Raw genomic sequence first — 68960 nt, 5'->3', positions numbered from 1 at the left:
ATCAGGGACAATCTCCTCGGATGAGGATTTAAAAAAAGTTTATTGTTAGGCACTTACGCTAGCCACAGTACTGCTGGCGAATTTTTGGCTGCATTCATTCTAGAACTTTCTTTAAAAAAAATTAATTACTTCAACTTTAGAGGAGAAAGGATATGCACTCTTTCTTCAGTCCACCCTCTCAATTCAAGCCTGTCCAAGCACTCAGATTTGAAGACATGAACATGTGCACCAGATGAAAGCAAGCAAGGAGGTGTGGCCTCCAGGAGAGGGGTCTCAAATAGCAATGATTTTTGTACGAACCCGGCATGGAGGATTTAAGGAAAAAGGCCATGGGGAGAGGGTGAGTGAGTAGATCAATGCCAGGGGAAGGTGCCTGTGATGTATTGTCTACAGCCCGGGAGTCAGAAAGCGGGGTGTGTGTAGGAAACAGTCAGGGTCATCCCTCTTGTTTGTCCAAATGTGCCACCGAGACAGGAATCGGGAGGACCTGTGGGTGGCGCTCTCACACCTCCTGCAGCGCTGAGAGCCCTACAGGAAACACTCTATGGTTACAGCAGAGCTCTATGGTCCTTTCAGCCCCGCCCCTTAACTTCCGCTTCCGCTTCGGTCAAACGGGCTTCCTTCCTGCTTCTTCCCTGCTCTGTGGTTGCACATGGCTCACTGTAACTGTGTGTGGGGGGGTGTCGCAACCTTTTCTTCTTCCCCGAAATAAGTCCTTTTTGGTGATGAAATACCTGGTCAGCTTTGGTTATGGCGCACGGGCTGTTGGGAAGATTCCCGTGGGGCCCTTCAGTGGGACAGAGAAGGGCTGACGGGCAGGTTTGAAGACATGAAGGTGTGCACCAGAGGAAAGCAAGCGAGGAGGTGTGGCCTCCAGCAGAGGGGGTCTCAAAGGGCCACGATTTTTGTGCAAACCGTCGTGGAGGATTTAAGGAAAAAGGCCCCGGGGAGAGGGTGGGTGAGCCGATCAATGCCGGGGAAGGTGCCTGTGACGTATTGTCTACAGCCCGGGAGTCAGGAAGCGGGGTGTGTGTAGGAGAGAGTCAGGGTCAGCTCTCTGGCTTCTCCAAATGGGCCACCCAGACAGGAATCGGGAGGACCTCTGGGAGGCGCTGTCTTGCGCCCCCTGCTGCGCTGAGAGCCCTACAGCATACACTCTATGGTTACAGCAGAGCTCGATGGTCCTTTCAGCCCCGCCCCTGAACTTCCGCTTCCCCTCTAAAAAGGGCTTCCTTCCGGCTTCTCCCCCTTGCTCAATGTGTGCACGTGGCTCGCCATAACAAGGCAGCGCTTTCTTTTCGCGTGAATACGTCCTTTTTGCCAGAGGCACCGACACCAGAGAGATGTGACCGGAAGCCCCCCGAGTCAGTGGGAGAGGGCTGCTCCTGACCTCCATCCTTGTCTCCTCCTGTAAATGAATTTGTACCAAAGACCTTGGCTGCGCTGTGAAAAGCCAATTCATTAAAGCCATGAAAGCATGCACCTTCATTGAAAAAGCAAAGCATGCAAACCTGTCCTATTTCACCCGGCTCGGAGCACAGATGGGCTTTTCTGGCCAATTTAGAAAAGTGAGCTGGTCTGAGGCTTTGTACACCCTCCTGTCCATAGGTTTCAAAATTCCTTTGCTGAATATCTTGGTACAGATTCATTCTCAAGGTCCCTTTTAACGTTGGAGTGGCCTTCCCAGAATTCATGAGAAGCACCTGGCAGCTTTATCTTGCCAGGCCTTGAGACTGCTGGTGAAACACAGAAATCTCTCTTTTGTCAAACTGCTGTTTGAAATTCTCTGCTATTTTAGATGGTCCCTTGTTCTGTGAGTCAACTCTGCTCTTCTTAGTCAGTTCCTTATTCTGTGAATTAACTCTGCTTATTAGCTTCTGTAAACATACGCTTTTTAGCTTACTTGAATAATAGGGAAGATCAACTTAGCCGTCTGGCCTTGTAGGCTAGGGACTGATACTCCCATACTCTCATGCCAGGTGTGGTAGTTATCTGAATAGAACTGTGTTGTACTAAAGGTTACAGGCTTCCTGCAAGATAGCTACAAGCGTAGATGGGGCTCTTTCAAAACTTGCAAAGGGCCAGAAACTCTATATTTGGGAGACAAAGGGGCTAGGGGGGATATAAAGGGAGAACTTCCTCCATGTTGCTTTGCTCAGACTTCGGAAGCAGTTTGGGCCTGCTAGCGTAATAAAAGACTCCAAATTAATTGGCTCACTAAGGTGTCTTCTGTTAAGCTCACTGATTTACAATATAACACTTCTCTGCTTAGGGAGTAAAACTGTCCTTTTCTTCCTTTCCCCCTTTCCCTTCCCTTCCTGCATGCTCTCTTTAGGAAGGTTTTTAACCAATTTCTCTCAAGTGTCTTTGGCTGGAGAAGATAATGGCTTGTTAGTTACAAGCTGGCTGCAAATTGCCCACACTGTCTAGCCTCCTTTAACTTTCCCGTCTCAGTTTCCCTATTCATCCTGCCCTGGAATCCTGTACCATGTTTGGTGATGCAATACCTGGTCAGCTTTGGGTATGGTTCCCAAACTGTTGGCAAGATCCCCGTGGGGCCCTTAAATGAGACAAGAGAGGGACTGGTGGTCAGGAGGTGCTGGGAGAATGAACAGGTAAAAGTGAGGCCGGATGACCCCAGAGAAGTGGTAAGAAACTATTTTATGAACCAAATTCCAAGTCAGGAGGGTGGCCTCTCTCTGGGGAGGCTCTGATGCGTTCTGGGATGGAAAATGACACCAACAAGCTGTCACCCTGTCCACTGTGCCTCTCCCCCCTGGCTTCAGGAGCACTTGCCAGCAGGACCTTCCTGTTCAAAAAGAGACCAGCCAGTGCTGGGCGCACGTCTGTGATGGAACCTCTGTTGGTTGATGTCCATGTGCTGATTTATTTAATCCAACAACCAGCTTTGAGCACAATGCGTGCCCTCTGCACAGAATGGGACACTGAGCAACAGAGACATGAAGTCAATCACCACGTGAAGACACTGCCTTGACAGCGGTCGCCAACCTTTCGGACCTCATGGACCACCAGTTGGCGACTGCTGCCTTGGGATGTGCTGAAGCCTGCGTTTGAGACCACATCTCTGTAATCCCGTCACCTGTCTTCTTTCTGCGCTGCTCATACAATTGTTAACGTTAATTGTGCCACAAGGTCTCCTCATGCTTCAGCAATGAGTCCCTGATTTCTTCCCCCCAGAGGGGCTGCGATGCCTCTGGCCAGGACCGAGCTCTGAGCGAGTCCTCATGTGCTTGTCTCCTAGATCTCCGAGTACTCGTTGATGCTGCTGGTGGCCTCCGGGTCCTCAGGTTCCCGTGGCTTCATCCCATGGAAGCTGAGGTTGCCGTAGTAGACCTCCCAGTGTTCCTCTGACAGAGGGGGATCCTCTGTGGACAACCCTTGGTTTGGGGGCTTGTCTAGCCCAAGTTTTCGCTTGGAGCCCTGAGTGGAGGAGAGTAGGGAGTCAGAGAAGAATAAGACAGCATGGTCCCGAGGGGAAGTTGGGCTGATGGAACAGTTTTCCAGTCATCCTCTTATTCCACACACCTGTCTTATAAACTCAACTATTTGCCCCTTCAGTTAAAATTCTGTAATACTACAACCGATTAGACCATATGGAGGGCCTACTAATCACATTTCATCCTCACAGACACGCAGTAAGGATGATACTCTTATCCCCATTTACAGATGGGGAAACCGAGGTGAGGAGAGGTGAAGTAACATGCCCTCAATGGGTAGAAAGTAACAGTTTTGGGGAGATGGTTCCATCAGCCTGGGCCTATCAGAGAGGTGAGGTGGGCTCAGTGATCAGCAGGCCTGAGGCAGGAGGCTGACCATGGGCTTTGGGAGGTGAAGGGGAGAAGTCGACGCCCAGCTGCCTGTCCAGCTGACCACAGAGGAGCCGGTGTGGGGAGCTGCTCAGGAGCTCAGTGTGGCCTCCTTGAATGGACATGTCCCGCCCCCCTGACCCGCATGAGGAGACACCCATGTCACTCACCCAGGTGACTGTGCCCATGACAGGCTCTTCATCATTCGTGACCTTTGGTCTCCTGGTTGCTTTCCTCCTGTGGGGACAACAAAGGCATCCAGGCCCTGAGGCCAGACTCGGACCCTCCTGATGTGCAGGTGAGGGTCCCGTCCCCCTGGATGCCCAGGGGTTTGGCCAGGACTGAATGTGCATCACCGAGGCCCCTCTCACACACAGAGACTTATGCACGAGCCATCATCAGTGTGATTCATGGCAGCCAAAAAGCCCAAGCAACCCAAATGTTCAATGAATGAACAGACAAATAAAATGTGCTCCATCCATATCATGGAATATATTTGTAAATAAAAAGCAATGCAGTGCTGACACATGAACCTTGGAAATCTCAGGCTACATGAAAGAAGTCAGTCATAAAAAACATGTATTTTATAATTGTATTTATATGGAAGATCAGAATGGGCAAATCTGGAGAAACAAGAAATAGTGGTTGCATGGGGCTGGGGGAGGATGGAGGCGGATGACAATGAATGGATGTGGAGTTTCTATTTTATTTTATTTTGTTATTCCTCACATGAGTATATTTTTTCCATTGATTTTTTGAGAAAATAGAAGTGAGGCAGGGACGGGAGGGGGTGGAAAAGAGAAATAGAAAGAAACATTGATGTGAGAGAGACATATGAATTGGTTGCCTCCTGCACGTGCCCCGACCACGGCCAGGGACCAAACCTGCAACCCAGGTTCTGCCCTTGATCAGAAATCAACCCGGGATCCTTCGGTCACAGTCTGACACTCTAACCACTGAGCAACGCCTGCCAGGGCTGGCGTTTCTATGTTTTCATTTGGGGCGAATGAAAAAAAATTCTTTAAATTGATTGTGGTGTTGGGTGTACAGCTCTGTGACGGAACTAGGGTCACTGAACTGTGCACTTTAAATACATGGAAATGTTACCGTGAAAAAGCGGCCACTCCCTCTCCCCACGGAAATGTCCCCTCTGGATGTACTAAGCTCTGTTTTTGTGAAATTCAGCGACATCTCAGGGCGCTCCCTACCACACAGCGCCCTGCGCCTCCCTGCCCCAGAGGCTCACCCGCAGAAGGAGAGGAGACACAGGCACAGGGACAGCAGGGCCAGGGCTCCAGCACCTCCGAGAGCCGCAGGGACCGCTCCCGCCTGGAGAACCGCCTTCCCTGCAGAGGACAGGGGCGTGAGACACCCACTCGTGGGACTCGGTCTCTCCTCTTTCCCACCTCCTCCCAGAACCCGCTGTCGGTTCAGCCAGGCAGGAGATGCAGGCCCTGTCCTAGCAATCACCCCTGTCCAGGCCACAGCCCCCTCCCCTCCCCCAGCCCCACCCTCTCTCTGACCCACTCCTTTCTCCATGGCCTCTGCCCCCAGCAGGCCCTGACCTGGCAGCAGCAGGACAGAGGCGCTCTGGGCCCCGTGCACATTCCAGGCCTCGCAGCTGAGTCTGAGGTCAGGGCTGAGCCCCTCATGGATGATCAGGGAGCTGTTGGTCCAGGGCCCCTCTGAGCTGGAGGTGACCACGTGGGACGCGTTGCCATGGTTCCCCTCCAGCAGCCCCGCCCCCAGCCGCCAGCGCAGGGAGGGGGCCGGCTGGGCCCTGGAGGAGCAGCTGCAGTGCAAACCCTGGTGCTCCCAGGAGCAGGAGGGTCCCAGCAGCTGCGGGGGGTCTGTGGGGAGCGAGGGGAAGGGTCAGCGGTGCCTCTAATCTCCCCAGAACCCAGCTGTGCTGCCCCCCGGGGTCTCCCCACTCACAGACCACGGAGAGGCTGAGAGAGACGCTGTGGGAGCCCAGCGGGTGCCGAGCTTGGCAGGTGAACTCTCCTTCCTGTGCAGGCCCCACGCGAGGCAGCTCCAGGATCGCGGTGCTGGAGATGGGGGTGGCATTCAGTCCTGGGGACCCCCGGAACCAGCTCAGCTCGGCAGGGGGGTTGCTGTCAGCCACACAGCGCAGCCTCAGGGCCTCTCCCTCCAGGATGGAAAGGGAAGTGGCCTGCAGAATCTTGAGGGCTTTGGGTAGAGAAATGAAGACAAGGGGAGGGAGAGGAAGAGGGGTAGGGGGAGGGGGAACTCAGGTACAGGCACCTGCCAACAGGATGTAAGGAAGGAAGCGTGATAATTTTAGTCCTTGCCCTTCCCCAGTCTGATCCCATTCACACTCAGATTCCCCCCTCTGCTCCACTATGGTCCGGAGGGGCAGGTCCCAGCCCAGAGAGGCGAGGTTCTTTCCTATCTGTGACATTCCTTTTAAAAAATATGTTTTTATTGATTTTTAGAGAGAGAGAGAGAGAGATGAAGGGAGAGGGATAGAGGGATGGAAAGATGGATGAGAAACATCATCAATAGGCTGCCTCCTGCACGCTGTCAACTGGGGATAGAGCCCACCACCCAGGCATGTGCCCTGCCTCAGATTCTAACCTGTGACCTCTTGGTTGCTGGGTTGAAGCTCAACTTCTGAGCCACACTGGCCAGGCCTCGCTGAGGCATTTCTGAAGGTGATGCCTATGGTGAGGTTCTGTGGGGCATCTGGGATAGAAAAATATGGCCCCAGTTCAGAGGGGAGGATTGGGATGGACAACACCCCTAACGCCAAGGAGGGAACTGGGAAGGGGGGAGAGCTGTCCTTCTGGCCCCCTGCCCACCTACAGGCAGATCCATGTCTGGGTGTTCTCAGGTTAGCTCAGCCTCCTGCACACACACACACACACACACACACACACACTCACCAGTGCCATTACCAACACAGACCCAGCCTCCCCTCCAACACTCACAGGAGACATTGAGCCGGATGGTTCTCTGTGTGGTCCACTGGGACCCTTCCCGTTTCACCTGACAGGTGAGGTTGGTGCCATGGTCCCCGGGCCTCGGGGTGAAGGTGAGCACTGCGGAACTGAGGTTCTGGGGGTCCAGTGAGTCCACAGCGACTCCCTCCCAGGAGAAGGTGAGAGATCGTCCCCCTTTGCAGGCCCCTGACAGGCTGCAGGCCAGCTGTGTGGGGCGGCCGGACTCTAGGGGCTCCCATACACGGATGTGGGGTCTCTCTGTCAGGGCTGCGGGGGAGAAAGGCAGGTGCCTGGGCTCCAAGGGTGGGGACTCAGAGTGGGACCCTGAGAGAGGCCCTGCCTTGGGCTGAGCTCACCCAGGCCCTGTGTCCCTTCCAACCATCCAGGGCCCAAGGCCTGGACAGGGAGTGACCCAGTGTCCTGTCTTGTTCCAAGACCAAGTTCCACATTTCAGACTTCTCTCCGGGGCCCTGCCTTACCTGTCACCTGCAAATTCAGCATCTTCTCTTTGTAAGTATATTTCATACTTTCTCTCTCCATTCGGAAGATGTATATTCCTGTGTCACTCCTCCTGGCATCTCTGATGTGCAGGGAACAGTTGTTCCTGGCGTCTGGGAGGAGGAGACGGCCTTTTGTCTCTTCCTTTGCTGGTTTATTTGGGTCGTTTGATGCCACAGGCTTACTGTACTGCATGTTGTCCTCTTTCCGGTACCAGTAGGTGTAGAGTTCACTAGAGGAAGACCATGAACTCCACGGGTAGGAGAAGGCGCAGGGCACGTGGACGCACAGACCCTCCTGCACCGTCACCGATTCCTGCACTTGGAGCTCAAAGCCTGGCTGATGCTGCAGCGACCCTGAGAGAGGGAGACAGAGGCTCAGATGCAGCCCCATCCCTCTCCCACGTCCTCATCCCCCGTCCCTGGGCCCACTCACCCCCCCACAGCAGGGGCAGCAGCAACAGGGGCACCATGTCTGCCTCTCTCAGCACAAAGCAGGTCCGGGTCCCTGTGTCAGGGAGCAAAGTGCCAGCTCTGGGGTGGAGCTGAGGACGCCCCAACAGGAAGCCCAGGGGGAGAGATTGTGGATAGTCCTGGAAGGGGAACTTGGCCTCCACAGTAGTTGGGGCGTGTGGTGGCTGAGAAATTTTCCTATCTCCCCTCCCCGCTCCTGACCCTGCACGTAAATATACTGAGGCCCCCAGAGGTTCAGAGGCATATCCAGATGTGAATCTGAAAGTGACCCCCTTATAGATGAGGTGTAAGTCGAGAAGGTGGTCCCCCAGGGGGCCACTGTGGTCATCACTCGTCCTGGAGACTCAGGGGATCCACCCTCCAGCTGAAACCATTGTGTAAAAGGGTAATTTTAAAATTTCTTCACATCACTCAAATGCTGGAAAGAAGGAATTTAGACTCAACTCTCATGGAGGGTGGAACCCAGGGGAAAAGCTGACACCTTTTGGGGCACATGGGAAGCACAAATGTGGGTCTCCCAGGGTCTGAGGGACAGCGACAGCGCACAGGCCCCGTCAGAACGGGATGTGTGAAGGCAGATCGCACCCCTTCAGGGGGAGCCTCAGAGGTTGGACCTCCACACGACAGCAAAATTGCCACCTTACAGCTCAGGAAGCTCCACCTTCAGGGCCCCTCAACGTGCTCAGTCCCTTTTCAAAGCCCAGCAGAGGCTCAAATGATGTGTGGACATAACCTGCAACCCTACTGCTCTTTTATGAAAGAAACTTGTTCAATGTTTTCCCAAATATGACAATGATGTGAAACACTTCAGACATTCCCAGTAACAAGTTGTGCAATTGAAATAAGTTCCTCAAACTGTACAGAAGAAAAAAAAAATTCTCTTAACCACGCTGAGGACACACAGAAATCTCTTTCTATTCTCTATACTATATACATATACTATTATAACAATTAATAATGTTTCTTAGTATGATATTAACACATATTAGTACATGACAGGATCATTGTCCTATAAAGAGTCCATCAAATGTATGTCAAAAAATGTGGGGAGAGTGTTATGCAGGTGTTGTAGAAAGGTATGCCATACTACTAATAAAAAAGGTCTGTAATTTTTCGGAATTGTCTTATTTTTGGTTCTCAGAATTGTAGCTTTTATGACATGATGTGTATTCTCATTTCAGAAAAATTCATATGTGCCACATTGTGTATTAGTTTTGAAATAGTGAAGTCAACATTTGTACAAATATCAAGCCCCACAAAACCAGGTCTTTCCCTGCCTCAGGTGCAGACAAAGAAGAGGTAACCAGCTCCACCCACCCGTGTATTACAATTACCACCCACCGAGACTCCTCACGTATTACAACGAAGATTGTCCAGTGCAAACAGCGGACTAAAGAAAGCATGATTTCCATGGCTGTGCTCCACAATTCCTATCACTGAACCATGTAGCAAATCTCAAGCTGGGATGCAAAAAAGACAAGAAGTAAGTGTTGGCAAGAATGTTCAGGAAGAGAACCCCCTTGCACTGTAGGAATGTAAATTGGGGCAGCCACTATGTATTAGTAAATCAGTATGGCAGTTCCTCAAAAATTATAAATAGAGCTGCCACAGGACCCAGCAACACCCCTTCTGGGTAATTATTTGGGAGAAATGAAAACACTAACTTGAGGAGATGTATGTACGCCCATGTTCACTTTGGCATCTTCTGCAAAAGCCAAGATGCGGAAGCATCCTCAGTGTCCATCCATAAATGAGTGGGTGAAGAAAAGGTACATGTACAATGGAATATTTTTCTGTCATAAAAAAGGAAAACCTGTCATTTGCAACAACATGGATGACCATGAAGGCATTATAAGTGAAGTACATCAGACAGAGAAAGACAAATACCGTATGATCTCACTTAGGTGTGGAAAGTTTGAAAAAATCAAACTCATAGATACAGAGAATACTCTGGTGGCTGCCAGAGGCAGAGGGGTTTGGGGTAGGAAAAAGCCAACATTTTCAGTTATAAGATAATTAATTCATGAGGACATAGTATGTGGGGAGCCGATATAGGGTTAAGCCTTGGACTGACCTGTTGGCAAAGTCACAAACAGGTCTTCCGAGTCTTAACCCAATCTGAGAGGTGGCCGCTGATTTACACGCGCTGTCATTTAAAAAATAAAAAAGGGGGAATTTGCTGGAAGCCGGTCCATCCTGGCTGCTTGACACAGTCGCTGCAGGGAAGAAACATCTGCACAGCATATGTTTCAAGGGACCTGGCATATATGGCATACTGTTCTTAATATGTTTGCTCCCCTTCTTAGCGCTATGTGTTTTAACCAAGATCACCTCTCTGAGAAAGGTTGTTTCCCCAGGTGGGTATTTTCCCCTATTGTTAGGGATTAACAGGACTAAGGAAGGGAATCAGTAAAACCCCTTAACTAAGTGACAGGCGGGTAATTAATCACTTTAACTACAAACAATTACACTTAAGCTACATAATCTTTACTTAGGATAATCTCCTTTAGTTACTTCCTTGTAGCTTAACAGAACAATAGAGTAGTGACCTTGGAATGGAGATAACAAACTCCCTAACCTTTGGAATAGAATGGATAGGATTAAAATCAACTGGTATAAATACAGATGTAACAGGACAATAAAGACTGAACCTGGCTAGAACCTGGCTGGAGAACCTGGCTAGAACCTGGTTAGAGAACCTGGCTAGGCTGCTGATCAACTGAATGCTGTCTCCTTGTCATTCCTTCTTCACCGACTCCGTCCACACCTTTGGGAACCCCTGGACCTGCTGGGGCTGGACCCCAACAATATTATACAGCATGGTGACTGTAGCTAATAATAGTATGTGTTGATATTATGAACTATAGTAATATAGTTAATAATACTGTGTTGAATATCTGAAAATTGCTAAGAGAAAAATTGTTACAAGTTCTCATCATAAGGGGAAAATAGTGTGTAACACTATGTGGTGGTGGAAATTAACAAGAATTTTAACAGCTTGTGGTGGGCCATTCACAATTTGGAACTAGCAAAAAGTTATAGGTCAATTCTATCTCAATTATCCTATATAATAAATGCCCAGCGACTGAACAGTGGAATGACCAGAATGACTGTGGATCCTTGCCCTGGCTGAACCAGCCCCTCAGCGGTTTCCCCAGCACTGATCTGGGGGTGGAGCCAGCTGGAAAATGGCCTGCAGCTCCTCACCCTGGCTGGCCCCACCACCAGTCGGCCCCCATCAGGGCCGGCCAGATGGACCCCACCAGTTCACGAATTCGTGCACCAGACCTCTAGTATACCTATAAACTCAGGCTGGGTACTTTGATTAGAGTTAGGACATCCAAACTGTGTTCCCTTTCTGCTCCATTTGTGTTCCAACACGGGCATAACAAATTCCTTACATTAAATTCCCGCTGCTGAAATACATAGTGGGGCTTCTGTAGTTTCTCGCTGGCCCTTGACTGATTAAATCTCAACAAGTAAAACAATGAGGACTGGGTGATTTCAAAGGCCTTCATGATAAAACTCACAGCCCACTGCACAGAATTTCTCTAACGAGATAGAGGGTGTCTTCAGCAAATACCACAATCTAATGCAGTAGCATTGGGTCATAGAAAGGCAATAAGAATATAGCTTTGAAAATTGAAAACAAAGTTTTTTTTTTCATAAATGATTTCATATATAGAAAAATCCCCAAGTATATAATGGATATATTTGGGAAGTTAAGAAAGTTAGCAAGGTTGCTAGACACAAAATCAAATTAGAAAAAAATCAAATGCATGGCTATGTCACAGCAATAAACAAAAATTAGGATGTTGTAAAAGATGCCATTGACAATAGCATCGATAATTATTAGATACCTGGAATATATCTATTCAGGCATGGACTCTGTCATCAACGTGTTTAAGAAAATAGATGCTAAAATAGGGGCTGTCACTGTCAAAATGTAACACATAAAAAAAGAACCAGGCAGAATGGAATGACTAACCCTCCTGCTGTGAACAGCTATCAAACCAGATACAACATGGTTGACAATTGGCTCCGCCTTGTTCCAGGTGCAGCTCTTCCTCCCAATTGCCCACCATTATGACCAACACCAACACCAAGCCCCCCACCAGCCACCGGGATGTGTGCCCACCGAGGCAACAGCTTCCCCCAGGATTTTCTATGAGCTTCCCCTTTCAACTCCCACGTTGGGGGCTGGACATCTTAGCTTTTCACATTTTCACAAATAAATGCTGGCTTCAGCACATCCGAAGGCACTGTCATCAAGTGACTCATGCGTTTCTGTTCCTCAATTTCCCATTGTGTACAGCAGAGACCATGCATCCTACTCAGAGCTGGTCGTGAGCGTTGAAGAGGTTTACACACGCAAATGAGCCAACAGACGTCACGTGGCGAGTGCTCAGGGCTGGCTGGTCTCCCTTTTTACTTTTAAACAGGAAGGTCCTGCTGGCAAGTTCTCCTGAAGCCGGAGGTGACCGGGCCCAGTGGAAAGGGGGACGCTTGTTGGTGTCATTTTCCATCCCAGACTCTTCAAAGCCTCCCGACCTGGAGTTCGGCTCATGATAAGGCATCTTATCGTCTCTCCGCGGTCATCTCGCCTCACTTTACCTGTTCATTCTTCCAGCACCTCCTGCCCATCAGCCCTTCTCTGTCCCACTGAAGGGCCCCACAGGAATCTTTCCAACAGCCCGTGCACCGTAACCAAAGCTGACCAGGTATTTCATCACCAAAAAGGACTTATTCGGGGAAGAAGAAAAGGTTAACACGCCCTCCACACAGTTATGGGGAGCCATGTGCACGCATTGCTGGGAAGCAGCAGGAAGGAATCCCGTTTTACCGAGGGGAAGCGGAAGTTAAGGGGCGGGGCTGAAAGGACCATAGAGCTCTGCTGTAACCATAGAGTGTTTCCTGTAGGGCTCTCAGCGCTGCAGGGAGTGCGAGAGCGCCACCCACAGGTCCTCCCGATTCCTGTCTGGGTGGCCCATTAGGACAAGCCAGAGAGCTGACCCTGACTCTCTCCTACACACACCCTTTCCTGACTCCCTGACTGTAGACAATACATCACAGGCACCTTTCCCAGGCATTGATCTACTCACTCACCCTTTCCTTGTGGCTTTTGTTCCTTCAATCTTCCATGAAAGTCTTTGCAATAGCAGATCACTCTCCTGGAGCGCATGTGTCCTTGCTTTCATCTGGCGAACACCATTCTGTCCTCCAAACGAGAGTTCTTGGAGGGACGTGGGTTGAGAGGGTGAACTGAAGAAAGAGCTCATACATACAACACAGCAGCCAAAAATTCAGTGCTACAGCATGGGCACCTAAGAATAAGCTCTTTATCATAAGTGCGTGACACTAAGCTATGGATCGCTCCCATGTCAAAGGCATTCATCTGGATGAAGAGCCAGGCTGTCCCACCCATGAAGTTCTCTTTTAGAAAGTCGTGGGTGACCTACATAACTGACTGCTTGCAGTAACCCAATTTTCCATCCTTGAACTTTAATTCCTGCTCTTCTGCTTTAAATTCACCAAGAAAGAACCTGCAAAATCCTGGGCACCCCACTCTCCTCCCCAATAGAAGCTGAACATTAGGTCCTCTCTGTTTCTCTACCTGTGACCCTGCTGAGTGGGCCTTGGTGTGTTGTGTGTCCTCCAGGACTTGTAAGTACAATTGTCCCCCTTCTTCACAGGAGATATGTCCCAAGACCCCCTGTGGATGTTTTAAACCACAGATAGTACCAAACCTTATATAAAGTACTAGAGGCCCGGTGCATGAATTTGTGCATGGGTGGGGTCCAGCCGGCCCGCCCCAATTGGGGCCAATATGGCTGGCCCGGCTGGATGGAGGGGCTGTGGGTGGTTGGCCGGCTGGCCCCACCACCTGGTCAAACTCCTGGTTGAGGGGAAATTTTGCATATTAGCCTTTTATTATATAGGATGATTTTTTTCCCCTACACACACACGATAAATTTTGATGTATAAACTAGAGATGAGCAATAATAATGAATTATATAATAGGAGAATTATAACATACATACTGTACTGAAGATTATGTGAATGTGGTCTCTCCTTCTCTCAAAATATCTCCTGATTCTGTACTCACCTCCTGCCTGCGCTGATGTGAGATGTCACCCAATGCCTCCATGATGGACTGAAGGGAGGTGAATGACGTAGAGATTGTGACGTAGCCTTAGGCTACTATAAGGGTGACTTTAACACAAGCACCACGGCACCAGGACCGTTGATTTGATAACCTAGACGGCTTCTAAGTGACTAATAAGTGGGTAGTGTATACAGTGTGGAGACACTGGGCAAAGTAGGCACAGTTCAGACTGGCACAGCGTGAGATTCATCATACTATTCAGAACACTGAGAAATTTAAAACTTATGAATTGTTTATTTCTGAAATTTTTCATTTTCAGACCTGACCATGGGTAACAGAAACTGTGGAAATCACACCTGCAGAAAAGGGCTGTGGGAGCCACTGTGATAAACTTGTTTTTTCCAAGTTCCCGTGTGGTTGTTGATGACGCGTGTCCTATAATCACAGCAAGAACCACAAGGGCTGGTCCAGCCACAACACTGGCTCTGGTGGCCACAAGCAGTATGGGCCCAGGTTACTGCCCCAGTGAACAAAACAAACACCAAACCCAGATAAGTTATTTCCTAAATGTTAGAAAGTGGCCCTGAGGAAAGAAGTGGACATTCACAGTGTGGAACTAGAAGGGCATTGGCCCCCCATCCACTACACAAACCCCATTCTCAGTGTTGTAGAAGTTGAATTGTGACTGCTTTTGGTAGTAACAGGTTACATCATTCTATTCCAGACTTTTGCTGGAAATAGCAAAATCCTTGGGAGGGGATGTGAATATAAAAAATAAAATCCCACCCTAACTCGTTTGGATTAGTGGATAGAGCATCGGCCTGGGGGACTGAAGGGTCCCACGTTCGATTCCGGTCAAGGGCATGTACCTTGGTTGCATGCACATGCCCAGTAGGGGGTGTGCAGGAGGCAGCTGATCGATGTTTCTCTTTCATCGATGTTTCTAACTCTCTATCCTTCTCCCTTCCTCTCTGTAAAAAAAAATCAATAAAATATATAAAAAGATAAAATCTCTTATTATAAATGCATAAAATAAGAGAAAATAAAATGGAACCTTATTAGGTTAGAATTTTAGAAAAAGCTTGAATCCAGAAATTAGGCAGAATATCTACCCCCCCCCCCAAACAAACAAACAAACAAACAAAACAAAACACCAAAATTCCCGCTGGCATTTGCCCAGACTAATCATGAGAGCTTTCGTTCTGTGGCCTTTGTGGCCTGGAAATGAAAGACAAAGCTGGCTTTGCCCAAGGTGGGGAGTTTCAAAGGAGACCACTCCCACAGTGAGGTTGTATGAGGATCAGTGTAAGTCAAAGAAAACCAAAGACAAGGAGGAAATCTGAACAGCAACCAGAGAGGAAAAGACAGATTACATTAAAAAGAAGAACAGTATAATTTAATGATCAGTAGTGAGTATGGAAAGCAGAAGAAAGCAAATACTATCTTTAAATATAACTTTATAATTTATGTGCAGTAGAGATAATTCAAAAATAAGGAAGTAATAGAGATATTTTGGAACAAGTAACTGGGGCAGTCTGGTGATAGCCAGAGGGAAAGGGGAATGGGGGCTTGGTGGAGGTGGGCAAATAAGGGGGAAATGGCGATTGAAAGAGATTTCCTTGGGGTGATGGTCACAAGGATGCAGTGTGCAGATGATGTTTTGTTACACACTTGAAACCTGTATGGTTTTACAAACTAATGTCACCCCAATAAATTCAATAAAAATGTGTTAAATAACAAAAATTCAACTGAGTAAATTTGAAGATCTGATTGGCTTTTCAAAAAGAAAAGAAAACACAACAACCAACATTTCCTCTAGAAAAAAAAGTTTTTAAATTCCTGACCATAATAACAGCTAAGCCCAAAGTGGTTGTATGGGGGAAATGGATTTTACATTTCCTAATATTTACATATTCCCTGTGGGCTTTTCTGGAAAATTAATAAACCCAAAGGGGAGGAGATCTTGAAAAACTCTGACTTATAGCCTGTTGGTCAGAAGCACAGGTGGATAATTGGACTTGAGATTAGCACCTGACATGGGATTAAGGAGGAGAGCAGGTTCAGAATTTAGCCTTAAACATGTGGCATCTGATGCTACATTCGGGTAGGCAGTGTCAAAATTGAGTAGTTGAATTGCTTGATGGTGTGGGAGAAATTCCTCATGCCACCCGCAATGGAATTGGTCTCAGAATACCAAAATAGATATTTTACATTCATTTTCTTGTGGTAAGTCCTCAAAGTTCAGTGTGTGTTTTACCCTTATGACTCATCATCTAGCCCCTTACAGCTCACATCCTTACAGCCACCCTTCAAGGGGTCACCTGCCCCAAGTGGCCATTGGCTCCCATGTAGCGTGGCTTTGATCCAGGAAGGAAGTGTAGGAGCGGAATTGCTGGGTATGGTGTGACTGTCCTCAGTTTAGTAGAAGATGCTAGTTTTCTCTGAAGCACTGGTACCAATTTACATTTCAACAACCATTGGCCCACACTGTCACTGGCACTGGGTGCTCTCAGACACTATAATGTCTGTCCACATGGAGCCAGTGTGATACTATCTTATTGTGGTTTTAACGAGCGCTTTCCTGTTGTTAATGACGTGGAGCAGCTTTTCATTTGTTTACCAGCTGGTTGTTTTCTATCTTTTATGAGGCGCAGCTCAAGTGAGCCCATTTTTCTGTATTTTGTTTTCTCGTGTATTTGTAGAAATTTTTATTGTATTCTGGAGACCGACACTCTGATGCTTGCATGTGTTGTAAAATTCTTCTCTCACCTGATGGCTGATGATTTAGCACTACCTATGTCACCTTTTATGAAGAGTCCTGAATTGTAACATAGTCCAGATTGTCCATGCTTCTCTTTATAAATAGTGCTATTTATGTCTAGTTCAGGAATCCCTCCCTACCTTTAGTTCTTGGAGATATTCTGTGATGTTACCTTCTAGGAACTCTAATGTCTTGTCTTTGGTAAAACAGTAGCTCTTCTCCATCTGCCCTGGGTTTCAGTGCATCGTAGGAGCCAGGGGTGCAATCTCATCCCACTGCACTCAGATCCCTCGCTGCCCACACACATCATTGAAGTTTATCTTCTCGTCACTTCTGTGCATCAGCCCCTCTAGCGTGCATGGCGTTTCCTGTGGGTTAGGTCTGTGGTATTGCTAGGAGCTCTGTTCTGTTCCCGTGGGCTAGTGGTCTAACTCTGTGTTAGTACAGCACCGTCTTCTTTTCTATAACATTTTAATGTCTTGACGTCTTATGGAGCCAGTCCTCATACATTGTTCTTCACGACTGCCTTGGCTGACCTTGGAAAAATTTACTTCAATATAAATTTACAATAGCAATACCAAGTTCCACAAAAGTCACTTGGAGACTGGTGACATGTTGCTTTAACTCTGCAGATTAATTTGGGTAGGCTAGACTTTTATACAATACTAGAGGCCCGGTGCACAAATTCGTGCATGGTGGGGTCCACCTGCCCGCCCCGATGGGGGCCAATCAGGGCCAGGCTAGCGTGGGGGAGGGGATGTGGGAGGTTGGCCGCCAGCCCCATCCCCAATCAGGGTGGGGGGACAATTGGGGACAGGGCTGGCCATGGGGAGGGGCTATGGGAGGTTTGGGGGGCCAAGTGGGGCCCCCATCGGGCCGGTTGGCCCCTTTAGTGAGCCTCATAGCGACCGATTGTTTCAATTGTTCTGGTCATTCTACTGTTCTGGTCACTTGGCTTTTATATATATAGATTGTTGTCATACCCATTAACATGCATATTGTCTATTTATTTGCATCTTTAATGTCCTCCTAAACAGATTTATAATTTCCTCCATTGAGAAAGGGCATATTATATTTCTATGTAAATCTCTCTTAGCAATATACTCTCTTAGCAATTTTCAAATATACAACACGGTACTATTAGCTGCATTATTATAGCTAATAGTATTAATACCCACTATTATTATAAAAATATGTTTATTTATTTCAAAGTGGAAGTGAGAGGGAGAGATAGAAACATCAGTGATGAGAATCATTGATCGGCTGCCTCCTGCAAGCCCCCTACTGGGGATCAAGCCCACAACCTGGGCATGTGTCCTGACCGGGAATGGAACTATGACCTCCTAGTTCATAGGTTGACGCTTAACCAATGAGCCACACCAGCGGGGCAGTACCCACTATTATTAACTACAGTCACCATGCTGTACATCACATACTTATGATTTAATCATTTTATAACTGGAAGTTTGTACCATTGACCACACTCATTCATTTTGCCCAACCCACAGGCTCTGCCTCCAGTAACGATCAATCAGTTCCCTGTATCTCTGAGTTTGATTTTTTCAATGTTTCTACATATAAGTAAGATCATACTGTACTTGTCTTTCTCTTTCTGATTTACTTCACTTAGTACAATGCCCTCGTGGTCCATCCATGTTGACCCAAATGGCATGAAGTCCTTCTTTTTATAGCACAATAACATTCCACTGTATATAGAGCACACTTTCTTTGTCCATTCATGGATTGATGGGCGCTTAGGTTGCTTCCACATATTGTAGATGCTGCTGCAATGAACATAGAGATGCATGTGTCTTTTCAAGTTAGTGTTTTTATTTCCTCTAAATAAGTACCCAGAAGTGGTGTTGCTGGGTCATGTGGCAGCTTTATTTATAATTTTTGAGGAACTGCCATACTGATTTACATAGTGGCTGCCCCAATTTACATTCCCAGCAACAGTGCAAGAGGGTTCCCCTTTCTGAACATTCTTGCTAACACTTATTATTTCTTTTCTTTTCTTTTTTTTACATTTTATTTTATTTTATTTTTAAAAAAATATATTTTATTGATTTTTTACAGAGAGGAAGAGAGAGATAGAGAGCCAGAAACATCGATGAGAGAGAAACATTGATCAGCTGCCTCCTGCACATCCCCCACTGGGGAAGTGCCCACAACCCAGGTACATGCCCTTGATCGGAATCGAACCCGGGACCTTTCAGTCCGCAGGCCGACGCTCTATCCACTGAGCCAAACCGGTTTCGGCTACATTTTATTTTATTGATTATTTTTACAGAGAGGAAGGGAGAAGGATAGAGAGTTAGAAACATCGATGAGAGAGAAACATCGATCAGCTGCCTCCTGCACACCCCCTACTGGGTATGTGCCTGCAACCAAGGTACATGCCCTTGACCGGAATCGAACCTAGGACCCTTCAGTCCACAGGCTGACGCTCTATCCACTGAGCCAAACCAGTTAGGGCTATTATTTCTTGTCTGTTTTATTTCTCAGCTTGAGATTTGCTAGACCTCTCAGTGATAGGAATTGTGGGGGTACAACCATGGAAATCATGCTTTTCTTTAGGTCTCTGCTTTGCACTAGACCAGTGGTCAACAAACCACGGCTCGGGAGCCACATGCGGCTCTTTGGCCCCTTGAGTGTGGCTCTTCCACAAAATACCATGTGTGGGCGCACATGTACAGTGCGATTGAAACTTTGTGGCCCACGCGCAGAAGTCGGTTTTCGGCCTGGGAGAGTCTATTTTGAAGAAGTGGCATGAGAAGAAGTGGGGGGTGTCAGTCAGTTGAGCGAAGGGAGATGCAGCGCCTGGGGAAAACCAGCGATTCAAGCACGAGTTGAGGATGGGAGAGTTGGAAGGGGTCGACCTCAGCGAACTTACCTCAATCAGATTGAGGACGTTTTTAGCAAAGGCCAGCTTAGGAGTACCCTAATTAAGTTAATAACAATGTACCTATCTATATAGTTTAAGTTTAAAAAATTTGGCTCTCAAAAGAATTCTCAATCGTTGTACTGTGGATATTTGGCTCTGTTGACTAATGAGTTTCCTGACCACTGCACTAGCCAATCTTCATTGTAATATGCGAGGAGTCCAGATAGGTGGTGGGGGGAGCTGGTTCCTTCCTTTCCACCTGCACTCAAGGCAGGGGCAAACTCAGGTTTGTGGAGCCTGATATTGACATAGATGTCAAGATTATTGCTTCAAAAAAAAATACAAAATCTGCTACACGTGGATTTTTCTAACACGAGAAAACATATTACATCAAGTCACAAAGGCAAAAATGTTTAAGCCCAAAATATAAGACAAATGAAAAAAAGTACAGACTATTTTTCTTAGCCGTGCGACATACCTGTCTGGCACACCGGCATAAGGCGTGTTCTCTACAATTTTCTAAATCCTCAATTGAGGGCATGTTTATTGATTTTAGAGAGTAAGGAAGGGAGGGGAGAGAGAGAGAGAGAGAGAGAGAGAGAGAGAGAGCGCTATGTGAGAGAGAAACATCAATCGGTTGCCTCCTACATGCCCATACAAGGGATGGGACCTACAACCTAGGTATGTGCTGTGACTGGGAATTAAATCCACAACTTTTTGGTGTAAGGGAAGACGCTCCATCCTGAGCCACCTGGACAGGCTCCACAGTTTTTAACTGATACTTTTTGATTGACTCTTTATAGGAGATTAATTCTGTCACATAGTAATAAATGTTAATATTATATTAAGTATTAATTACTAGAAAATTCTATTTATACTAGAGGCTCAGCACACAAAATTCATTCATGGGTAGGGTCCCTAGGCCTGGTGGGGCTCAGGGCTAATTAGGGTCTTCCAGCTGCCAGCTGGGGCCTTCCTTCATCCCACATTACCCCTGGTGGTCAGCACACATCATTTCGAGCAATCAAACTCCCAGTCTCCCCATCAAACTCCTGAGGGGACACTTTGCATATTAGCCTTTTATATATATAGGTAACATAGAGAATAGAGAGAGAATTCAGTGTTCCCTTCAGCATGGATGTTTGACATTTTTTTTCTCCTGTACAATTAAAGAAATGTTTCTTTCAATCACACAATTTGTTACTGGGAATGTCTGAAGTTTCACATCGCTATCATATTTGGGAAAACATTGATCAAGTTTCTTTCATAAAAGAGTAGTAGGATTGCAGGTTATGTCCATACATCACTCGAGCCCCTGCTGGGCTTTGAAAAGGGATGGAGCACGTGAGGGGCCTGAAGGTGGAGCTTCCTGAGCTGCAAGGTAACCAATTTGTTGCTGTGTTGAGGCCCCTCCTCTGGGTCTCTCCAAATGGGATGAGATCTCCCTTCACACATCGCTTATGATGGGGCCTGTGTGTCGTCACTGTCCCAGGTCCCTCAGGCCCTGGAAGACCCACATATGTGCTTCCCATGTCCCCACAAAGCTCTCAGAGCAAAGGGCTTGAATGCTCAAGTTTTTGCTGGGGTTCCACCCACCCAACTGGAGTTGAGTCTAAATTGCTTTTCTCTTGCCAGCACTTGAGTTGTCTAAAGAAAATTTAAAGTTATCCTTTTCCAGACCCATCAGTGATTTCAGCTCAAGGGTGGGTCTCCCCCAAGTCCAGCTCTGACCCCAGTGGAACCTGGGTGACCTCCCTCTCCACTTACACATCGTCTGCAAGGTGATCACTTTCAGACTCACATCTGCATACTCCTCTCAACTTCTGGGGGCCTCAGTATGTCCATCAGCAGGGTTGGGTGGGAGGGAGGAGGGAGACAGGATGATTTCTCAGCCATCACCACCCCTCCCACGTCCTGTGGAGGCCAAGTTCCCCTTCCAGCCTGGCCCCAGTCTCTCCCCCAGGGCTTCCTGTTGGGGTGTCCTAGGCCCCACCCCAGAGCTGAGCACTTCCCTCCCTGACCAGGGACCCGGACCTGCTCTGCCCTGCCAGAGGCAGACATGGTGCCCCTGCTGCTGCTGCCCCTGCTGTGGGGGGGTGAGTGGCTGAGGGAGGGGGGCAGGGCAGGTGGGGGATCCGCAGGGGTTACCCCTGAGCCTCTGTCCCCCTCCCAGGGTCCCTGCAGCAGCAGCATCCAGGCTATGAGATCGAAGTGCAGGAATCGGTGACAGTGTTTGAGGGTCTGTGTGTCCACGTGACCTGCTCCTTCTCCTACCCGTGGAGTTCGTCGTCTTCCTCTAGCAAATTCTACACCTACTGGTACCGGGATGGGGACAACCCAGCCTATGCTGCTCCCGTGGCCTCGAGCAACCGGAATAAACCAGTGAAGAGAGAGACCAAAGGCCGTTTCCTCCTCGCGGACCCCAAGACCAACAACTGTTCCCTGAGCATCAAGGATGCGAGGAGGAGTGACTCAAGACGCTACTTCTTCCAAGTGGAGAGAGGAACTCAAGTGAGATATAATTACCTCGAGAAGATGCTGGATTTGCAGGTGACAGGTAAGGCAGGGGCCCAGGAGGGGACCCAGGGACACGGGACCCTGTCTTAGAGCAGGAACAGGACTCTGTACACTCCCTGATCCAGGTCTTGCGTCCTGGGTGGTGGGAAGATCACAGGGCCTGGGGAGCTCAGGGGCCCTGAGGCACGAGTCCCACTCAGGATCACACTTTGTGTCCCCACACCGTGAGGCCCTGGCACCTCCCCCTCTCTTCTTCCTCCCTGACAGACAAACCCCACATCCAGATTCAGGAGCCTCTGGAGTCCGGCCGCCCCTCACAGCTGGCCTGCAGCCTGCCAGGGGCCTGTGAAAGGGGACAGCGTTTCACCTTCTCCTGGGCGGGAGCCGCTGTGGACTCGCTCAACCCCCAGACCCTCCACTCCTCCTCCCCGGTGCTCACCTTCACCCCGAGGCCCTGGGACCATGGCACCAACCTCACCTGTCAGGTGAAACGGGAAAAACCTTTGTTGACCTCACAGACAACCATCAGGCTCAATGTCTCCTGTGAGTGTTGGAGGGGTGGCTGTGTCCATGGGGGCAGTGGGAGCGATGTGTGTGTGTGTGTGTGTGTGTGTGTGTGTGTGTGTGCAGGAGGCTGAGCTAACCTGAGAACACCCGGGCATGGATCTGCGTGTAGGTGGGGAGGGACCAGAAAGAGAGAACCCCTACTTCCCGGTTCCCACCGCCCCTCCTTGGGGTTGGGGTGACTTCCATGTGAAGGGGGGCCCTGTCTTTCTCTCCCAGATGCCCCAGGGAACCTCACCATAGGCGTCTCCTTCAGAAACAACACAGGTAGGAAAGAACCCCTCCTCTCTGGGCTGGGACCTGCCCCGGGGCCCTGGTGGGGCAGAGGGGGGAGCGGGAGTTTGAATGGGATGAGTCGTGGGAAGGGCAAAGATGAAAGTCATCACCGGAGTCCCTCACCTCTGGTGGGTGGGTGCCCACATCTGTGTTACACACACCTCTCTCTCTCTCTCTCTCTCTCTCTCTCTCTCTCTCTCTCTCTCTCTGCATTTCTCTACCCAAAGCCTTCAAGATTCTGCAAACCACATCCCTTTCCATCCTGGAGGGAGAGGCCCTGAGGCTGCTCTGTGAGGCTGACAGCAACCCCCCTGCCGAGCTGAGCTGGTTCCGGGGGTCCCCAGGCCTGAACGCCACCCCCCTCTCCAGCACCGCGATCCTGGAGCTGCCTCGCGTGGGGCCTGCACAGGAAGGAGAGTTCACCTGCCAAGCCCGGCACCCGCTGGGCTCCCATAGCGTCTCTCTCAGCCTCTCCGTGGTCTGTGAGTGGGGAGTGGACGGAGACCGGAGTGGGGGTGGGGTGGGAGAAGGGGGTGGGGCGCACCTGGAAGTAGGTCACCTGGGTTCCTGGGGAGATTAGAAGCACCGCTGACCCTTCTCCTCGCTCCCCACAGACCCCCCGCAGCTGCTGGGACCCTCCTGCTCCTGGGAGGACCAGGGTCTGCACTGCAGCTGCTCCTCCAGGGCCCAGCCGGCCCCCTCCCTGCGCTGGCGGCTGGGGGCGGGGCTGCTGGAGGGGAACCATGGCAACGCGTCCCACGTGGTCAGCTCCAGCTCAGAGGGGCCCTGGACCAACAGCTCCCTGAGCCTCCATGAGGGGCTCAGCCCTGACCTCAGACTCAGCTGCGAGACCCGGAATGTGCACGGCACCCAGAGCGCCTCTGTCCTGCTGCTGCCAGGTCAGGGCCTGCAGGGGTCAGAGGCCTCGGAGAAAGGAGTGGGTCAGAGAGAGGGTGGGGCTGGGGGAGGGGGCTGTGGCCTGGACAGGGGGGATTGCTAGGACAGGGCCTGCATCTCCTGGCTGAACAGACAGTGCATTCTGGGAGGAGGGGGAAGAGGAGAGACCGACTCCAGTGAGTAGGTGTCTCACTCCCCTCTCCTCTGCAGGGAAGGCGGTGCCCCAGGCGGGAGCGGTCCCTGCGGCTCTCGGAGGTGCTGGAGCCATGGCCCTGCTGTCCCTGTGCCTGTGTCTCATCTTCTTTTGCATGTGAGCCTCTGGGGCAGGGAGGTGCAGAACTGAGTCCCAGAGGGGACTGTTTTGGGAGGGCCGGAGGGGGTAGCAGCTTTATGGAGGTAAAATTCCCACATATTTAAAGTGTACAATTTAGTGGCTTGTCCTTCAGTCACACAGCTGTGCACCCATCACCACAGGCAATTTTAAAACGTTTCATTTGCTTGAAATAATAATTTAAAAAAACAAGCAAAAGAAACCTACATCCCCTAACTGTTAGTTTGTTTCCATCCTCTCCCAGCCCTAGGCAGACACTGACCTGCTTCCTGTCCATTCTGGACATTTCATATAAATGGAATCACAGAACACATGGTCCTTTGTGACTGATTTCTTTCACTTAGCACGGTATTTTCTTTAATTATTATAATAATTATTTTGTTTGTTAATCCTCATCCAAGAATATTTTTCCATTGATTTTTAGAGTGAGTGGAAGGGAGAAAGGAAAAGGGAGAGAGAGAGAGAGAGAGAGAGAGAGAGAGAGAGAGAGAGAGAGAGAAACATTGATGTCAGAGAGACACATTCATAGATTCCTTGTCTACAAGCCCCGACCAGAGATGGGGATTGAACCTCCGACCCAGGTCCATGTCTTGGACCAAGAATTGAACCTGTGAACTTCAGTGTGCAGGCCAATGCTCTAACCACTGAGCAACTGGCCAGGGGCATGACATTTTCAAGGGTCATGTGTCAGCACTCTATTGCTTTTTATTTACAAATACATTCCATGGTTTGGATGTGGCACATTTGTTTTGTCCGTTCCTTCATTGATGGACATTTGGGTTGCTTGGACGTTTTGGCTGCCATGAAGTACACTGTTGATGGCTGGTGCACAGTCTCCGCGTGTGAGAGGGGTCTCGGTGATGAACATTCCATCTTGGCCAAACCCCTGGGCATCCAGGGGGACGGGACCCTTACCTGCATGTCAGGAGGGTCTCCGAGTCTAACCTCAGGGCCTGGATGCCTCCGTTGTCCATCAGGGAGTGGGGGCAGCTGCCCACCTGTGTCTGAGCCATTCTGGCTGCTGACTTCCTCCCTTAGAGTGAAAGCCCGCAGGAGGCAAGCAGCCGGGAGACCAAAGGTCACGAATGATGAAGACCCTGTGATGGGCACAGTCACCTGGGTGAGTGATCGGGTGTCTTCTCATGCCGTGTAGGGGGGCTGGGCATGTCCATTAAGGAGTCCACACTGAGCTCCCCTGTGGTCAGCTGGACAGACAGCTGGGAGTTGACTTCTCCTCTGCATTTCCTGGAACCTCCTGCCCCAGCCACACTGACCACTGAGCCCACCTCACCTCTCTGATAGGCACAGGCCGCCAGAACCATCTCCCCAAAACGACTACTTTCTACCCATTGTGGGCATGTTGCTTCACCTCTCCTCACCTCAGTTTCCCCATCTGTAAATGGGGATAATGAGTGTCATTCATGCTGGGTGTCTGTGAGGATTAAAGGTGATTAGTAGGCTCTCAGTATAACATTACAGAATGTTAAATGCATGCGGGAACAGTTGAGTTCATAAGCCCTGTGTGTGGAATGAGGAAGAGCAAAAACTGTTCCATCAGCCCAACTTCCCCTTGGGACCATGTCTGCCTTATTCCTCTCTGACACCCTTCTCACCCCTCCACTCAGGGTTCCCAGGAAAAGCTAGGGCCAGACAGGCCTCCAGACCAAGCGCCCCCCGCCGAGGATGCCCCTCCCTCCGGGGAGCAACAAGAGGTCTACGCCAACCTCAGCTTTTATGAGATGAAGACACGGGAGCCTCAGAACCTGGAGGCCACCAGCAGCCCCGAGTACTCAGAGATCAAGCATGCAGGCAAATGAGGACTCGCTCCGAGCAGTTTAATTGACTTTTCAGGAGCAACCATGGAAAGCAGAAGAAAGCAGATACGATTTTTAAATGTCACTTTATAATTTATACTCAGCAGAGAGAATTCAAAAATGAGGAAGTAATACAGATGTTTTGGAACAAATAAATGGGAAAATTATTGCCTGTAGAATAAAAATATAGATTTAAATTCCCGACAGTAGTAACGGCTAAGCCCAAAGTAGCTGTGGTGGGGTAAATGGATTTTACATTTCCTAATATGTACATATTGCCCAGGAGGAGAGAGAAATGTTCATTTACTAAAACTTGGGTAAGTTAATTCTGATGCCGTAATTTTTATGGTAGTGACTGTACATAATAAAATAAGAATGTATAAATTACAAACTAGAAGTTTTAAATATATATAATTTATTTCAGAGAGGAAGGGAGAGGGAGAGAGAGAGACATCAATGATGAGAGAGAATCATCATGGCACAACCTGTCTTGCCCTGAAATAGTGAGGGGAGGTGTGGCTAGGGTTGAGTAAATGATGAAGAGACATTAGTCCTGGCAGAAATGGGGCCTCCAGGTCCCCAAAGCTCCTCCCTATCCTCACAATGGCCCCAAGGTCACCTCAGAGTAATGGTGTTCTGTCCCATTATACAGCTGAAGAAACTGAGGCTCCCAGAATGTTCTGGTTCACTCTGAAGGCAGTGTCAAATCTGCTTTGCTCCCTTTTTAAAGTTGATTTTTAGTGAGAGAGAGAGAGAGAGGGGGAGAGGGAGAAAAAGAGAAACATCAGTGTGAGAGAGAAACATCGATTGGCTGCCTCCTGCATCCACCCTGACTGGGAGTTCCGCAATCTAGTTAAGTGCTCTGACAGGAAATAGAACCCACAACCTTTTTGTGTAGATGAAGAGTCATTGTTAAATAGCTAAAGTGTTTCAGTTTTGAGGATGAAAATGTCCTGGAGAATGTTTGCACAACAATGTCAATATTCTTAACACTACTGAACTGTAAACTCAAGAATAGTTAAGATGGCAATTTTTTTTTAGATATATCTTTATTGATTTCAGAGAGTAAGGGAGAATGAAAGAGAGACAGAAACATCAATGATGAGAGAGAATCATTGATTGGATGCTTCCTGCACGTCCCCCAATGGGGATCAAGCCCGCAACCCAGGCATGTGCCTCTGACCAGAATCGAACCCGGGACCCCCCAGTCCACAGGCCAATGCTCTATCCACTAAGCCAAACCAGCTAGGGCAAGATGGCAAATTTTATTTTATATATATATGCCAGAATATTATGACCACCTGATGTTTGTAGGCAAATTAGGTATAATTTCGCCCTGAAGTTGCTAGAGGGCCAGACCATTAGAAATAGGGAAGCAGGTTGTTTACCACGACAGTAGAAGTGATTTTTTTTCTGAAGATATGGGTAAACAACGCGATTTAACAGCCTTTGAACTTGGGATATATATTATTATGAGTGACCAGATTATTATGACCATCTGACGTTTGTAGGCAAATTAGCCATACACTGCATCGAATGGGATGTGGAAGCCAAAGGCCTGCTCGAACACCTTTGCTGTCTGCAGTTACCAAGATAAAACGTCTCCAGTTCGCACAGGAACACAATGATTGGATAGTCGAGCATTGGAAAAAAGTCATGTGGTCTGATGAATCACATTTCCAACGGCATCATGCAGATGGCAGAGTGAGAATTTGGCGGAAACAGCATGAAAGCATGCACCCCACATGCATGAGTACAACCCTTCAAGCTGGTGGGGGCAGTGTTATGATTTGGGGCATGTTTTCCTGGCATGATTTGGGCCCTTTAATTCGTGTGGAACAACATTTGAATAGCACAACATACCTAAGTATCATTGCTGATCAGGTTCATCCTATCATGTTGATGGCGTATCCCAATGGAGATGGCTTCTTCCGACAAGACAATGCGCCATGCCACGGTGCTCATATTGTGCGGGAGTGGTTTCAAGAACATGAGGGAGGCTTTACCTTGCCTAGGTGGCCCCCACAATCACCAGATCTCAATCCAATTGAGCATTTGTGGGACGACGTTAAAAGAGCCATCAGGCAGCTGGTTCCACAACCATCAAATCTCACAGAACTGGACAGTGCTATTCATCAGGCAGGTGTCAGATTCCTCGCATCACCTTTCAACATCTCGTGGAGTCAATGCCAAGAGGAATCGCTGCAGTATTGAAGGTAAAAGGTGGCCCAACGAAGTACTGATGGGGTGGTCATAATAATCTGGCCACTCAGTGTATATGCTCTCTGAAAGAGACCCACCTAGGCAGCTCCTCTTAAAGGACCTGAGCACGGTCTTACTTGGACTCACTCCCTCTGAGCCCTAGCACTTGGGCCGCAGCTTAAAAGGAACCTGGGACATTTAGGGAGGAACCAACTTATCTGGAATCTAGGAGAGAGCTGGAGGGGCAGCTTTCTCCCAGACGGAAGTGTTGATAGAGGCCATTGTTCCATAGCCGAGCCCTGAGAGAGAGACAGATATGTGAGAGAGTTGCGTCAATCGGTTGCCTCCTACATGCCCATACATGGGATGGGACCTGAAACCTAGGTATGTGCCGTGACCGGGAACTTAACCTACATCTTTCTGGTGTCAGGCATGATGCTCCAGCCAACTGTGCCACTTGGGCAGGCTGAACAGTTTTTAACTGATACCCTTTGATTGCCTCTTTATAGGAGACTAATTCTGTCACATAGTAATAAATGTTAATATTATATTAAGTATTAATTACCAGAAAATTATATTTATACTAGAGGCTCAGCACACAAAATTCATTCATGGGTAGGGTCCCTATGCCTGGTGGGGCTCAGGGCTAATTAGGGTCTTCCAGCTGCCAGCTGGGGCCTTCCTTCATCCCACATTACCCCTGGTGGTCAGCACACATCATTGCGGGCAATCAGACTCCCAGTCTCCCCATCAAACTCCTGAGGGGACACTTTGCATATTAGCCTTTTATATATATAGATAACATAGAGAATAGAGAGAGAATTCAGTGTTCCCTTCAGCATGGATGTTTGACATTTTTTTTCTCCTGTACAATTAAAGAAACGTTTCTTTCAATCACACAATTTGTTACTGGGAATGTCTGAAATTTCACATCACTGTCATATTTGGGAAAACATTGATCAAGTTTCTTTCTTTCATAAAAGAGCAGCAGGATTGCAGGTTATGTCCACACATCACTCGAGCCCCTGCTGGGCTTTGAAAAGGGATGGAGCACGTGAGGGGCCTGAAGGTGGAGCTTCCTGAGCTGTAAGGTGGCGAATTTGTTGATGTGCTGAGGCTCTGCCTCTGGGTCCCTCCGAATGGGGTGAGATCTCCCTTCACACATCACCTTCTGATGGGGCCTGTGTGCTGTCACTGTCCCAGGTCCCTCAGACCCTGGAAGACACACATGTGTGCCTCCCATGTCCCCACAAAGCTCTCAGAGCAAAGGGCTTGAATGCTCAAGTTTAGTCAGGAGATCGACCCCCCAACTGGAGTTGAGTCTAAATTCCTTTTCTCTTGCTAACACTTGAGTTGTCTAAAGAATATGTAAAGTTATCCTTTTCCAGACCCATCAGTGGTTTCAGCTCAAGGGTGGGTCTCCCCCAAGTCCAGCTCTGACCCCAGTGGCCCCCTGGGTGACCTCCCTCTCCACTTACACATCATCTGCAGGGTGATTACTTTCAGATTCACATCTGGACACACCTCTCAACGTCTGGGGGCCTCAGCATATTCACCGGCAGTGTTGGGTGGGAGGGGGAGGGAGACAGGACGAGTTCTCAGACACCACCCACCGATCACCGGCCACGTCCTGTGGAGGCCAAGTTCCCCTCCAGCCTGGCCACAGTCTCTCCGCCAGGGCTTCCTGTTGAGGCGTCCTAGGCCCCACCACAGAGCTGGACACTTACCTCCCTGACACAGGGACCTGGACCCACTCTGCCCTGCCAGAGGCAGACATGGTGCCCCTGCTGCTGCTGCCCCTGCTGTGGGGGGGGTGAGTGCCCTGAGGGAGGGGGGATGGGCAGGTGGGGGAGGGGCGAGGGCTGCATCTGAGCCTCCGTCCCCCACCCCCAGGGTCCCTGCAGCAGCAGCCAGGCTATGAGCTCCAAGTGCAGGAATCGGTGACAGTGTTTGAGGGTCTGTGTGTCCACGTGCCCTGCTCCTTCACCTACCCGAGGAGTTCGTGGTCTTCCTCTAGCAAATTCTACACCTACTGGTACCGGGACGGGGACAACACAGCCTATGATGCTCCTGTGGCCTCAAGCAACTATAATAAAACAGTGAAGAGAGAGACCCAAGTCCGATTTCTACTCCCGGACCCCAGGACCAACGACTGTTCCCTGCACATAAGAGACGCCAGGAGGAGTGACACAGGACGCTACTTCTTCCGAGTGGAGATAGAATATCCTGAATATAATTACCAAGGACATTTCCAAGGATATAAGTCGCAAGGATATAGTTACCAAGATAAAATGTTGGATTTGCAGGTGGCAGGTACGGCAGGGGCCCAGGAAAGGACCCAGGGACATGGGACCCCGTCTTAGAGAAGGAACAGGACACTGGACACTCCCTGTCCAGGCCTTGGGCCCTGGGTGTTGGGAAGATCACAGGGCCTGGGGAGCTCAGGGGCCCTGAGGCATGAATCCCACTCAGATTCACACTTTGGGTCCCCACCCCCTAAAGCCCAGGCACCTGCCTTTCTCCCCTGCATCCCTGACAGAGAAACCACACATCCATATTCGGGAGCCCCTGGAGTCCGGCCGCCCCACACGGCTGGCCTGCAGCCTGCCAGGGGCCTGTGAAGGGGGACAACCTCTCACCTTCTCCTGGGCGGGAGCTGCTGTGGACTCGCTGAACCCCCAGACCCTCCGCTCCTCGGTGCTCACCTTCACCCCGAGGCCCCGGGACCATGGCACCAGCCTCACCTGTCAGGTGAAACGGGAATGGCCTCAGTTGACCACACAGAGAACCATCCGGCTCAACGTCTCCTGTGAGTATTGGAGGGGTGGCTGTGCCCATGGGGGCAGGGGGAGCGATGTGTGTGTGTGTGTGTGTGTGTGTGTGTGTGGAGGAGGCTGAGCTAACCTGAGAACACCCGGGCATGGATCTGCGTGTAGGTGGGGAGGGGGCCAGAAGGAGAGAACCCATCCTTCCAGGTTCCCACTGCCCCTCCTTGGTATTGGGGTGACTTCCATCTGAAGTGAGGCCCTATCTTTCTATCCCAGATGCCCCAGGGAACCTCACTATAGGCGTCTCCTTCAGAAACGACCCAGGTAGGAAAGAACCCCTCCCTCTGGGCTGGGACCTGCCATGGGGCCTGGGTGGGGCAGTGGGGGGAGCAGGAGGTTGAATGGGATGAGACATGGGAAGGGCAAAGATGAAAGTCATCACCCCAGTCCCTCATCTCTGGTGAGTAGGTGCCTGCACACATCTCTCTTCTCTCCCTTCTCTCTCTCTCTCTCTCTCTCTCTCTCTCCCTCTCTCTGCATTTCTCTACCCAAAGCCTTCAAGAATCTACAAACCACATCCCTTCTCATTCTGGAGGAAGAGGCCCTGAGGCTGCGCTGTGAGGCTGACAGCAACCCCCCTGCCGAGCTGAGCTGGTTCCGGGGGTCCCCAGGCATTTACGCCACCCCCCTCTCCAGCACCGCGATCCTGGAGCTGCCTCGCGTGGGGCCTGCACAGGAAGGAGAGTTCACCTGCCAAGCTCGGCACCCGCTGGGCTCCCACAGCGTCTCTCTCAGCCTCTCCGTGGTCTGTGAGTGGGGAGACCCCGGGGGGCAGGACAGCTGGGTTCTGGGGAGATTAGAGGCATCGCTGACCCTTCTCCTCGCTCCCCACAGACCCCCCGCAGCTGCTGGGACCCTCCTGCTCCTGGGAGGACCAGGGTCTGCACTGCAGCTGCTCCTCCAGGGCCCAAGGGGTCCCCTCCCTGCGCTGGCGGCTGGGGGTGGGGCTCCTGGAGGGGAACCATGGCAACACCTCCCACCCGCAGTTACCTCCTGCTCAGAGGGGCCCTGGTCTGACAGCTCCCTGAACCAGGGTGTGGGGCTCAGTGAGGGACTCAGATCCAGCTGTAAGGTCAGGATTGTCCATGGAGCCCAGGGCGCCTCTGTCCTGTTGCTGCCAGGTCAGGGCCTGCTGGGCAGAGGCCACGGAGAAAGGAGTGGGTCAGAGAGAGGGTGGAGCTGGGGGAGATGAGGGCTGAGAGGGGACAGGGGGGATTGTTAGGACAGGGCTCTCCATCTCCTACCTGAACAGAACCCACAGCGGGTTCAGCAAGGAGGTGGGAAGAGGGGAGACTGAGTCCTGGGAGTGGGTGGTGTCACCTGAGCTGGTGCTGGGGGAACAAGCCCTGAGCCCCTCCAGCCCTCAGCACCAGGGCTCCTGGAGCTGCCCCATGTGGGGCTGGAGGCGGAGGGGAGTTCACCTGCCGGGCTCAGCACCCGCTGGGCTCCCAGCACATCTCCTTCAGCCTCTCTGTGCAGAGTGAGGTGCAGGACAGGTGTGGGGGGCGGCCGCCTGGTCAGGTGTTGGACTGTGGGTGAATTGACACCTGGACAACACATCACCCATCTCCTGTCGTCCCCAGGCAGCCCGCACTCCAGAAGATGTGTGACCGAGGAGCAGCAGGGCTCCTGGCCCCTGGTCTTCACCCTGATCAGAGGGGCCCTCATGGGGGCTGGCTTCCTCCTCACCTACGTCCTCACCTGGCTCTACTACACCAGGTGAGCAGGCCTGTCTCTCCCGGGGAAGGTCAGGGATTGGCCCTGAGGTGCAAGTGGGGCCGCGCTGTCCAGCTCTGCCTGGAGTTGGAGCCAAAGAGACCGAGTCTCTTAGCTGACACCTGTGTCGGGCCCACAGGTGTGGAGGCCCCCGGAGCAGGAGGCAGAGCTCCTGATGGATCCTCCCTTCCTCTCAGGATGGGACTGAGGTGTGGACACCAGGCGAGAGGGACCTTCCTGGGACGTCAATGTCACCTTCTCTCTGGAAGCTCTTGACTCACCTGCCTCCAATGTGCCCCTGGGGTTTCAGTGTGTGGAAGTGACTGAGTGACGCCAAGGGGAGTCAGTGCCATGGAGAGAAGACTTTTCCTCCTTTCACCTCCTGAGAGGAGGGGCCGCTGTGCCCGGGAAGCCCCGGATTTCCTCAGGAGGAAGATGCAGGTGCAGGGCCGCCTAGCGAAGGCCTTGATTGGGTTCCCATGGGAAACGCAGGCAGGGCAGGGTGAGCCATTCAGGACCAGCTGGTGTGTGTCAGTCTGGGGGAGTGGGCCTGTGGGCGTGGTCTCTATGTGTCTGCTCCCAGGTCTTGGTCATTTGGGTTAGGTTGGGGTGGCTGGGAATGTGGGCTCAGGTTGTGTTTGTTTGCATCTGAAATTCTTTGCTGTCTCTGAGAATGGGTGGGCCCTGGGAGGCCCTGTCTCTCCTTGTCCTCCTAGCTGTTTAATGGCTCAAAACATCATAAGATACAGAAATAAACAAGTAATACACACCCACTGACTGCACCCTTGTTTCTGCCTGTTCCCTCTCTCGTTTCTGCCCACTCATCCCCCACCCCCAGGCTCCTCTTTCTTCATTCTCAGGCCCTGAAATGGACTGAAGTTTGCACCTTATCCTCCCTTTGTCCAGAAGTTACCTGGTTGCCACCTGAGTTTCTGGTCTCCCAAACTGTCCTTCAATGTAGGCATCCATACATAGTAGAATTAGGAGCAGCTCTTCTTTTCCTATTCATAGATACTTACCTCGTAATTATTATTATAAAACATCCCAACATTTAATCATAAATGAAGACATTTGTGTGATATCACATAAAAATTGATTTTATTGTTTAGTGTCTGTCGGAGTTTCTTGATTCAAATTATATCTAGATCTCCTCTTTCTGTTGTTGCTGTTATTGAACCTGTTTCAAGTAAGGGGTTTTGTTTATCTCTTGTAATTATTTTTCAATTGGTATTTATATTTTTTCTTATTTTTAAAAATATTTATATTGATTTCTTAGAGGAAGGGAGAGGGAGAGATAGAAACATCAGTGATGAGAGCGAGTCATTGATGGGCTGTCTTCCGAACGTTCCTTACTGAGGATCAAGCCCATAACCTGGGCTTGTAGCTTGACCGGGAATCAAACCCTGACCCCCTGTTTCATAGATCAATGCTCAACCCGTGAGCCACACTAGCCAGGCTATATCTATTCATGAATACTAAAAAAATTCAACATTGAAGACACATCCACTTATACTCTCACCATTTTGTATTGTTATGTTCATATATCTTACATCTATAAATTTGATAAACTTTAGAGAACATTAATAATTTCTTGGATGTGAGCAATTATTTTCTCTCCAGATTTATTGAGAAATGTTTGACACAGAATGCATGCAAGTTTAAGATATGTAATGGTGCATATTTAATATACCTATATGGTAAAGTGATTGCCACACAAGGTTCATTAACACTTCTATGCTCTCATATAATTATTACTGTTATGATTATAACATTAATGACATACTCCCTTAACAACTTTCAGGTATATAAGAAAATACTGTTAATTGTAGTCATCATGCTGTCCAGTACATCCCCAGGAATTATTCATCTTGTAGCTGAAAGGTATATTTGACCAACATCTCCCCATTTCCCCACCCCCAGCCCCTGCATCACCGTTCTCCTCTCTTTCTGTGAGTTCAGCTTCTTTAGATCCCACTGTGAGAACACACTGCAGGAAAACAATGACTATTTTGAAAAATACCCCTCACAGTTGTTTCTCTCATGCAGTTCTAGGTTTCCATCACAAAATCACTTCCCTCTATACAGAAATTAACTCAAAATGTATTAAAGACCTAAAACTAATAACCAAAAGTATAAAACTCTTAGAGAAAAACATAGGGGGAGAGTCCATGACATTGGATTTTGGGATGATTTCCTCGATATTTACATCAAAAGCACAGACAAGGAAAGCAAACATAGACAAGTGGGACTATACCAACTTCAAAACCTGAGCACAAGAGGACACTCTCACCAGACCCCAGAGGCCACCTACAGGATGGCAGAGAAGATGTATCTGATGAGGGCTTAATCTTCAGAATATATTACAAACTCATACGAGGCAACATAAGAAACCCAAATAACACATCTGAAGAACTGGGCAAAAAACTTGAGTCGATATTTCTCCAAAGATGATATTCAAATAGCCAACAAACTTATGAAAAGATATTCAACATCAGGAATCCTAAAGAAGTACAAATCAAAGCCCTTGCTGGGTAGCTCGGTTGGTTAGAGTGTCTTCCGGTTGGCTGGTTTGATCCTTTCGAGGGCACATACAACAATCAACCAATGAATGCATAAGTCAAAACTATAATGAGGAATCACCTCATAATCTTTAGGACGGCTACCATAAAGTAAAACCAAAAGCCCAGCTGGTGGCTCAATGTTTAAGCATGGACCTATGAAGTGGAGATCATGCTTGGATTCTCAGTCAGGGCACATGTCCAGGTAGCAGGATTGATCCCAGTAGGGGGCATGAGGAAGGAAGCCAAATAATGATTCTCTCTCATTGTTGATGTATCCATCTCTCTCTACCTCTCTCCCTTCTCCTCTGAAATCAATAAAAATATGTTTTTGAAACCAGCAGGAGATAATAACAAGTGCTTGTGAGGATGTGCAATAATTGAAACCATTTTGCACATTTGGTGGGATTGTAAAAGGATGTACCAGCTATGGAAAACAATATGGCATTTCCTTAAAAAAAAATAAAAATAGAACTAACATGAATGTAACAACTCCTCTTGAGGTTATATATCCAAAAGAACTGGAAACAGGACCTCAAAAAGATATCTGCATACCCATACTTTAGTGGCATTATTGAATACACAATAGTTAAGAGGATTCAGCAACCCAAATGTCCATTGTTGGATAAATGCATTTAAAAGGGTCATATGTCTTAGGCTGTTCTGGATGTTTCCACAAAAGACCATAGACTGGTGGTTTATAAGTAGCAGGAATTTATTGCTCAAAGACCTGAAGACTGGAAATCCAAGATCAGGGTGCTAGCACGGTTGGGTTCTGGCGAGTGCCCTCTTGCACAGTACTGGTGACCTACTTTTAGTTGAAACATCACATGGTGGAAGGGGAGAAGGAGCTCTTTCAGGTCCTACCTGCTAATATCATCCCTTTGGGTGTAGGGAGCGGCCATAGGGTTTAAGCCTCGGACTGACCTGTGGCAGGGCCACAAACAAGTCCCAGCTTGGAGGGCAGAGCCCTCCCAGCATAATTAAGCTTGACCTTATAGCCCTCCCTAGTTCCTTCCTAGGTAGCTAATGGGCTTTGGGAGGTGCAGCAAATGCTACCAAAACAAAGTGCAACTCACAAGAACCTTGTAAACATGTTGACCCCTACCCTTGTTTTGATCTAACTATAAAATAAAGCCTCAGCTTGCAGGCTGGGTCTATCTGTGTCCTCATCCAGGTAGAGGAGATCCACAAAGCCCCAGCTGTATTCTCTTGTCTGCCTTCTTTAATCCTTAACCGCCCCTCCTCAGGTTCACCCTTGGCTGTGCTGGCATGGCACACTTGGGGGTTAAGATTTCAAAATTTTTATTTCAGGAGGGATGTCAACATTCAGTCTATAGCATTGCACCATTGATCCCACAAAGTTCAATCTATTGCACATCCAATTATTGTATTATTCAGTCCTTAAAAGACAGGAAATCCTTTCAGGTGCTGTGCCATCGGTGAAGCTTGAGAGCACTGTACTTAGTGAAATAAACTGGTCACAAAAATACAGCTACTGGATGATTCCCTTTCTGTGAGGTATCTAAAGCAGTCAAATTCTTAGGAACAGCAAGTACAATGGTGGGTACCAGGATTGTGGGGAGGGACAGATGAAGAGTCATTGTTAAATGGCTAAAGTGTTTCAGTTTTGAGGATGATAATGTCCTGGAGAATGTTTGCACAACAATGTCAATATTCTTAACACTACTGAACTGTAAACTTAAGAATAGTTAAGATGGCAAATTTTATGATATATATGTATATGTGTATATGTATATATGTACATATATATCTATCTCCAATATTATAAACTTAATCAATAAACAAACAAAAAGCCTTGCCATTTCTCTTTACCTGAAGAACTTACTTTAGTATTTGTATAGGAAAAGTCTACAAGAATCAAGTCTGTTTGCTTATTTTATACTGAAATATGATTTAATTTAATTTATTTAAATCATCAACTGAGAGTTTCAGTCAAGATGGTGGCATAGGTAAACTCGCCTCCTCCCACAACAACAGAGAAATTACAACTAAAATACAGAACAATCATCATCCAGAACCACCTGAAATCTAGCTGAAAGGAATTCCTACAGCTAGGGAATTGAAGAAGATGCACATTGACACTGGTAGGAGGGGAAGTGATGCAGGGAAGACCCTCAGGGCCAGCTGATCTCACACCCACACGTGTTGGTTGAAAATCAGGAGGGATATCTTGACTGTGTAGGTTTCCCTGAGGAGCAAGGGTTTCAAGTATGCACAACTTCTGGCTCGAAAAACCAGCGGGGATTGTGGCTGAGTGACACAGAGGCTGCTGGAGCCCCAGGCAGCTCCTTTTAAAGGGCCTGAGTACGGTCTTACTCAGACTCTCTCCCTCTGAGCCCTAGCACTTGGGCTGCAGCTTAAAAGAAACCTGGGACATTTAGGGAGGAACCAACTTATCTGGAATCTAGGATAGAGTGGGAGGAGCAGCTTTCTCCCAGATAGAAGTGTTGATAGAGGCCATTGCTCCAATCCTGAGCCCTGAGAGAGAGAGAGAGAGAGAGAGAGAGAGAGAGATAATATGTGGGAGAGTTGCATCAATCGGTTGCCTCCTACATGCCCATACAGGGGATGGGGCCTACAACCTAGGTATGTGCCCTGACCAGGAATTTAACCTACAACTTTCTGGTGTAAGGCATGACGCTCCAGCCAACTGAACCACTTGGCCAGGCTCCACAGCAGAGGTCCTCAAACTTTTTAAATAGGGGGCCAGTTCACTGTCCCTCAGACATTCCACACATGCGCACTGCGGGCCCGGGACAAGTCGGCTTCTAAGCAGGACAGGCAGCGGCGGCAAAAACACCCGGCGGGCCAGATAAATGTTTTCGGCGGGCCGCATGTGGCCCGCGGGCCGTAGTTTGAGGACCCCTGCTCCATAGTTTTTAACCAATACCCTTTGATTGCCTCTTTATAGGAGACTAATTCTGTCACATAGTAGTAAATGTTAACATTATATTAAGTATTAACTACTAGAATATTATATTTACACCAGAGGCTCAGCGCATGAAATTCGTGCACATGTAGGGTCCCTAGGCCTGGCCAGTGGTCAGGGCTGATTAGGGTCTTCTGGCTGCTAGCCGGGGCCTTCCTGAATTTCACGTCACCCCTGGAGGTCAGTGCACATCATTTCGAGCGATCAAACTCCCAAGGGGAAACTTTGCATATTAGCCTTTTATATCTATAGATAATACAGAAAATAGAGAGAATTCAGTGTTCCCTTCAGCATGGATGTTTGACATTTCTTTTTCTCCTGTACAATTAAAGAAACGTTTCTTTCAATCACACAATTTGTTACTGGGAATGTCTGAAGTTTCACATCGCTGTCATATTTGGGAAAATATTGATCAAGTTTCTTTCTTTCATAAAAGAGCAGTAGGTTTGCAGGTTATGTCCACACATCACTTGAGCCCCTGCTGGGCTTCAAAAAGGGATGGAGCACGTGAGGGGCCTGAAGGTGGAGCTTCCTGAGATGTAGGTGGTGAATTTGCTGCTCTGCTAAGGCCCTGCCTCTGGGCCCCTCCAAATGGGGCAAGATCTCCCTTTACACACCCCCTCTGATGGGCCTGTGTGCTGTCACTGTCCCAGGTCCCTCAGACCCTGGAAAACCCACACGTGTGCTTCCCATGTCCCCACAAAGCTCTCAGAGCAAAGGGCTTGAATGCTCAAGTTTAAGCAGGGGATCCACCCCCCAACTGGAGTTGAGTCTAAATTGCTTTTTCTCTTGCCAGCACTTGAGTTGTCTAAAGAAAATGTGAAGTTATCCTTTTCCAGACCCATCAGTGGTTTCAGCTCAAGGTTGGGTCTCCACCAAGTCCAGCTCTGACCCCAGTAGCCCCCTGGGTGACCTCTCTCTCCACTTACACATCATCTCCAAGATGATTACTTTCAGATTCACATCTGGACACGCCTCTCAACCTCTGGAGGCCTCAGCATATCCACCGGCAGGGTTGGGTGGGATGGGGGAGGAAGACGGGATGATTTCTCAGCCACCACTTCACCCCACCCCCAACGTCCTGTGGAGGCCAAGTTCCCCTTCCAGCCTGGCCCCAGTCTCTCCCCCAGGGCTTCCTGTTGGGGTGTCCTGGGCCCCACCCCGGAGCTGAGCACTTCCCTCCCTGACACAGGGACCCGGACCTGCTCTGCCCTGCCAGAGGCAGACATGGTGCCCCTGCTGCTGCTGCCCCTGCTGTGGGGGGGTGAGTGGCTGAGGGAGGGGGGCTGGGCAGGTGGGGGATCTGCAGGGGCTGCTGCTGAGCCTCTGTCCCCCTCCCAGGGTCCCTGCAGCAGCCCGGCTACCAGTATGAGCTCCGAGTGCAGGAATCGGTGACGGTGCATGAGGGTCTGTGCGTCCACGTGCCCTGCTCCTTCTCCTACCCGTGGAGTTTGGGGTATTCCTATAGGAACTTCTACACCTACTGGTACCGGGACGGGGACAACCCAGCCTATGATGCTCCTGTGGCCTCGAGCAACCGGAATAAACAAGTGAAGAGAGAGACCCAAGGCCGCTTCCTCCTCCTGGACCCCACGACCAACGACTGTTCCCTGAGCATCAGAGACGCCAGGAGGAGTGACACAGGACCCTACTTCTTCCGAGTGGAGATAGAATATCCTGAATATAATTACCAAAGATACTTCCAAGGATATAAGTTCCAAGTATATAGTTACCAAGATAAGATGCTGGATTTGCAGGTGACAGGTACGGCAGAGGCCCGGAAGTGGACCCAGGGACAAGGGACCCCGTCTTAGAGCAAGAACAAGACACTGGACACTACCTGTCCAGGCCTTGGGCCCTGGGTGGTGGGAAGATCACAGGGCCTGGGAGCTCAGGGGCTCTGAAGCACGAGTCCCATTCAGGATCACACTTTGGGTCCCCACCCCCTGGAGCCCAGGCACCTGCCTTTCTCCCCTGCATCCCTGACAGAGAAACCCCACATCCGGATAAGGGAGCCTCTGGAGTCCGGCCGCCCCACACAGCTGGCCTGCAGCCTGCCAGGAGCCTGCGAAGGGGGACGACCTCTCACCTTCTCCTGGGAGGGACCCGCTGTGGACTCGCTGAAACCCCAGACCTTCCGCTCCCCGGTGCTCACCTTCACCCCCAGGCCCCGGGACCATGGCACCAACCTCACCTGTCAGGTGAAACAGCAAGGGTCCCAGTGGACCTCACAGAGAACCATCCGGCTCAATGTCTCCTGTGAGTGTTGCGGGGGGGGGGGGGGGGGTGGCTGTGTTCTTGGAGACAGTGGGAGCGACGTGTGTGTGTGTGTGTGTGTGTGTGTGTGTGTGTGCTGGAGGCTGAGCTAATCTGAGAACACTCACCCATGGATCAGCGTGTAGGTGGGGAGGGACCAGAAGGACAGTTCTCCCTCCTTCCCGATTCCCACCACCCCTCCTTGGGATTGGGGAGACTTTCATCTGAAGTGGGGTCCTATCTTTCTATCCCAGATGCCCCAGGGAACCTCACCATAGGCGTCTCCTTCAGAAACGACACAGGTAGGAAAGAACCCCTCCTCTAGGTGCTGGGACCTGCCCTGGGGCGCTGGTGGGGCAGAGGGTGGAGCAGGAGTTTGGATGGGAAGAGACATGGGAAGGGCAGGGATGAAAGTCATCACCGGAGACCCTCACCTCTGGTGGGTGGGCGCCTGCATCTGTGTTCCACTCACCTCTCTCTCTCTCTCTGTCTCTCCCTCTCTCTCTCTTTCTCTCTCCCTCTCTCTCTCTTTCTCTCTCTCTTCCTTCATAACCATTCTCCCCAAAGCCTTTAAGAATCTGCAAACCACATCCCTTTCCATCCTGGAGGGAGAGGCCCTGAGGCTGCGCTGTGAGGCTGACAGCAACCCCCCTGCCGAGCTGAGCTGGTTCCGGGGGTCCCCAGGCCTGAACGCCACCCCCCTCTCCAGCACCGCGATCCTGGAGCTGCCTCGCGTGGGGCCTGCACAGGAAGGAGAGTTCACCTGCCAAGCTCGGCACCCGCTGGGCTCCCACAGCGTCTCTCTCAGCCTCTCCGTGGTCTGTGAGTGGGGAGACCCCGGGGGGCAGGACAGCTGGGTTCTGGGGAGATTAGAGGCACCGCTGACCCTTCTCCTCGCTCCCCACAGACCCCCCGCAGCTGCTGGGACCCTCCTGCTCCTGGGAGGACCAGGGTCTGCACTGCAGCTGCTCCTCCAGGGCCCAGCCGGCCCCCTCCCTGCGCTGGCGGCTGGGGGCGGGGCTGCTGGAGGGGAACCATGGCAACGCGTCCCACGTGGTCACCTACAGCTCAGAGGGGCCCTGGACCAACAGCTCCCTGAGCCTCCGCGAGGGGCTCAGCCCTGACCTCAGACTCAGCTGCGAGGCCTGGAATGTGCACGGGGCCCAGAGCGCCTCTGTTCTGCTGCTGCCAGGTCAGGGCCTGCTGGGGGCAGAGGCCACGGAGAAAGGAGTGGGTCAGAGAGAGGGTGGGGCTGGGGAGGGGAGGGGGCTGTGGCCTGGACAGGGGGGATTGCTAGGACAGGGCCTGCATCTCCTGGCTGAACAGACAGTGCATTCTGGGAGGAGGTGGGAAGAGGAGAGACCGACTCCAGTGAGTAGGTGTCTCACCCCCCTCTCCTCTGCAGGGAAGGCCGTGCCCCAGGCGGGAGTGGTTCCTGCGGCTCTCGGAGGTGCTGGAGCCATGGCCCTGCTGTCCCTGTGCCTGTGTCTCATCTTCTTTTGCATGTGAGCCTCTGGGGCCGGGAGGTGCAGGGCTGAGTACATCCAGATGGGACTGTTTTGAGAGGGCTGGAGGAGGTTGCAGCTTTATGGAGGTAAAATTCCCACGTATTTAAAGTGTACAATTCAATGGCTTTTCGTTCAGTCACACAGCTGTGCACCCATCACCACCGTCAATTTTAAAACGTTTCATTTGCTTAAATAAAAACAAAACAAAACAACAACAAGCAAAAGAAAACCACATCCCTAACTGTTAGTTTGTTTCAGCCGCTCCCAGCCCTAGGCAGCTGCTAACTGCTTCCTGTCCATGTCATATAAATGGAATCACACAGCACATGGTCGTTTGTGACTGATTTCTTTCACTTAGCACGATATTTTCTTTAATTATTATAATAATTATTTTGTTTGTTAATCCTCATCCAAGAATATTTTCCCATTCATTTTTTAGAGAGAGTGGATGGGAGGGAGGGAGAATGAGAGAGACGGACACACAGAGAGAGAGGGACGGAGAGAGAGAGAAACATCGATGTCAGAAAGACACATTTATAGGGTCCCTCCCTACCAGCCCAGACCAGAGATGGGGGTTGAACCTGCAACCAGGATCGAACTTGGTCCGAGACAAAGAATTGAACCTGTGAATTTCAGTGTGCAGGCCAACTCTCTGACCACTGAGCCACTAGCCAGGGGCATGACATTTTCAAGGTTCATGTGTCAGCACTGTATTGCTTTTTATTTACAAATGTATTCCATGGTTTGGATGGGGCACATTTGATTTGTCCGTTCCTTCATTGACGGACATTGGGTTGCTTGGACGTTTTGGCTGCCATGAATCACTCTGATGATGGCTCGTGCACAGTCTCTGCGTGTGAGAGGGGCCTCGGTGATGAACATTCAGTCCTGGCCAAACCCCAGGGCATCCAGGGGGACGGGACCCTCACCTGCATGTCAGGAGGGTCTCCGAGTCTAACCTCAGGGCCTGGATGCCTCCGTTGTCCATCAGGGAGTGGGGGCAGCTGCCCACCTGTGCCTGAGCCATTCTATCTGCTGACTTCTCCCCTTAGAGTGAAAGCGCGCAGGAGGCAAGCAGCCGGGAGACCAAAGGTCAGGAATGATGAAGAGCCTGCCATGGGCACAGTCACCTGGGTGAGTGACGGGGGTGTCTTCTCATGCTGTGTGTGTGTAGGGGGGGCGGGGGGTGCTGGGCATGTCCATTAAGGAGTCCACACTGAGCTCCTCTGTGGTCAGCTGGACAGACAGCTGGGAGTTGACTTCTCCTCTGCATTTCCTGGAACCTCCTGCCCCAGCCACACTGACCACTGAGCCCACCTCACCTCTCTGATAGGCACAGGCCGCCAGAACCATCTCCCCAAAACGACTACTTTCTACCCATTGTGGGCATGTTGCTTCACCCCTCCTCACCTCAGTTTCCCCATCTGTAAATGGGGATAATGAGTTTCATTCATGCTGGGTGTCTGTGAGGATGAAACGTGATTAGTAGGCCTTCAGTATAATATTACAGAATGTTAAATGCATGCGGGAATAGTTGATTTCGTAAGACGTGTGTGTGGAATGAGGAAGAGCAAAAACTGTTCCATCAGCCCAACTTCCCCTTGGGACCATGTCTGCCTTATTTCTCTCTGACTCCCTTCTCGCCCCTCCACTCAGGGTTCCCAAGAAAAGCTAGGGCCAGACAGGCCTCCAGACCAAGCGCCCCCCGCCGAGGATGCCCCTCCCTCCGGGGAGCAACAAGAGGTCTACGCCAACCTCAGCTTTTATGAGATGAAGGCACGGGAGCCTCAGAACCTGGAGGCCACCAGCAGCCCCGAGTACTCAGAGATCAAGCATGCAGGCAAATGAGGACTCGCTCCGAGCAGTTTAATTGACTTTTCAGGAGCAACCATGGAAAGCAGAAGAAAGCAGATACGATTTTTAAATGTCACTTTATAATTTATACTCAGCAGAGGGAATTCAAAAATGAGGAAGTAATACAGATGTTTTGGAACAAATAAATGGGGAAATTATTGCCTGTAGAATAAAAATATAGATTTAAATTCCTGACACTAGTAATGGCTAAGCCCAAAGTAGCTGTGGTGGGGTAAATGGATTTTACATTTCCTAATATGTACATAGTAGAGGCCTGTTGCATGAAGTGATTCATGCAATAGGCCTCCCCTCCCCTGGCTGCTGGCACTGGTTTTCCTCTGGCACCCGGGACCCAGGCCTTCGCTCTGGCCACAGCTGAGAAGTCAAGCCTCTTCATTCTTCAGTCGTCTTCAGTTTTTGCTCTGTCAGAGCCTTCAGTCTTCGCTCTGTGCCTGCATAGGCAAATTAACCGCCATCTTTGTTGGGCTAATTTGCATACCCATCCTGATTGGCTGGTGGGCATAGTGGAGTGACACCAATTTGCATGTTTCTCTTTTATTAGTGTCGATTACCTAGGAGGAGAGAGAAGTGTTCATTTACTAAAACTTGGGTTAGTTAATTATGATGCCGTAATTTTTATGGTAGTGACTGTACACAATAAAATAAGAATGTATAAGTTACAAACTAGAAGTAGGTTTAAATATATATAATTTAGTTCAGAGAGGAAGGGAGAGGAAGGGAGAAACATCAATGATGAGAGAGAATCATCATGGCACAACCTGTCTTGCCCTGAAATAGTGAGGGGAGGTGTGGCTAGGGTTGAGTAAATGATAAAGAGACATTAGTCCTGGCAGAAATGGGGCTGTGCAGGTCCCCAAAGCTCCTCTCTATCCTCACAACAGCCCTGAGGTCACCTCAGAGTAATGGTGTTCTGTCCCATTATACAGCTGAAGAAACTGAGGCTCCCAGAATGTTCTGGTTCACTCTGAAGGCAGTGTCAAATCTGCTTTGCTCCCTTTTTAAAGTTGATTTTTAGAGAGAGAGAGAGAGAAAGGGAGGGAAAGAGAAACATCAGTGTGAGAGAGAAACATCGATTGGCTGCCTCCTGCATCCACCCTGACTGGGAGGTCCACAATGTAGGTAAGTGCCCTGACAGGGAATAGAACCCACAACCTTTTTGTGTATGGGACGATGCTCCAATGAACTGAGCCACCCGGCCAGGGCTGCTCTGTTCACTTTTGAATCTCTAGCACGTAGCACAGTGCATAGCCAAGGCAAATGTTCAACTTTATTTATGAACGTATCGAGTAGCTCACTGTCCCCACAATATTTATGGTGTAAGGTGAATTCCTATATTTCTAGTGCCAGTAAGAAAATATGCAAACAGCTAACAGTCTTTCCAGCCGGTGGGCAGTAAACACACTTGATCAATATTTCTTCTTGTCGTTAGCAGTGTCTGCACATTCTTCCTCCTCAGGCCCAGCTTCCTCCCCAGACCCCTGCTGTCCCAACGTCCTCCTAAAACTACCCTCTGTGAAGGCCAAACTGACATCTTAATTCTTAATGGTGGCCGTAGTAGATTGGTAGGTCCCCTAAGACATGTAGCAATTCATTGGGGGAACTGCCTCTTTTTTGTGACATTTTGGTGGCAAACGCTAAGTGGAATCTTAGCATTTTGCTGGCATAAGCTCAAAAGAATAAGACAACCAGAGGGGTGAGAGGAAAAGCGCAGAGATGAGCCCAGCCCACTCCCACCCCTTCTCCTGACTTTTCTTTCCCAAGAGGAGCCCAGCCTTTCCACAGCCCCTCGGGGTTAGGTGTCCTGCTCGCCTAAGGCTGGGGACCTTGGCCTTGTGAGTTGGGGTCCTTTGCAGAGCTGAGCCCAGGTGTGCTCCAGAACCACGGACAGCGCCAACCCTCTGGCCAGGAGCTCCCCAGCTGGATGGATGGTCCCCTGGAGGCCGAGCCTTGCCCTGACTCATGTGGAGGTAAGGTCTGGGAGTGAGGCTGGTGACATTCTGTCCTACAGGACAGAGCTGCATCCAAACTCCTCCTCAGTCTCCCCCTGGAACCGCCCTCATCCTGGGGAAGAGGAGACAGCTTCAGAGACACAGTGCATTTCCGAAGGTCACTGGGCCCCTTGCCCCTCAGGGTTGAGTCTACCCTCACCCCCTCCAGAAAACCTGTCAGACTCCTGCCCTGCCCTTACTTCCTCCCCATCATTTTGCTTTTGCTTTAAACCCATTTCTTGTACTGCCAGGGAGCTCTGGGCAACAGAAAACATGATCTGAGATCTTTTTCTTTGCCTGGCACTGTGCCAAGCCCACTTCTTCAGCTCAGATGAGTGGGGTAAGCAGAGGGAGATTCAATAGAGACAATAATAAAGGAGAGACCTACATGTACTTCTCGTTGTAATATTTTAAGCAATAAAAAAAAAGTTAAAAAAAATGGACAGGCCTTTTGTGGCTGAGAGAACTGTTTAGACGTTAGAAGGTGTGAGTGCAGGGCTCATGGTGTGCTGGGCTGCATATCTGGCGCTTCGGCCAGACGGGGCGCGCTGTGCTCTCTGTTCCTAAAACACATAGATAGGAATGTGCTGACATCAGGCCAGGCCTTGAGATATGGTCTCATGGCCCCTTCCCAGCATGCTGTGCTCTCTGTTCCTAGAACACATAGATAGGAAGGTAGTCACTGTAATGAGGCTGTACTGTGTCGGGAACTAAGGTTTTGTAACTTTGTGGTTTTTGCAAATAAAAAAGCTGTAACTCCTGCAGTTAGCACTGCAGTTCAGCCTCTGCTTCGGCAGGGTGCTGTAACTGTAGTCCCTGGCCAGCTTAATAAAGGCTCCTAAATTTTGATCTGAGTCCTGGTGGTTGTCTCCGCGGGTCACCCCCTTACAATGGGAACCATGAGAATGGACTGACAGCCACACCCAAGTTCAGTAGCTTTCTAAAGTGAAATTGACACCAGAAACCCACAAACCAGCACACTCGCATCTGCAGCTGGATCAGGGCCACTGTTCTGTTCTAGCCTTTGCCCATCAGGGGCCCCTTGGGATGAGTAGGAGTTCAGCCATTGCTTCATGAGGCTTCTTGTGTGACCGGAACTGGTCTCTGGGCCTGAACAGAGAGAGGATTCGGTGTCAGGTAGGTCCTGGCTTCCAGGCCCTCCTGCTCCCAGAGAGATGTCCCAAGAATTCTGGGAAAGCAGAGAGAGACCACATTCCATCCATTCTCTGAGGGTGTGTGAGGATGAACAGTTGGTACAGGTGACAGAATGGGGGAGTGGGATGGAAAGGGGCCATCATGACAGGTTGTCACCATACCTGGGGTGAGAAGCTCAGCCTTTACTTCCTGGTTGTCACTGGGGAGAAGAAAGCTCCTGAGAGGGGGAGGTGTTGGGGGGAAGCCCAACCCAGAAAGAGCCCTAGATGCCTGCTGCTCTGCTGTTGCCCCTGGTCACCAGAGAGAAAGGACTGATCCGTGATGTCAGGGGCCCTGGACTTGGTCCCTCCAAGCCCAAGCTGTTGCTGTTGCCCCTGCTGTGTGTGTGTGTGTGTGTGTGTGTGTGTGTGTGTGTGTGTGTGTGTTTGTGTGTGTGTGATAACAGGGCTGTGGGACTTGGTCCTTGGTCTTCATTGGGGTACAACTTAGAGAAGGACATAGGGTTGAAGCTGCAGGTATTGAGGATTGCGGACACGGTGTAGGACATAGTGCCTGTGTATCCACATGCTCTGACCTTCTCTCATCCTGAAATTTACGGGTTTACTGTAGAATCATCTACATCTTCTCATTTATGGAAGAGGCCAACACATTCCACAGTCCTCCTATGCCCTGAAGACCAGGCCAAACCTTCAGGAGATGACCGAGAATCCTTGGGCTGGAAATAGATGAGACCCCCATAGGGACGGCAGCCGGGTTTTGAATTCCCTCAGTCCTTGATCGGGTCGCAGTGACCCACCTGCTACAGGCCACAGTAACTATACCTGGAAGAGGAGAATCCTACCCAGGGTCTAAATTGTAGTCTGTATAATTTGTCATTGTGCATCAGATGCGGTGCAATCCCGGAGACAGCCACCCAGAGAACTATGAGAAGACGGGATTTATTAGAAAACCCAGACCTTAGACCAGGGGTGGGCAAACTTTTTGACTCGAGGGCCACAATGTGTTCTTAAACTGGACCAGAGTGCCAGAACAAAGGCATGGATGGAGTGTTTGTGTGAACTAATATAAATTCAAAGTAAACATCATTACATAAAAGGGTACGGTCTTTTTATTTTTTAGTTTTATTCATTTCAAACGGGCCAGATCCGGCCCGCGGGCCGTAGTTTGCCCACGGCTGCCTTAGACCATGTGCCAGGAGCCAGGAAGTGCTGTTCTGGAGGGAGCAGGAGGGTGAGAGACAGCATCACCGAGCAGCTCACCTGAAGCACAGGAGTGGTGGACGTGAGAGAACCAGCCGAGAATATGAAAAGCCAAGGTGTCCAGCTGCCAATGTGGAAGTCGAAAGGGGAAGCTCACAGGAAGTTCTTGGGGAAGCCGTTGCCTCTGTGGGCACACAGCTGGGTGGCTGGTGGGTGTTGGTGTTGGTCATCATGGTAGGCGATTGGGAGGAAGAGCTATATCTGGAGCAAGGCGGGGTGAGTTGCCAAGCATGTTATCTCTGGTTTGATAGGTGTTCACAGCAGGAGGGTAAGTCTGGTGCCAGTCATTCCATTCTGCCTGGTTCTTCTTTTAAGTGTTCCAGTTTGACAGCGAAAGCCCCATTTTAGCATCTATTTTTTTTTTTAGCATCTATTTTCTTGAACACGTTGATGATCAAGTCCATGCCTGAAACTCCTACATCTGGTTCATCTGTGACCATGTCGATGCGTTGTTTTCCTCCTGGTGTGCAGCCCTTTCGTCCCGATAGGCTTGTAAAGTTTTTATTGAATTGTAGAGATTTTCTGAGGCTCTGGAAAATGTTCCCTCTGGATTCTAGAACAGTCTAGAACAGTGCTGCACAATGGCATTTTGTGATGGAAATAGTCTGTACCTGTGCTCTTCAATGCGGTAGCCACTGGCCAAATGTGGCTACGGAGCACTTGAAATGTGTTTAGTAAGACCGGTGAATGGTGCTTTAAACTTAATTTTAACCAATTTAAATGGAAATAGGACGGTGGCTCGGGCTCCCCTACTTTTGCTTCCTAGCAAGCAGATAGAGTAGGGATCTTATTAATCCCTGTGGACCCTGGCCGGTGTGATTGATCATCATCCTGTCCACTGAAAGGTCAATGGTTTAATTTCTGATCGGGACACATGGCTAGGTTGTGGGTTCAATCTCTGGTCAGGGTGAGTGTGGGAGGCAGCCGATCGATGTTTCTCTCTCACATCAATGTTTCTCTCTCTCTCTTTCAAATCAATAAGAACATTTTTTTAAAAAAAATCCAGTGTGGGATTGAGTTTGAAACTGAGTGCTGGTCTTCTTGTGGATGAGTCTACTTGCCCGTGACCCTTACTCTAACCTGTAGATCTATTTGGGTCCTAAGTGAGGTAGTTATGGGACCCGTCCTTCTGAGGAGACCCTGAACATTGTTTTGTTTTCCCAGAGGAAAAGAGGAGCACAATGCTGGCTCACCTCAATGTTCTTCTTCCCTTGTCCCCAGGATTTTGGCCTCTCAAGTCCTCACTGCCTCAGTAGCCCCAGACTCCATTTCTGCCTCCTGCCCCAAGATGCTGCTGAACTCAGCTCCGACTCCCAACCTCTTAGCCTTCCGGCCCCTCCTGCAGAATATCATCTGCCCTTTGCTCTGCGATTCTGGCTGCTCTTTGATGTATTCAAATAGACTGCTTTATATCTCTGTGTTGGGTGTGCATTGTTTCCAGTTGGTCTCAGCATAAGATTGTTCTGACATGAGATAGTCCATCATGGCTGGAAACCTCCCTTGCTTTGTCTCTACCTAAGTCACCTCCTCAAAGAAGCCCTGATCTCCCAAACTAAAATAGGTCCCTTCACAGCCTTTCCCCTCGTATTCTTCCATTTCCTTCTTTATTTTTTTTTTAAATCCTCACCTGAGGATATTCTTTCCATTTATTTTATTTTATTTTTTTAGAGAGAGTGGAGGGAAGGGAAAAGGGAGAGAGGGAGGGGAAGAGAGAGAGACATCCATGTGAGAGAGACCCATGGATTGGTTGGTTGCCTCCCCCATGTGCCCCAACCAGGGCCGGGGATAGAGCAATTGACCCACAACCCTTCAGTCCATGGGCCGATGCCCTCACCACTGAGCCAAACTGGCCACGGCCCTTCATTTCCTATTCACAGCACTCATCATCAGACCTCAGAGTACACATGTACTTCTCTGTTGTCTCTCTCCCATAGACTGTAAGCTCCACAAGTGAGAGGTTTGTCTTTCATTTTTATTTATATTTTTACCGCCCCTGTATACATTAGGGGCTCAGTAAATGTTGGATGAATGATGCTGTGCTATCTGGAGGGGAGGGATTTTTGGTCTCTGCCCTCAAAGCTCAGTCCAATTAGGAAAAATGAGACCCAGAGGATGAATGGCCACAGGTGAGGGCCAGCCCAGGGGGTGGGGTGTGGGCGGGGTGGATGACTCTGAGGCTCCCAGGTGGACCCTGGAGGATTTGCACAGGAAGATGGGAAAGTGAGGGTATTCTGACCAGGGACCAGCCCAGCAAAGCTTGGAGGTGGGACTAAATTACCAAGCCCCACCCCCTACCCGACCTCCATGCCCCCTAAGGCAGGAAGCTTCTGGGCCTCACATCTGTGTGGACCTTGGGCCAGCAACCCTGACCACCAGAGCTCCCTGGCGGCCAAACCTTAATGTGAACGTAGGCACCATTCATGAAGCCCTTTATCCAATCTTCACAGCATTGCTCTGAGTCCATTTTCAGAGGAGGCAACCGAAGCCCAGAGTCGTTAAGTCACGGACCCAGGCGCACTCAGCTTTGCCTCCGGAAGCTGAGGTCTGGGGAGCCCACCCAGCTGCTCCCCACCCATCACCGACACCAGGAGGGATTCAGGGGTGAGGGGGTGGGGAGCACTTCCACCATCTTGAAGCCCAGTTCCTCGCTCTCCAGTCTGGGGATCTCAGGCCACAGCTAATGAGATTATGCAAATGAATGAAGGGGGCGGGGCCTGCAGGGTGCGCAGGGCTCAGAGAAGCACCCTGATTACTGAGCCGTGTGCCTGTCAAGTCAGGCGGCTTTATTTACCCCTCTACAGACAAACAGGAAACGCCTGCGCACAGTAGGTGCTCAGGAAGGGCTGGGGCTGTCTGAGAACCTGTCAGAGGTAGGAAAAGCCCCACCCCACCCCACCCCTACCCCACCCCCAATTCCCACTGGCTCAGGAGTGGAAAGTTGTTCAGCCCCCTCCCCCCTCAGACCCTGGAGCCCAGGCCCGCAGCTCCTGCAGGGTCAGAGGTAACCGGTCCCCCAACCAGAAGCCCTGGGCAAAGGTCACTCGGGTTTATTCACAGTGTCATTTACAGGCGCTCCTTGGTCGGGTCCCAGTAGAGAACTGGGGTCCCTAGAAGGTGGGGACAGCGGGAACGGCTTCGCGGGCTGGGGGCTGGACCTGCTCCCGCTCCTGCGGAGGCCCCGCCGCCGGCCCCACCTCGTCCCGCCCCCGGCGGCCCTGGCCGATGGCCAGGCGGGGCCGGCCGCGGTCCAGGCCGTCCAGGAGGGCGCAGGCCTGGCAGAGCGCGCGGCTGGCCAGCGCCCCGCAGCGGGAGCAGGCGCCGGCGGGCGGGGGCCGGGCGGCCGGGGCCAGCGCCAGGCGCTCGGCCGAGTGCACCAGGTCCAGCGCCGCCGACGGCCGCGCCGCCTCCAGCAGCTTGAGCAGGTGGCGCGCGTGGCCGCGGAAGGCCTCGGGCGCGTACACGCACTCCTCGGAGAAGTAGTCCAGGCGGCGGAAGTGCGCGTACAGCACCACCTCCTTCTGCGAGGCCAGCTGCAGCGGGCGGCAGCGCGGCAGGGCGCCCCCCTCGCCCGGGGAGCCCAGGCCCCCGCCCCGGGCCAGCCGGCCCGCGTCGCCCCGCAGGAAGTTCATGAGCACCGTCTCCGCCATGTCGTCCGCGTTGTGGCCTGGGGGAGAGACGGGGAGCCGGTCAGAGAGGGCGCAGGGGCGCTGCTGGTCCTGGGGACCCGGGGGCGCAGGGGGTGGGGGGCAGAAGGTGGACACAGTGAGAAAGGGAGAGGACAGGCCGCCATGGAGCCACCTGGGGCGCCCTCACTGTCACCCACCTCCCGGGCCGGGCAGGCCCTGTGCTGGATGCGCCCAGACGGAGGGAGTAACAGTACTTTCAGCTGCAGATGTCATTCCAGCCTCAGCGTCAAGTGCACTCGGGCCGCGCAGCGAAAGCCAAAGGGCACTTTATGGAGACTCTCCGCAGGCTGCTGACACGGTGCCCCTGGGGCTGCAGATCGCGGAGAAAGTGACTGCACGACAGTCACCAGAAACTTTAAGCTAAACGCCTACTGACTGCATTTTGTCATCTTGGGCTTTTCTATACAGTGAAACCCGGGTCTTCTTCGGGCGTCTCCATCGGCCCACATCCTCTCCGCAGGGCGTTTGGATGGGCTGTTTCCTTGGCTCAGAACACCTCTCCCAACCTCGATTCGTCCTTCACCTGGTTACCCACGCAGCCTTCAGGCCTCTGCTCACTCCGAAACGCTCCCTTAATCCCCACCTTTCTCCCTCCTCTAGGTCCCCCTGTTGCAAACTCACAAAGCGTACTTTTCCTTAGCAGCGCCTCTCAGGCTGTAATTATGTTATGTGAGAGCCGGGCAGGAGCAGGCTGACTTGTGCATCATAACCGCAAACCTCTGTATCAGGGTCACTGCTTCTCGGCCTCTGGTCTAAGTGCTTCACACATAACGCACCTAACGCTCAGCATCTCCGGGACCCAGGCGTTATTAATATCCCCAATTTACAAGAGGGAACCGAGGCTAGGCGCTCAGCTAGAGGCTACATGGCCTGCATCTGGCGCACAGTAAATGGTCAATAATTACTTGCTGAAGGGATGACTGGGAGGGGGTAAGAGAGAATGAGAGAGGCAAACCGAGAGAGAAAAGAAGTTAAAAAAGACATAGTTGCATTGCAGACTACAGATGGGAGACACCCCTGCACACTCCTTTTGTGAGGGGAAACCTATAGAATGTCATTTTTATTATTGTTATTTTAAAATATGTTTTTATTGATTTCAGAGAGGAAGGGAGAGGGAGAGAAAGATAGAAACATCCATGATGAGAGAGAATCATTGATCGGCTCCCTCCTGCACGCCCCCTACTGGGGATTGAGCCCACAACCCAGGCCTGTGCCCTTGACCGGAATCGAACCCAGGACCCTTCAGTCCGCAGGCCAACACTCTATCTACTGAGCCAAACCAGCCAGGGCTAGAATGTCATTTTTAAAATGCAGAGAACCACGGCCCTAGGCCCTAAGGGGACCCCTCCAGCCCTCTATCTGCCACTGTGTGTGCACCAAGGTGATGGCAGTGGCTCAAAAACTCGCCACGCCTGCCCTGCCCCCCTGCAGGGGCGCGCACATACCAGGCCCCTGAGCCTTTGGGGGGCACGCACAGCCCTTTTACTGAGCTCCTCCCGGGTCGCCTTTTCACTTCCCGGGCATGCGCCTCCGCCCCTGTCAGTCCCGCCCTCACCTGCGCATGCGCCCCTTCCTCCCACAGCGTCCCTCCTGCCGCGCGCATGCGCTCACCCGTCACGACGTGCGTGGCTCCCACGAGGCGCGCCCCTTCCTCCAGCGCCCGCCGCCGCAGCACCCCGCAGAAGGTGCAGCAGGAGCGGCTGCGGCCCGAGCCGGCCGTGCTGCGGGCCACGGCGTCCATCGTCCAGCCCCCGAACAGGTCGGCGTAGGCCACGACGGTGAGCGGCAGCTCCCAGCGCGCCGCCTGGCGCCGCACGGCCGCCAGCGCCGCGTCCCGGTAGCCGCCGATGCCCTCGTCCACGGCCACCAGCCGCAGCGAGATGCCCAGGCGCGGCGCCAGCTCGCGCAGCACGTGCGCCAGCACCGTGGAGTCCTTGCCGCCCGAGGCCCCCACGGCCACCACGGCGCCGGGCGGCAGCAGGCGGCCCGCGACCACCGTGTGCAGCACCTCGGCCTCGAAGGCGGCGCAGAAGCAGGTGCCGCACAGCGCTTGGCCGGAGCGCGGGCGGCGGAGGGCGGCGCGGGCCTTGTGGCAGGAGGCGCACTGCGGGGCGGGCATCGCGGGGTCCGGGCGGGTGCGAGGGGTCCGCGTCTCCTGGACTAGAAGAGAAGGGAGGCGGGTTACGGGTGGAACCGGGTTGCGGGGTTGTTGCCTCCAGGGAGGCTGCCTGGGTAGCGCCCAGAGTAAACCCAGTGCCTGGAACACTTCCCTCAGGGCGGTGCAGGCCAAGCACCTTCAAATCTCAGATGAAGCTTTCACTCATTCATCCATCCATCTCTCCATCCATTCATCCATCCATCCATCCATCCATCCATCCATTCATCCATCCATTCATTCAATAAATACCAACTCAGTGGATCCTGGGCACTGGGTTCACCGCAGAGAACAGACAGGAAAGGTTGCAGGAACTCAGTTCTAGTGGAGGAACCAACAGACGGATAAGCAGAAATAACCTCCATACTTTAAAAATAATGAGGAGTGACATGAAGGGATTGTCATGTGAGAGGAAGCCAGGAGGACAAGAAGGAGTCAGGCATTTGATCAGGATGGAAGAATGTTCCAGAGTTAATAACAAATGCAAAGGACCTGAAGGGTCCGGCCTGTCTGTGTGCAGTTGGTTGGAGGGTGTGTTGTGGCTGAACAGGAGCGGGTCAGGGCCCTGGAGATTGTCACGATGAGAAGCTTGGATTTTCTCTGAATGAGATAGGGACCATTGGATGGTTTTAAGCTGTAGAGTGATTATATATTTATATGTAATATTTTTAAATAGATTTCAGAGAAGGAGGGGGAGAGTTAGAAACATCAATGGTGAGAGAGAATAGTTGATGGGCTGCCTCCTGCACGCCCCCTGCTGGGGATGGAGCCCATACATGGGCACAGGTCCTGCCGGGAATCTAACTGACCTCCTGGTTCATAGGTCAACGCCCAACCACTGAACCACGCAGGCCAGCTGGAGTGATTTATATTTTAACAAGATCCCTCAGGCTGCTGTGTGTGAAGACAGGGTGGAGAGGGGCCAGCCCGGATCAGAGAGGAGCCTCCTGCAATGATCCAGGTGGGCAACCATGGTGGCTCAGAGCAGAGGGGAGACAGTGCAAGTAGAGAGAAGTGGTCGGCTTCTGGATCTCTTCTGGAAATAGAGCAGATGGGACTCACAAGACATGGTTGGGGGAGAGAAGTGGATGAGAGACACACAGGACTCGGGGCAAGTCCAAGGGTTTTGGCTTGAACAATTGGAAGGACCATTTAGTAGGTAAGATGTGAGGGATGGGGAAGAATGGGGAAAAACTGTGAGAGGGTTAGGTTTAAGGCAGAGAATCTGGACTCTCATTTGACCATAGGAGAGTTGAGGTCCTTTGCTCTGCAGTCTTTCTTGAACCCTGGGCTGGGTCTGGCGCCTCCTCTAGGCTCAAACAGCCGCCTTGATCGCCCCCTAGGCCAGCCCCGATACCTCTTGGCGGTTAGGGGACCGAGGAGCGTGCGCTTGCACCGCACCCAGCTTGGGTGGTGGGAACGAGGAGCCAGACCCAGCTGCTGAGTCTAAAGCGGGTCGCCGGGAGACAGGCATTGGGGGATCACGGAGAGGAGAGCGATCTCTGCAGGTATGGCTACCAGAATGCGTGGGAGACAAACATGGAGAACACCAGCTTCTACGTGGCAGAGAAACAAAGGGCCGAGTCCAGCCCGCCACTCACCTGAGCAGAACCCGCGCTGGTAGGTCCAGGCTCCCAGAAAAAGCGGAAGTGGGTAAACAGACTACGACTCCCAGAAGGCTTTCAGGTCTACCCGCCTACGACTCCCAGGTGCCCGCGGTAGGAAGCGCGGGCTTTTCTCGGACAGACTACAACTCCCTGTGAGCTTCGCGCGCTGACGTCACGCGCCCCGCCCACCGGCTTCAGAAGGCTGGGGGCCGCTCAGATCCACTTTGCGCCTGCGCCGGGAGCTGGAGCGGCGCCTGGTTTCTCTGTTCTGTTGCGCGCGGTGTACTGTGCAGTTTATTCCGAAGATGGAGAGGATATTTTTCAGATTTCGTGCTTTCTTGGGAGTATGATAGAATTTGCGGTTGGGGAGGCTGCGGGGTGGGGGAGAAATGGGTGGGTTGCGAAAGGCAGAGGTAGCGCTGGCGCTGGACAGGTTCCGAGGGGACACTGGGTGCGCATCTCCGCGGGGTGGCGGTTGGGTGCGTGCGGGGAGCGGGTAGGGTCCGGTTCTCTCCACGAGCTGCGGGCTCGGGGCGTGGATCCCGTTAGCGGTGATGCGCGGGTGTGGTCCGTAACCAATGCGCCCGCCTTCTGCCTGGTGGCGTTGAAAGCAGAGCTCGGGATGGAGGACAGGTGAGACCCGTGAAACGGAGGGTTCCCGGGGGCACAAGCCCCCCAAACAATAACAAAACAGCGGAGGGCCTCCCCAGACCCAAGCCCCCTCTCCTGTGTGTTATTGTCTGAGTTCCTCTTGTGTCTAACCCATGAGGCCCTTGATCGGGAAGATTGAGAGTGACGGGTGATGGGGGGCTCCTGTTGTAAGGCTTAAACCCTGGTCGTTAGACTCATTCATTTGTTCATTCCCTGAGGCTTCCTTCGTGCCAGGCCCGTCTTGTGAGACACGGCTGCACCCGGACTGGTTGGGGAGATCGGGATGATAAAGCCCAGAGGTTGTAAGTGCTGCTAACGAGGACTTGGGGGGCGGGGGGGGGGGGGGAGACGGTGGAAGTGGGGGAGCAGCACTGACTGAGCAGTCCGCCTGTGCCAGACACCGCTCGGCACTTCCCACGCACCATCTCAGATTCCTCCGCTGTAAAGTGGGGATGACGATAATAGTACCCACTCCGTGAGTTAACCGGGAAAGTTACTCTGTATTGACCGAACAGTAAGCTTTCATTATCTTCATCTCATTTAATTCTCATAATCCGGGAAGGCTTCCTTTTCCGGGCCTGGCGTTGCTATTCAGTGTGTTGCCCACTGGCCACACATGGCTAATGGGTATTTGGACGGCAGCTAGTCTGAATTGGGCTGTAATGTAAGTGCAAAATACGTCCCAGGTTAGAAGGTTTTATGTGAGGAAAGGATGTAAAATCCCTCACTAGTTTTATCTTGATGGCATGTTGAAACAATATTTATTATGTGTTGGGTTAGTGTCACATTAAAATGAATGGTGCCCGTTTATTTTTACTTTATAAATGAGGCCAATAGAAAATTTAAAATTAACAGCCATGATCTATTCGGCCCTGCTCCAGACCACAGTCTCAGCAAATAGTAGCATCACCCGGCCACCCTCCCCTTTTCACTTATAGGTTTTTATCACTCTCTGAAGTTACCTATTTTCTTGCTTGTCTTTTCCATCAGAAAGTAGGTTTCATGGAGGCAGAGGTTTTTGTTGATTTTGTTTCTGGTTGTTTCCTTGGTTCACACCATAATGCCTGGATGCTTAGTAACTATAGATGGGTAAATAAGTGGGTGCTCAACTTTTTTTTATGGGTGATGATGGGGGCCTACAGATGGGTCATGCCCAAGGTCTACCCTCTCATGGCTCCCAGGGAGAGAAACTAGGTACATATCATTCCAGTTCTGGTGACCAGAGCTGTGACAGCAGAGATACCAGGGACCAGGAGAGCCCAGAGTGTAGATGAGAATAAAGGACTTAGACAAGCCAGCACCGGTTTGGCTCAGTGGATAGAGCGTCAGCCTGCGGACTGAAAGGTCCCAGGTTCGATTCCGGTCAAGGGCATGTACCTTGGTTGCGGGCACATCCCCAGTAGGGAGTGTGCAGGAGGCAGCTGAATTGATGTTTCTCTCTCATCGATGTTTCTAACTCTCTATCCCTCTCCCTTTCTCTCTGTAAAAAATCAATAAAATATATTTTTTTTTAAAAAAGGACTTAGACAAGACAAGGAGCATTTGTGCTGGCTCTTGAAGGATGAGTAGGAGTCTGTCAGGTGGAGAAGAGATTTGCATTCATTCATTCATTCCTCCATCCATCCAATCATCATCCACTTCCTGGGGCCTCCTGTGCTGAGAAATGCTGAGGACCCAGAGATGAGTCCGTCCTGAACCAGCTCTCCTCAAGCCCCTAGTCTGATGGGGAGGTTGACATGGACAGTCACAATCCACAATGATCAGAGTGGGTGGAGGGCATACTGAGGCTGTGGAAGCCCCTAGTGGCAACTTGGTGCTTGTGGCATGAAAGGGAAGGGCACCCAGAATGAGCAGGAGCAGGGCTGGTCCCTTCTATGCAAAATGCTGGAGATAGCTCTAGCAGGTTTGGCTCAGTGGATAGAGCGTCGGACTGTGGACTGAAGGGTCCCAGGTTCGATTCCCGTCAAGGACATGCCTGGGTTGCAGGCTGGATCCCCAGTAGAGGGCGTGCAGGAGGCAGCCAATCAATGATTCTCTCTCATCATTGATGTTTCTATCTCTCCCACTCTCTTCCTCTCTGAAATAAATAAAAACATATTTTAAAAATGTTGGAGATAAGAGAGAACCTGGACCATTCCTGGAATAACGTTGAGTTCCTGCCGCACCCTGACAGAAGCACATTGCCTGTCTTGGCACGATGAGCCTGATCCAGGAATAAGCCTCATTTTACAGACAAGGACGTCAAGTGTCAGGGAGGTTGAGCTGCCCGGCCAAGGGAGCAGTCCGGCTGGCACCCAGTGTGACCAAAGTGTTGAACCAGGCTGACGAGACGAGGCTGCAGACGTTCACAAGACAGGTGTTCCGCACAGATGATGTGGCCTTGAATGGCCTTGGGAAGTGTCTCACTCTGGTCTCCCCTCTGGGGAGTGTGCAAAGCCCGTCGGGGAGGAATGGCTGCAGGAGCCTGGGCCTGAGACCCATGGTGCAAAAGTGAGGGGTTTGCCAAATGGGAGGAATGACCTTCTGCTTTTTTCCCAGAATGGAACAGCAGAGGGGACTCCTGTTATTCCTTCTGGGCTTACAGCTGCTGCTAATGGGGGCATTACTCTGCCCAAACCACCACCGCCATGGCTTCACCTCCTCCTTGCGCTTCCTCACACAAGACAAGCCGGAGGTGGGAGAAGAGCTGCCCTTTGTGGTCCGGGTCTCCTCTCCAGGAATCCCTCGCCAGGATGTGTACTCAAACATCAGCCAGATCCACCAAGTGTACATCAGAAGGGAGGATTTGCCCAACTGCCCCATTGTCTCACCCTACATCAGTAAGCTTGTGGGAGGCCTCCTATGCCCCCACCCCCACTTCGGGCTTTGGGGAGCTGGCTTAAGGGGGTGGCGGTCAGAACCTGGAAGCAGAAGCTGTGGGAATGGGAGCTGGGGGTGATGGGGAGAGAGTTGGTTCTCTATTAGTGAATCATAAGGAATCACCCCAAGACTTAGTGTCTTTAAACATTCATTGACTCTCAAAGTTTATGAGGGTGAGGAGTATTGGGAAGGGCTCAGCTGAGTAGTGGTCCATGTTTTTTTTTCCTTCTTAATATTTTTTCCATTGCTTTTTAGAGAGAGTGGAAGGGAGGGAGGGAGGGAGACAGAAAAAGAGAGAGAGAGAGAGAGAGAGAGAGAGAGAGAGAGAGAGAGAGAGAGATCCTCTGCCTAGGATGGTGGGGGGTGGGGATCCAAGAAAAGTTTCCCAGGGGAGGTAACCTTTACATTGTATCTTTCTGGACAAGTGTGGGTTTTCCAGCTCCACAGTGGGAATAAGAAGGGGTTCTAGGCAGGAGAACAGGACTTGAAAAAGTGAGAAGGATGGGCCTGGCAGGAGAGAGAGAGACTTTGATTGATTGCCCCCTGCACACGCCCTGACTGGAACTAAGAATCAAACCTATGATCCATGTACATGCCCTTGACCTGGAATTGAACCCGTGACCCTTCGGTGTGTGGGCCAGTGCTCTAACCATTGAGAAGCTCTGGCCAGGGCCACAAGGCCTTCTTATAAGGACACCAGCCATTGGCTTCAGGGCCAAACCTAATCCAGTAGAACCACGTTTTAACCAATTGTGTCTGTGAGGACCCCATTTCCAAATAAGGTCACATTCTGAAGTTCTGGGTGGATAGGAAATTTGGGGGTGGGGAATGATTCAACCCAGTAAAACTGGGGTGTGGGGTTTCTGGGGTAGGTTCCTGATCATCTCTAGGGTCTCTCTCTCTTAGGTGGCCCCTTGAAGGTGATGATCCCAGAGAACTTGACAATGGAGCAAGTGGTGGAAAAGAACCCACTGGTGGAGCTGGGAGGCCAATACCAGCCACCCAACTGCTGGACACGGCACCACACAGCAATAGTGGTACCCTACTATGGGCAAGCCCAGCACCTGCAGCACCTGCTCTTCCACCTGCACCCCTTCCTGCAGCGCCAGCAACTGCATTATGCCATCTATGTGGTGAATCAGGTGTGACAGGAATGGGGAGGATCAAGGGCAAGAGGGCAGAGGGCTTTTAGCATGAGTTTGAACAATCAGAGCTGAAGTTGTCGCTGTGAGCTGAGAGTGTCTGGGTCACAGAATATCTGGGGGGCTGGATTTATGAGTACAGATCTTGAATGGGGGAAATTAGAGCCAAGGACTATAGGTTTGGTCTTAACTAGTTGAGTTTGGGATCAGCTTGAATGGCTGCCTGTGGGAAAGGCTCAGTCCGATTCATGAAGTCGAGGCCTCTCTGAGACCGGGGCTGACCAGATTGGGCAATAAAGGGGTGAATTAAAGGGGTTTGGGGTCAGTTAGATGCTTGTTTGAAACCTGGTCTTGTCCATTACTACATGTATTATCTGAGTGTGGGACCATGTGTCCATCCATCCATCCATCCATCCATCCATCCATCCCACTGTTATCGAATAACTATGTATAATAAACTTGGGGAACTTACCTCTTTGCCATGGTTTTCTCCCCATGAGACAAAAATGATAACACCTGCATTATTGGGTCGTGGGAAAAACTAATCGACTTAGTGAATGTATAGCAGTGAGGCCAAAGCCTGGCATAGTAGGCTCTCAATAAATGATATGATGATAATGGTAGTGATTTTGATGATGGTAATGATTGTTTTGATGGTGATGATTCTGGTAATTATGGTGACAATTAAGATGCTGTTGCTAACAATGGTGACGATGATGGTGACAGTGGTGATAGTGATAATTGTGTTCATGGTGATGATGATGGTGATGCTAATAGTGATAATGGAGTTAATGTGATTATGTTGAGGTAATGAAGATAGTGGTGATGGTAATGATGATGGACATGATGATAATAAGTGATGATGTAACAATTAAGGTGGCGGTGATAAAGATGATGATGATGATGATGATGATGATGATGATGATAGAGGAAGAAGAAGAGGAGGAGAGGCAAATCCTGTCATGGTTCCTGGGCATCAGACCCAGTCATTGTCTGGTCAGAACAGAAACAGACCCAGTGGTCCCTGATTACTCCTAAACTCCGCCTCCCTCAGATGACCTCTTGAAAGTGATGATCCTTGTGAACCTTGAAGATGGCTGAGGAGGGAGAGCCGAGAGGCTGAAGTTACTGACTCTGCCTAGGATGGTGGGGGGTGGGGATCCAAGAAAAGTGTCCCAGGGGAAGTAACCTTTACATTATACCTTTCTGGACAAGTTTGGGTTTTCCAGCTCCACAGTGGGAATAAGAAGGGGTTCCAGGCAGGAGAACAGGACTTGAATAGGTGAGAAGGATGGGCCTGGCAGGTGAGAGAACACTACTGCACTGAGCATCTCTGTCCACCCAGGTGAACAACACCGCCTTCAACCGGGGCAAGCTTCGCAATGTGGGGTTCTGGGAGGCCATGCAAGAAGAGGGCTGGGACTGCGTCTTCTTCCACGATGTGAACCTACTCCCAGAGGACAACCGCAACCTCTACATCTGTGACATCTTCCCTGCCCACGTGTCTGTGGCCATCGACAAGTTCAACTACAAGTAGGTGGAGGGAGGGGGACTGTGGGCCAGGCCCTGCTCTTCCCTGAATCGTGCCCTGTTCATATGTAAGATCCAGACCCTGATCCCTGGGGTTGAGGCAGGGAGGGGACGACGGGGCTTGAGCAAAGACCTCATAGACAGTGAAGAACCTTCCTCGTGGATGTGGATGCCAAGTAGGGATGGAATTGGTTATTAATAAGGGAGTCAGGATGCACCTAATAAAGTGGTAGGCAAACAGGTTTTTAACCGAGGTCAGAGGATGGGAATGAGTGATAGGAGGGGCCAAGTAGGGGTCAGGAAGGGGGCCATCATTGGGGTCACAAGATGGGCTTGTCAGATGATTCAGGGAGTGGGTATGGGTCGGAGGAGAGGTTATCACAGGGGTGAGTGGAGAAGGGCTAACCCAGAAATTAACCTTGGAGATCCTGGCCAGGAAAGGATCAGGGCCTATTACCTGAACAACTTTGTGTTTCCAACTCTCTCTGCCATCTCTAGGCTGCCCTACCGAGGCTACCTTGGAGGGGTGTTCGCCCTGCGTCCAGTTCACTACCTCAAGATAAATGGCTTTCCCAACACGTACTGGGACTGGGATCGTGAGGACAATGACATCGCTGCCAGGTGGGGAGGCCTTGCTCTAGGGAGCCTGGCACAGGGCTGCAGATTCCCCCGTGGTGTGGGAACTACAGGCTGCCCTAGACTGAGGGGAGCATGGGCCACCCTGGCCCGAGAGGCTGTGCTGTGGCCTGGGGAACCTATCAGAGGAGACAGGCATTTAGCCTCTGCCCTCTTCCCTCCAAGGCTGGAACTAAATGGGATGCTCCTCTCACGACCCCATCTGCTCTTTGGCCGCTACCACATGCTGGAGGGGGGGCTGGACCCCAGCCATGAGCAGAGTCCCAAGAGGTGAGTCAGGGTTGGAATGGGGTGGCTGTTTCTGGGTCATCCCTGAGCCCTGGGCTCACATGGCTATTGCTCCCCCCAGCCCTGGCTTCCTGGCCGAGATCCAAAGCAGGTGGCAACAAGACGGTGCTCACTCACTGGGCTACACGCTGCTCTCCAAGGAGCTGCAGCCTCTCTACACCAACCTCACCGTGGACATCACCGTCCCAGCCCCAGCAGCCCCAGTGCCAAGCTGAGGGTTATCTGGAGGCTGGAACAGAGTCCCCAAGATGGGCTGCTGGGAAGCCCTCTGACCTGCCTCACCTGGTTTCTTATTAAAGGAGAGTTTATTTTACTTGATTCTTCTCTCTGACATCCCTAATCCTCCATCCATCCATCCATCCATCCATGCATTGTCCCACTCAGATTCACCAAGCGCTGGTTCTCCCCACACAGTTCCAAGTGCTTAACACACACACACACACACACACACACACACACACACTTCTCATGCAAACTCATGGGGTAAGCACTATTATAATCTTCCTCTTGAAAACCAGGGCAGATGAATTAAATGACTTGCCCAGTTGATGTAGAATTAAATACAGGAACCTGGATCCTGGGCCTGTCCACTTAAAGATGATGCTATTCTGCTTTGTGTAGTGAACTGAAAAAAATGGGAGCGGGGGGGAGAATGAATAAAAAAATGTGAGGATGGTTGGATAAATTATAGCATGTCCACATGATAGAATACCATGCAGATATTGGATAGCTGTATTGTGTGAAAAGAACAAGTACACATGTGTATGGTATGATTTGGTATTTATAAAACAGGAAAGAGTTCCTATGTTGATGTATGATTATGAGCATACTAATGAGTGTATGTGGATAACAAATGTTGGCAAACTTCTGTAAAGGGCCAGAGAGTATATATTTTTGGCTTGTAGATAACATGGTCATTAACACAATTAACTCTGCCACTGGAGTACAAAAGCAGCCACAGACAATAAACAAGTGAATATGAATGTGTTCCAATAAAACTTTATTTTAAAAAACAGATGGCAAAGCAGATTTAGCTGATGGCCAGTTTGCTGACTCCTGGTGTGTATGTTTAGGAGCCTGTATAAACATATGAAAGAGTCCATAACCAGTCCATACACTGGTTATCTATGAGAGGCTCATCACTTCTTTCTGAACCTGGTGATATTTAAATCACTGTTCAAGATATTCAATATAAAATATCAGAATTGTGTGGAAAAACTTATCTGTAACTCTCCAATGCAGCTTAACAATGTTGCTTAAAAAAAAAATGTCCAATTGATTTCCAAATCCAAGCATATATTTATATCTACTATCCCCATTTTTTCCTGCTCCTTTGTTTAATTTAAAGTTGCTTCATGGACCAGTTACAACTGCTAAGCCCATAAAATTGCCTTCCAATGTCACTGTACTTCTAAGGTGACACCACTTTTTCTGACCTTCAAAAGCAGTCATTCACTATGCCCCCTATTTTGATACTTATATTTTGAATAGCTTTCCATTAAATAGACATGAGGACTTCTGTGAGGATCAAATGAGATGAGGCACGTGAAAATGCTTCACAAACATTTGGTTAAATTGTAAAATGTGTGTACCTGGCTATAAAGCAAGTCATCTTCCTGGGCTGAAGAAACTCCAAGGAGGCTAGTTGCTAGGGAGAGGAAGCCAGGTGTTGCTCTGTGATGTCATTACCCGGCGCCCACAGCAAACGTTTCTGGGCTGGGCTAGGCTGTGGGCCATATTTTGTGCCATGGGGTCTTGGCATCATTGGCTGTGATTTGGTGGAGTGTCGCTCTGGGGTGGTGGCAGGACCTGTGTCCCACTTGGGGGAAGCCGAGTGTTGGTTTGTTGGCGCCAGGTCTGTGGTGCCGTTTATTTTTAAATGGCCAATGTGCATCATGGCAGCTCCTGCATTCAGCATCTTCCCCCTGGTGGTCAGTGCACGTCATAGCTACTGGTCGGATGGACACTTAGCCTTTTATATATATAGATAGATTATATCTATCTATCTATCTATCTATCTATATCTATATCTATATCTATATGTCTATATAGTAGGTATTCATGAATAGATGAAAACAATGAAATAGAGGATGAATAATAAAACTATTCAGTACATTTTAAAATTGATAGTATGTGGCCATGATGATAATGTCACTGAAATAGCTATATTTTTGCATAACTGTATTTTGTACCAAAATATTTTTCATTTAAAAAGTAACAAAATCTCAATATTTGTGGTAATAAAATCTTCAATAACCTAATATGCGAATTGTCCCCTTGACCAGGAGTTCGACCAGGGGGTTGTACCCGCCAACCGCCCAGGGCCCCTCGCCCTGGCTGGCCCCACCTCCAATCAGCCTGTGGCCCCTGCCCCCAGCTGACCTCACCCTGATGGTCCCCTCCCACTCCAATCTGGGGTGGGGCTGGACAGCCAACCTCCCACATCTCCTCCCAGAAGCCAGCCTAGCCCAATCTGCTCTGATTGGGGCAGCTGGCCAGATCCCAACCATGCATGAATTTGGTATTATGTGTTCAACGCCCCAAGTCAAGTCTCCTTCCATCACCATTTATCTCCCCCCTATACCCTCTTCTGCCTCCCCCCACCCTATAATCATTATTGTACCCATTGTGTGGATAAGGAACCTGAGACCGAATTGTGTTACATAATTTGCCTTAAGGTCACTCAGTCTGCAAAGGGACTCAATCCTGTGACTGCCTCATTCTAAACTGAACAAAGTTGCCACTATCCAGTGTGGTCCCCTACAAGGACAGGGTCCCTCAAAACATCCTTTTGGACCTCCAGAAACCCCCAATGACCAGACCACAGGACTACCAGAAGGTCAAGAAGTGCCTCCCAGCCACTGACATAGGCTCCTGAAATCATTACTACTTTCATCGCCAATAAATGTGTCTCAGAGAGTGTGGTTTCCAAAGGGCCTGAAATAACTCCCAACATGGGATTCCAAATAACGCCCCCAATGGGAACCATCACCTATCTGCTCAGCTGCCAATCACTGACCCTTACCCTGTCCACAGACACAGCAAGGAGAAATCAACACTGACCCCTACCATCCATCCCCGAAAGGACCCCAACACTCAGTGCCAGAGAGCAATGCAGTCAGCTGGTTCCCATATGCTACCCTTAGCACCCCGCTCTACCCATTTCATTAGGTCCCCAATCACTGCCCCCCAGCGGAGTGTGTCACAGTGTGACCCTCAGAATCCTCCAATCCCAGAGGCTCCCGCTCCCCATCAATCACTGCCTCCTTCAGCGCCTCACTTCCCCATATGTCCTCAAGTAACACCGACTTAAGGCCCCTTAAGTTGCACCTCAAATGATCAAGTTTTATGGGACAATATAAAATCTGATCATTAAAGTACACTTGGAATTTGTTACCAAAAAAATACGTATATCCATACAGAAAATACACAAGGAATGAAAATTAACGAGCCAATCTTCCAACTTCAATTCGAAACCCCCTCTGACCGCAAAGAATTCCCACTGCTAACCTTCCACAGCACCTCCGGGTCCCTCAAGCAACCGATGGTTAGATGCAGTTGGTGACGTCAGCAAAAATGTTCTAGTGAGCATGCGCACAGTTCACCCCAAGCCGGAAGTGGGTGAACTGTGAACCGGAAGTTGGTGACCTGTAAACCGGAAGTGGGTGGACTGTGCACACGCTCACTAGACCGTTTGAAGCCACAGCCTGCCAATGGTCATCATGGAGAATTACGGTGTCTCTCCATCCCGTGGTTCATTTTCTTTCTGGGACTGTCTGGGTGAACGACATGGCCGAGCCCATTGGGATTATGACACTGAAGGCCGCCATTTTCCAAGAACTTTCATTCCATACAGCCAAAGTCCTGGGGTAGTCCTCCCACGTTGGCAGGAGACCTATTAAAAAACCGGGATATATTCATTTCTAGGAGAAACTGGCATTGTATATTATGAAAAAATACCTTTTCTCTGTATTGTCACACTGACGTAAGGCTCCGCCCTCAGAATCCAGGAATCCTGCCCCTTCTTCTCTCCCACCACTCTTTGCACAGAGAAGCTAATAGGGACGTGTTGGGAGCCCAATGGGTGTTGAGCTTGGCAGAACTCCCCTCCATCGCCAGCTTCCATTGCGGGGCAGCTGCAGGACCGAGGCTCTGAGCTTGGCTCTCCAGGGTCCTGCTCGCTCTAGCAAGGAGGTTGTTGTCAATCTCACACACCAAACACAGGGATTGGCCCTCATCCACTGCCCTGCAGGTGGGAGAAGAACATGGTAGAGACAAGGAAAAGGGGAGGCAAGGAAGCACAGAGATTCTGCAGCTGACTGCCAGGGGTTGAAGCCAGATGTTCACGTTTCGGCAAGTTAGTTAACCAATCTGTACTTCAATTTTCTGTTTCATAAGGTTGTGAGGATGGAATAATTAAACAAATGATCTCGTGCAAAATGTTTAAACAGCCCTCATTGGTTTGGCTCAGTGGTTAGAGCGTCACCCTTGGACTGAAGGGTTTCTGCTTGGATTCCCATCTAGGTCACAAACCTCGGTTGCAGACTTGATCCTGCACCCCCACTTGGGGCGCCTGCGGGAAGCAACCAATCAATGTGTCTCTCTCAGATCAATGTTTCTCTCTGTGTGTCTCTTCCCTCTCCCTTCCATTCTCAAACCCCATTGGAAAAAATATCCTCCGTGAGGATTAACCAAAAAAATAAATATTTAAGCAATGCTATTACATAATTAGAATGAGCTGTTACATGAGAAAAATAAGATGTATTCTATTTCACCTATTCAACAAGTATTTGTTAGGATTCTATGATGTGCTCAGGGAAAAAAATTACTTATGGTCAATGTTTGCGAAAGTGTGAAGATTTCAACATTTCCCCTCCAAAACCATTAGTAAATGCTTTGACATTCAGTTTGTTCTTTTTTGAATCATCATGTCATCATTCTTGTTGATTTTGTTATAGTAATAGGTCTAACTCTTCTGGATCCTTCCAAATACATGGCGTTGGCAAATTTTCCAAACATCACTTTTCATCCTTGATCTCATGAAATCTCTTGAGAAAGGTGCAACGTTACCTGTTATTCTTTGCACTGTATTCATATTGCATTGTAGGAGGTTTTCATCATTGGACAGAGAGACTGAGATAGATATCTTTAATATTATAATTTATCATAAGAAATACAATACAAAATATTTAGTCTTCATCCCTGTTCCTGGCAGAGCTCCCCAAATCCTTGGAATTTCCCAAGTGATGTAAGCTATAAATGTGTCTTCTTAAAAAGTTGATGGAGTGACTTTGGGAAAGCACCTAAGGGTGGGGGCTGGTTGCCTGGGGAGCGAACTATGTGATTAGAGGGTTGGAACTTTCAGTCCCACACCACCTCTCCCCCAACTCTGAGAGGTGAGCAGCTGGAGGTAGAATCAGTTGACAATGGCAGTGATGCAATCAATCATGTCTATGTTATGAAGCCTCCGTAAAAACTCAAAAGGACAGGGTTTGGATAGTTTCCAGGCTGGTGAACATGGGGAGATTGGGGAGCGTGGTGCACCGGATTGGAAAGAGCATGGAAGTCCTGCGCCCTTTGCCCATACCTTGCCCTATGCATCTCTTTCATCTGGCTGTTTCTGAGTCTTACCACATTCCCTGGCTCAGGAAGCTCATATAATCAGAAGGGAATTTGTGGCTTCATGTAACACAAGCCAGATGGTTTTCAGTGAGGCAGCTTAGCTGGCCCGGAGTCTACTGTGTCAAGAGGATGAGGAAGGGGGCTGTCATGGTCTCAATGGATGGAGTCTCGGAGGGTGAGGAGCTGGATGACCTGAGAAAAGGCTGAATCTTCAGGACCTGATACAAGAGCCCATGAGACTATAAAATCTGAGAAAGAAGAGGTGTGAGGAGGAGGCAGAGGAGGGGTTTGGGGTAGTGAGAGCAGCAGATGGTAAGGCTATCTTGGTCCTCTCTGGGAGAGGAAAACCACATCACAAAGGCAGAGCTTGTGGGGAAACCCAAGGAGGGTGTGTGTGTGTGTGTGTGTGTGTGTGAGGCAGGCTCTTCACTGAACCTATGGATGAAAAAGGGGCCACATATTAAACCTGACAAGCTCAGGGGTGGCGTGTGTAGTGGCCTTACAAACTCAGAGACCTAATGTAACCACATAGGATGGTCTGAAATGGAAACTTCTTAACTAAAAAGGAGTCATGG

General features: G+C 50.4%; 5 protein-coding genes and 1 pseudogene across 9 annotated transcripts; 4 read left to right on the top strand and 2 right to left on the bottom strand.

The window, feature by feature from the left end:
- Positions 1 to 2642: 2642 nt before the first annotated feature.
- Positions 2643 to 7789, bottom strand: LOC308530349 (sialic acid-binding Ig-like lectin 5; the record flags this gene model as incomplete). Of its 3 annotated transcripts, XM_081106940.1 has the most annotated exons (9): positions 2643 to 3441; positions 3998 to 4064; positions 5074 to 5173; positions 5393 to 5677; positions 5763 to 6017; positions 6426 to 6533; positions 6779 to 7057; positions 7270 to 7644; positions 7724 to 7760. In XM_081106940.1, the coding sequence occupies 9 exons, from the start codon at positions 7758 to 7760 to the stop codon at positions 3259 to 3261; spliced, it is 1689 nt and encodes a 562-aa protein (XP_080963066.1). In that variant the 3' UTR covers positions 2643 to 3258. The 3 variants fall into 3 exon arrangements, with proteins under 3 accessions (XP_080963066.1, XP_080963067.1, XP_080963068.1); XM_081106941.1 differs by lacking the exon at positions 6779 to 7057 and having other exon boundaries at positions 7724 to 7789; XM_081106942.1 differs by lacking the exons at positions 6426 to 6533; positions 6779 to 7057 and having other exon boundaries at positions 7724 to 7772.
- Positions 7790 to 21602: 13813 nt separating this feature from the next.
- Positions 21603 to 26299, top strand: LOC308530353 (sialic acid-binding Ig-like lectin 5). Its single transcript, XM_081106947.1, has 8 exons — positions 21603 to 22069; positions 22297 to 22572; positions 22813 to 22860; positions 23097 to 23351; positions 23484 to 23768; positions 23977 to 24076; positions 25136 to 25217; positions 25723 to 26299. The coding sequence occupies exons 1-8, from the start codon at positions 22048 to 22050 to the stop codon at positions 25912 to 25914; spliced, it is 1260 nt and encodes a 419-aa protein (XP_080963073.1). The 5' UTR covers positions 21603 to 22047; the 3' UTR covers positions 25915 to 26299.
- A 3589-nt stretch (positions 26300 to 29888) lies between these two features.
- Positions 29889 to 46211, top strand: LOC308530367 (sialic acid-binding Ig-like lectin 5; annotated as a pseudogene). Its single transcript, XR_013997346.1, has 10 exons — positions 29889 to 29926; positions 30007 to 30148; positions 39637 to 39932; positions 40158 to 40427; positions 40679 to 40726; positions 40992 to 41246; positions 41332 to 41616; positions 41830 to 41929; positions 42985 to 43066; positions 43589 to 46211. The product of XR_013997346.1 is annotated as a sialic acid-binding Ig-like lectin 5 (transcript).
- LOC308530356 (sialic acid-binding Ig-like lectin 14) lies at positions 30517 to 33438 on the top strand. Its single transcript, XM_081106950.1, has 5 exons — positions 30517 to 30922; positions 31158 to 31205; positions 31436 to 31690; positions 32525 to 32660; positions 32797 to 33438. The coding sequence occupies exons 1-5, from the start codon at positions 30571 to 30573 to the stop codon at positions 32831 to 32833; spliced, it is 828 nt and encodes a 275-aa protein (XP_080963076.1). The 5' UTR covers positions 30517 to 30570; the 3' UTR covers positions 32834 to 33438.
- A 4972-nt stretch (positions 46212 to 51183) lies between the features above and the next one.
- On the bottom strand, positions 51184 to 55688 carry LOC308530354 (cytoplasmic tRNA 2-thiolation protein 1). Its single transcript, XM_081106948.1, has 3 exons — positions 55652 to 55688; positions 53507 to 54055; positions 51184 to 51873 (listed from the first exon to the last, which is right to left on the bottom strand). Exons 2-3 carry the CDS (start codon positions 54012 to 54014, stop codon positions 51317 to 51319), a joined length of 1065 nt encoding a protein of 354 aa, XP_080963074.1. The 5' UTR covers positions 54015 to 54055; positions 55652 to 55688; the 3' UTR covers positions 51184 to 51316.
- A 271-nt stretch (positions 55689 to 55959) lies between these two features.
- Positions 55960 to 63956, top strand: LOC308530352 (beta-1,4-galactosyltransferase 3-like). Of its 2 annotated transcripts, none has more exons than XM_081106945.1 (7): positions 55960 to 56290; positions 58847 to 59127; positions 60074 to 60309; positions 61655 to 61842; positions 62338 to 62460; positions 62641 to 62745; positions 62825 to 63956. In XM_081106945.1, the coding sequence occupies exons 1-7, from the start codon at positions 56004 to 56006 to the stop codon at positions 62976 to 62978; spliced, it is 1374 nt and encodes a 457-aa protein (XP_080963071.1). In that variant the 5' UTR covers positions 55960 to 56003; the 3' UTR covers positions 62979 to 63956. The 2 variants fall into 2 exon arrangements, with proteins under 2 accessions (XP_080963071.1, XP_080963072.1); XM_081106946.1 differs by lacking the exon at positions 55960 to 56290 and adding an exon at positions 56435 to 56610.
- Positions 63957 to 68960: the final 5004 nt, after the last annotated feature.

Source organism: Myotis nattereri (genome assembly GCF_964212035.1).
Source record: "Myotis nattereri genome assembly, chromosome: 15".
Taxonomy (NCBI): domain Eukaryota; kingdom Metazoa; phylum Chordata; class Mammalia; order Chiroptera; family Vespertilionidae; genus Myotis; species Myotis nattereri.
This window is presented reverse-complemented; position numbering and strand designations above follow the sequence as displayed.

Bases quoted from the DNA above. Each gene is read 5' to 3' on its own strand.
- LOC308530353 (XM_081106947.1), top strand. From the start codon at position 22,048: ATGCTGGATTTGCAGGTGACAG. The intron at 22,861-23,096 runs GTAGGAAAGAAC...CTCTACCCAAAG, and splicing joins CTCCTTCAGAAACAACACAG to CCTTCAAGATTCTGCAAACC. The intron at 25,218-25,722 runs GTGAGTGATCGG...CCCTCCACTCAG, and splicing joins TGATGGGCACAGTCACCTGG to GGTTCCCAGGAAAAGCTAGG.
- LOC308530356 (XM_081106950.1), top strand. From the start codon at position 30,571: ATGAATCCCACTCAGATTCACACTTTGGGTCCCCACCCCCTAAAGCCC. The intron at 30,923-31,157 runs GTGAGTATTGGA...TTTCTATCCCAG, and splicing joins CATCCGGCTCAACGTCTCCT to ATGCCCCAGGGAACCTCACT. The intron at 32,661-32,796 runs GTGAGCAGGCCT...TCGGGCCCACAG, and splicing joins ACCTGGCTCTACTACACCAG to GTGTGGAGGCCCCCGGAGCA.
- LOC308530354 (XM_081106948.1), bottom strand. From the start codon at position 54,014: ATGCCCGCCCCGCAGTGCGCCTCCTGCCACAAGGCCCGCGCCGCCCTC. The intron at 51,874-53,506 runs GTGAGCGCATGC...TCTCTCCCCCAG, and splicing joins AGCCACGCACGTCGTGACGG to GCCACAACGCGGACGACATG.
- LOC308530352 (XM_081106945.1), top strand. From the start codon at position 56,004: ATGATAGAATTTGCGGTTGGGGAGGCTGCGGGGTGGGGGAGAAATGGG. The intron at 60,310-61,654 runs GTGTGACAGGAA...CTGTCCACCCAG, and splicing joins CCATCTATGTGGTGAATCAG to GTGAACAACACCGCCTTCAA. The intron at 62,746-62,824 runs GTGAGTCAGGGT...TGCTCCCCCCAG, and splicing joins CATGAGCAGAGTCCCAAGAG to CCCTGGCTTCCTGGCCGAGA.